General features: G+C 43.2%; 5 protein-coding genes across 9 annotated transcripts; 4 read left to right on the top strand and 1 right to left on the bottom strand.

Moving 5' to 3' along the window:
- The first annotated feature begins 30,803 nt into the window (after nucleotides 1-30,803).
- On the top strand, nucleotides 30,804-41,205 carry TPM4 (tropomyosin 4). Of its 4 annotated transcripts, none has more exons than XM_013954511.2 (9): nucleotides 30,804-31,146; nucleotides 33,702-33,827; nucleotides 36,725-36,858; nucleotides 37,171-37,288; nucleotides 37,647-37,717; nucleotides 38,397-38,472; nucleotides 39,111-39,173; nucleotides 39,258-39,327; nucleotides 39,892-40,117. In XM_013954511.2, exons 1-9 carry the CDS (start codon nucleotides 31,033-31,035, stop codon nucleotides 39,972-39,974), a joined length of 855 nt encoding a protein of 284 aa, XP_013809965.1. In that variant the 5' UTR covers nucleotides 30,804-31,032; the 3' UTR covers nucleotides 39,975-40,117. The 4 variants fall into 4 exon arrangements, with proteins under 4 accessions (XP_013809965.1, XP_013809964.1, XP_067169099.1 ...); XM_013954510.2 differs by lacking the exon at nucleotides 39,892-40,117 and adding an exon at nucleotides 40,722-41,205 and having other exon boundaries at nucleotides 30,809-31,146; XM_067312998.1 differs by lacking the exons at nucleotides 30,804-31,146; nucleotides 33,702-33,827 and adding an exon at nucleotides 34,461-34,667.
- A 361-nt stretch (nucleotides 41,206-41,566) lies between these two features.
- RAB8A (RAB8A, member RAS oncogene family) lies at nucleotides 41,567-50,941 on the top strand. The gene is made up of 8 exons (XM_013954506.2): nucleotides 41,567-41,704; nucleotides 42,303-42,363; nucleotides 42,629-42,689; nucleotides 43,103-43,180; nucleotides 43,630-43,719; nucleotides 45,158-45,223; nucleotides 45,801-45,851; nucleotides 46,785-50,941. The coding sequence occupies exons 1-8, from the start codon at nucleotides 41,581-41,583 to the stop codon at nucleotides 46,875-46,877; spliced, it is 624 nt and encodes a 207-aa protein (XP_013809960.1). The 5' UTR covers nucleotides 41,567-41,580; the 3' UTR covers nucleotides 46,878-50,941.
- A 1,151-nt stretch (nucleotides 50,942-52,092) lies between these two features.
- On the bottom strand, nucleotides 52,093-56,688 carry CIB3 (calcium and integrin binding family member 3). Its single transcript, XM_013954508.1, has 6 exons — nucleotides 56,638-56,688; nucleotides 56,308-56,342; nucleotides 54,385-54,496; nucleotides 53,860-54,007; nucleotides 52,733-52,928; nucleotides 52,093-52,220 (listed from the first exon to the last, which is right to left on the bottom strand). The coding sequence occupies exons 1-6, from the start codon at nucleotides 56,686-56,688 to the stop codon at nucleotides 52,199-52,201; spliced, it is 564 nt and encodes a 187-aa protein (XP_013809962.1). The 3' UTR covers nucleotides 52,093-52,198.
- Nucleotides 56,689-57,896: 1,208 nt separating this feature from the next.
- Nucleotides 57,897-59,162, top strand: FAM32A (family with sequence similarity 32 member A). The gene is made up of 4 exons (XM_067312731.1): nucleotides 57,897-58,010; nucleotides 58,087-58,225; nucleotides 58,351-58,404; nucleotides 58,593-59,162. Exons 1-4 carry the CDS (start codon nucleotides 57,934-57,936, stop codon nucleotides 58,659-58,661), a joined length of 339 nt encoding a protein of 112 aa, XP_067168832.1. The 5' UTR covers nucleotides 57,897-57,933; the 3' UTR covers nucleotides 58,662-59,162.
- Nucleotides 59,163-59,624: 462 nt separating this feature from the next.
- On the top strand, nucleotides 59,625-68,488 carry AP1M1 (adaptor related protein complex 1 subunit mu 1). 2 transcript variants are annotated; one of them, XM_067312762.1, is made up of 12 exons: nucleotides 59,625-59,713; nucleotides 60,431-60,587; nucleotides 60,965-61,032; nucleotides 61,528-61,658; nucleotides 61,901-62,048; nucleotides 62,461-62,587; nucleotides 62,972-63,114; nucleotides 63,912-63,983; nucleotides 64,274-64,432; nucleotides 65,119-65,244; nucleotides 65,723-65,798; nucleotides 66,390-66,506. In XM_067312762.1, the coding sequence occupies exons 1-12, from the start codon at nucleotides 59,672-59,674 to the stop codon at nucleotides 66,410-66,412; spliced, it is 1,272 nt and encodes a 423-aa protein (XP_067168863.1). In that variant the 5' UTR covers nucleotides 59,625-59,671; the 3' UTR covers nucleotides 66,413-66,506. The 2 variants fall into 2 exon arrangements, with proteins under 2 accessions (XP_067168863.1, XP_067168862.1); XM_067312761.1 differs by lacking the exon at nucleotides 65,723-65,798 and having other exon boundaries at nucleotides 66,390-68,488.
- The last annotated feature ends 241 nt before the right edge of the window (nucleotides 68,489-68,729 follow it).

The raw sequence follows: 68,729 nt of genomic DNA, 5'->3' as shown, positions 1-68,729 counted from the left end.
AGCACTGACAGTCCTCCCATGGTCACAGCAAGAGCCCCAGTTTGGGCAGAAGGGTGCAGATCAAACTCACTGAACTAAGCTGCTTGCATCTGGAGATACCTGATGGGATGTTTTTTCCCTCCCTCCAGCCCTTATGCTTCACCATTGCCACTTGGCTTGGATGATTTTCTTTTACTAGTCCAGCTACAAATGTGATTGCAAAGGAAGGACGTGACCCATAACAAGGATTTCTGAGCCACATTCTCACTTCCCCCTCATGCCTCCTAGGCCTCTAATAAACTGCAAAGAGGCATTAAGAAAACGCTAAGAACTCCTTATCTGCTGGGATTCAGGAACTGGTATGGTGAGCAGGCAACAGTGGATTCTGCATATTTGCAATACCTCCCTGCAGATAGCAACCAGACGCGGGAGGCTGGAAGTTCAAGTGCTCAGGACGTGGGCTGCCCAGGTCAAGTGGCGAATAGGAAGCAGGTGAGCAGTGGGTGAGGTTGGGTGAAAGCTTCTTACCCAGACAGTCTCCCAGGAGGCATTCAGCCATGCCCATGCTTAATTATTAATCAGCTTTTATTTGTGCTTTGAGACATCTTCTACATCATCCCCCAACATGTACTGTATCACATGGGCCAGATTAAATAGCAGGCGTTAAGTAACAGCATGCAGATGGGAAGAGGAAAAGGGCCACATCCTACCTCTGCCTGTGACATCCCTGAATCTAACACCAGTTCTGCAGACAACTGCAGGTAATGGGAAAATCAGGCCTAGGGAATCAACAGGCAAACGTCCCCCAAGGCAAAGAAATCAATGCAGAAATCAAGTAGAGGTTAAAAACACATACGTAGAACTAATTACAGAAAAAAAGCTGAGCCTGGGGTGTATGAGAGCCCTTGATAAAGGAAATAGCTCCACCAGGTAAATGGAGCATTTGGCCTCAATGGCTTGGGTTATTTATTTTATTTTTTCCTCTTTCTTCATGTAGGTCAGATGTCTTCCCGAGGGGGTTTCTCTTAACCTCCCTCTTAGGATCTCGATTACACACTCAACACAGATTAACAACAACAACAGATAATAGAACAGTTAGAGCAAAGGAAACCTCGGAGGAAAACACAATGCACTTAGACCAGAACAAATAGCAATGGGTTCATGGGGAAGGAAAATCAATGTGGCTGATATTTATTACAGTCTTTATGGAGGGAGATGGGACTCAACCAGAGCCCATTTAGAGTTCTGTTTCGCTTGGGTTTTGCTATAAACAGAAATAATGAGTCCAGACCTTCATTACAGTCTCCTGCCCAGAACATTTTAATTAGGGTTAGGAAGATAGAAGAGAGAAAAAAGTGAGAAAAAATAAAGAGGAAGAAAAGAAGTGAGAAAAATCTCCAGCTAATTCATAATTTAGTTTCTGTTCTGTTCAGGTTTCTGTTGGATCTTCCAAGAGCCACATCCCCTTTCATTCGGATTGGGTAGTTGCTGTTCAAACGGCCTTTTCATGCCACACATGAAGAGAAAACAAACAACCACGAGCAGGGAGGGGAAGGGAAAAAAAGAAGGCAAACAATGCAATATGGATAGAATCTAACACAACACAGCATCCCACACTAGGAAGCAAAGCCTGGGCACGGTGACTGTAATTCAGTGCAAGCGGGAACATACTAGACAAAGAAAGGGCAGAGGAAAGACACGTTGCAAGTAATCAAATCCTCCTCGCTTTCGCCCACTTGCCTCCCAGCATACGCACGCACGCACAGCAAGGTGTGCACGGACATTCGGGGCCACACAGCAGGACACGCAGGAATGCTCCCCGCTGTGTACACTCACATACACATGCAGGAACCTAACCATGACCCCTGTGAAGGACTCTGCAGCCCTAAGACCATGGCGTGGGGTACCGAAGCAAGTGCCATGCTGTCTGATGAAAAGCAGTTTGTCACTCACTCTTCCCCACACGCACACACAAAGTCAAATACATATGTGTGTTTGTGTGCAGGTGTCTGCAGAGACCCACAAAATGTGTTCTCCCCGCTTGATCCTTCCTCTTACACTACGGATTCTGCTCAGACATGGAGATTGGCAGCATTGAGATTGCGCTCTGGTCAAGGAATTTGAAGTCTGATTTGAGGTAAGTCATGCTCCAAGTATAGCTCAAAATCAAATTATTTTAGTTGTAACAGGGAGGGGGAAGAGAAACAGAGTAGGTGAAATAATAGCTACTGTCTAGCTAAGATAAGCCAGACAAGGCAAAATACTAATTCTGATTCTGTTAGCACACCAAACAAAGAGAGCCGTAATTCCATCTACCTGTCCAAATCAGAGAAAATTACTGTCACCGATGGTGCATAATTCAGGTGTGATAAATCATTAAAACTGTATAGAAATGGTAACATCCCATTATTTGATGCTATTGATAATAAGCCTGTCTGGGAAAGGGAGATCCTCTGAGTTAGTGGCTTCCGTTTCTTTGCAAATGGAGTTGTGGATCAGCTGTGAAGCTCTTCACAAGTTCATAAGTCTCTTTGATAATGGAGAATATTTCCAACCTTGACTGCCTGCTGCCATCTTGTATCTCCCCATCGTCCTTGCTCAGACTCAACTCCAGACTGAATTTGAGCCATCTCCTCAAGCTCACTGCTGTGCCCCCTTGCTCCAAAGGGTGGCTGGGATGACTTCAGACCCGGACCAGGCCTGAGGGCAAAGCCCTGCCCTGCTCGCCCCCAGCTCCGCCAGCAATTTGCTGTGTCATATTGAGCAATCACTGTGGCTAGACATTTCCCCTTTCATATCAGATGGTATGTACCAGTGTCCTCATTAACCTCATTAACTAATGAGCCAAACTGATCACATGCTGCTGATGAGACTTGCCTTGAGTCTCGGAAGGGGAGCATTGCTTCATTAGCCCGCGGTAATCCATCCAACATGATCAAAGGTTTCTTTCCAACAGTCACCAACACAGCAGGGGCTAGAGGAGACCAAACTGGGCTCAGTGCTTAGAAAACAGAAGTGGAGTTGCAGGTGAAACACAAGGAGATGAAATCGGGATTGAGAGGGAATTATTTCCTGCTCTGTGAAATTAGTGCATTTCTGAAAGGGGGCACAGCAAGTTTATGGTGCATCCTCGGTTTGGTGTTTTCCCTGCTGCTCCAATCACTTTGGATTACCCTGGAGAAGTGGGACAGTAATCACAATGCCAGGCATAACACAAAGACAGGAAAAAAGTCTCCTGGTTTAGGGAAGAAGGGAAACCTGTGGCTCAGGCTGTGGCTCTGTAGGAGCTGGGGAAAGCTGCATCTTTCTGCAGCCACCTAGAGCTTAATTGCCACTTAAAGGAATTATCTTCAGCCTTTATCCCTAAAAAAAACCCCACTATTTGTACAGAGTAGACAGACAGATAGGAAAGCAGGTTGGAAACTGCTTTCTAGGCCTGCTTCCCCTCCTTTCCCCATGCTCAAAGTGAAAGGAAAGGGAAACAAAATGCAGTCAACAGGGACAAAGAGGAGAAAAGTGCTGAGCTGGACTGGCCCTGTGTCTCGCCCAGGGCACACTTCTTATGTCATCTGTCAGGATAGCTTCTTGTTGTAGCTTCGTGTTATCATGATTAATATTTTTAGGGAGTTCTCCCAGCATTTGATAGCCCAATGCCTTTGTTGGGGTTCTGTCAGGAAGACTATTTCTTCTCTCCTTTAAAGAAAAAAGGAAGCTCTTTTCTCTTTAATATATACTAAGAATAACTCCTGGCTGAAATGAGCTACTCGCTGGGTGAGAGAAAGGCACTGCTCTGGCAGGCTTGAAAACTGACGACTCACTATTAAACTACAAAAAAGTCACCTCCCGGAGATGGTGGAGGCTTAGCAGCAGGGGACTCCTCTTCCAGCATCCTGGTGCTGTGCTGAAAGCTTCAGAGGAAGTTGTAGGGAACCAGAACTGGGCAGTTCTAGCCTAATGTAGCCAGAGCTTAAACTAACCCTAGCTTAACCCTCAAACTGTTTTTGGTACCTTCTTCATTGTTGTGTAGTCTCACATCCTATCTCTGTGTCCAGACTCCCTTCCGAACATCTCTCTGAGCACGTGGTACTGAGAGATCCAGGCCTTCCTCCAGTGTACCTCACTGCAGCGATCTGGAAGGATGCCCCACGGTAAGAAGGAATTTCAGTATTTAAGGATGTAAAGCAAAGCTCCAGTTACTCTTCCTTTTTTTTTTTTTTCTTCCTTTTCTTCCTCATATTAGTGTCTCGTTAGTCTGTGGGTGGCTCTCCCTACTCACAGCTCTATCCCACGTGTTCCTTTTCTTCCTCATATTAGTGTCTCGTTAGTCTGTGGGTGGCTCTTCCTACTCACAGCTCTATCCCACGTGTTCCTATGTCCTTCTCCACCCGGCCATCTCCATACCCATCCACCCGTGCACCTCATCTGCTACATATGGCTTTCAAGCACTTGCTTTTAGAAGCACTAAAATCGCATAAAATAAAATAATCAAGATTCTTTCCCATACCAGCGTAATCTCCGATTCACAATCAGGAGAGGTCACCAAAGGCTTTGTATTTAAAAAAACTTACTTTCTGATTTTTTTTCATAATGAAATATTTTTATTCCAAGCCTTCAGCATTACCTGAGCATGCCCTGGGAAGCAGAGCAGACGGTAAGAAAGTCCTCAAACTATCTATCAACATAAAAAGAGATTGTTTCAAGGGCAGCGCTGGGTCACTAAGACACATGTTCTAGACATTCATATCCCAAATGGGTAACACTGTCATTTTGGAAGAATCAGTGTTTTAGGAAATAACACATTACCTGGAATAACCACTTCCCTGGTCAGAAAGTATCATACCTAGCAGTTTCTTGCTTTCATTTTCTTGGCCTTGATTCTGAGCTCCTGTATATCAGCATCTTTTTACAGAAGTCAATAGAGATACATCTGTTTATGTGAGCTAAAGATCTGATCCAAGACTCAGTCTATATTACAAACAAATTTCAAAGAGATTCTTGACAAATGAAGAAGGAAAATAAAAATCTTTTTGTACTCTGAAATTTCCCAGGAATAAAATGAATGCACAGTCAAAACTATTCAAATGGCATTTCAGGAGATCAGTCATCTATTAATGCATTTCTTTTTAAATAGATTGAGTGCGCAAATATACGCTGTGTTTATAGGCTAACCTGTTCTATTGCCATCATGGCCAAACCTGATTTCTGACATCAAACCCATCTCTGTGTTCACAATGACAGTCTGACATCTGTGCTGAAATGAGTAGGATTCTGCCCAACACAGATATGCTTTAATTAGGAGAATAACTTAATAAGAGGCTTATCAAGATCCTAGTGGCTCTTGAAGCCAAGCCGCATGCATATTCAAGGTTGTAGATCAGCTGTAAACCCACCAAGAATTTGGTTTTTCAGAATACAAGATCAGAATCAAGCCTAGAGTCTCGCATCCAGGCTCACATAAAGCAGTGCCATACCCTGGGGACAGCTGTTCCCAAATCAATGTGACTAGTCACTCAGTAAAGCTCTGCACAGCACAGTCCAGTTCACAGCATTTATAACTAAAGCTTGTAGCTACAAGCTTGGGCCTGATTCTCCACTGCACAGTGTGAACAGTAAATTACGGTTATCTCCACTTTTAAGGTCCTTGCCTTGAAGAGTTTTATTCCTATAAAAGCAAATTATTCCCCGCACCCCTAGTCGTCTTGAATTACTGGAGCAGAAAATATCTGTGCAATTGTGATTCCCTCTTGTCTCTGCATTTGGTGGTCCTATTACACCCACCTCAGTATAAGTTTAAAAGCCTGGTATCCCGTTCTCATGTGACTAGGATCATTTGCAGTCAGTGAGTAAAAAAAGTGATGCTGCTGAGACTCTCCAAGGAGCTTGGCAAATTGGCTTTAGCTGGTTCACTAAGATTACATGCACTTTACAGTCCAATACTGCCCATGACTGCATATGGTGCATTCATGCAGAGAGCTGGGATTGGACTGGGACCCAGTTACTCCTCATTTCTGCTATCTGCCTCCAAGTCACACGTGCCAACTTCACTGACATGGATAAAATAAGCCTTTGGTACATGGCTAACAGAGTTATAGAGGCTGTGAGCGGTGAGCGAGCTGGAGTCTCTTTTGCTTGTGTATCAACACCACAACTGTCAGGTGCATCCTGGTTGCGGGCATTTATTCCAGGTGATGCTATAAAAAACAAACAAGATAGCAAGACTTTTGCTTGCCACATAGGCTCTGCAGTGCCAGCAATGAGAAAGTTCTCACAAATTAAGCGTAGCTGACCTGCAGGAATAAGCCTAACCAAGACTAAGCCATGATAATCACAGCTCTTTGAAAGCCTCCATTTCATTAAAGGATCTTGAATAGCTTTATAAAAATAGGCAAGTATTTATTATAAAAACTTACAGGTAGGAACATCAAGGACCTGAGAGATAGTGGCTGGCATGTTCACGTGCTGGCTGAGGTCCATGTGAGCTTTGCTGCTAATGACCCAGCAAAGGATTGTTGTACATGTCTCAGGTCAAACACCTAGCTACGGAGGCAACCATAAACAGGGGCCACTTGTGCAAATCTTGCCAGAATAGCCTCCTTAGGATCCCACAGAAAATCAGTAGCAGAGAGAGAAATAGAAACAAGGGTTGCTGGCCACACCACCCCCATACCTCTTCTCCCTGGGAGACCGAGTGCAGGCCAGACTTTGTGATATTCAGACTTCAGGCTCTAGCTAGTCCCTTGAAATAAGGGTGCTCGAGCAAACAGTTATCCAACTTTCAGAGGGCGCTTTACCCTTCAGATGTTCTCCATACCAGTTATTATCACGTTTACCTAATTACCAGCACTATTTGTGTTTGAGTAATGGCTTTGCCCCTCCCTGGATCCCCTCCTCTTAGGGCTTTTTTTTGTTTGCGTATCGTCATCTTCTCTTCTTTCTTTAATTAAGATATATTTTACTAATTATCCAAAGAGAAACATGAGCACAGATTAGAAAAACTAAATTATGTAAGGAGCTGGGAGGTGCAAGGGAAGAGGCTGACATGGCTGCGCTCTCACTCAGACATTGCGCTTTTCCAGTGACTTTCATCCAGGATGTCTAGTTTGCTACCGAGACATTAATTAGCTTCTCAGTTTCCCCATGAAGAGTGCCCCATGAGCAAATGGCTCTTGTGGCCAGCAGCCGAGGTACAGAGAGGTGAAGTAACTTGCCTGCAGGGCCAGAGCATGACCCAGTTTCCTGTTAGATCCATTAGTGAGGCTTATGGCTCCCTCCTGACCATCTGAACCCAGCAAGAGCCGAAGTAGCAACGCTGGCAATATTTCAGTTACCTACTAAAAGGTCTCCTAACCACTGCTGGTGGGAAGGGAATGAATTCGGTGTACTTTGGGACAATCAGAATAGTTGTTGCAATGCTCTGTCTTCCCATGGGTTCAGTCCTACTGCTCTATATTGTGAATACAGAGGAGCAGGGAGGAAATCTAAGTGACTCCAAAACCAAGCGTGGTGCTTCAGACTCATCATCTAGATTCTGAAAATGCTGGTAGAGTAGGTCTCATTTGTTGATGGCTGTTTGCAGGGGTTTATTTGTGTGAAAAGGCTAATGAGCTATCAGGATGCAGAGGCAATTGTTTAAATGCAAAGAAAAAGGAAGAAATTGTTCAAAGCTATTCAGATGAGGTAGCATGGTTTGTGTTTTGATGTCAGTGTGCAGCCAACTGACAAATGCTGAGCCAGAGTCTGGTGTAAATCCAGATGAATGCCATTAGATTCAACAGACTCGCTTCCAATTTATCCTGATGTAACAGAGAGCATGATATTTCCATTAGATTTGTTTCCTGTTTTCCATAATTCAGTCACTTTCCATTGTGCACGAAAACAGCCTAGGCCAGATTTTGATCTCATTTGCATTGGATGAAAACAGTTGTTTCAAATGGAGCTACACTATATTTATAATCGCATAAATGAGAGCAGAGCCTGATCTACTCTAAATGTGAATTTCCCAGGCCGTTGCCTTGTCAGAGCACCCCCGTCCCGCAGGGAAGCGATTAGGGGCTTTGCCATCAGTTTCGATGGAGAATTTTCCTCTAAATCCTGGAACTGAGCCTTGAGTTTGACTGCCACTGTGTCACACACCCAAGGTACAGAAGCCCTTTTTCCTTCAGAAGATGAGCTAACAAGCCAGTGCCCCTCCTTCACATCACCTAGCATATGAATTTCATGCATTGGCTTAAAAGAAAGTCAGGAATGTAAAGAGCTCAGCCTTGCCATGCCGAACTCCTACGCCAACGTTTCTCTTGCTTTCAGAAGGGCCCTGATATTTTCCGCTTCTGTTGCACGTGTTGTTTATAACCCAAGTCCTCCCTGTAGCCTTTCACTTCCTACAAATCTTTCTCCCTTGCTGCCTTTTTGACTCCCCTCGTTTAGTTGTAATTGGAAATGTTAGGAGCAATACAATGATTCGCTGGCAGATAAGGCTGTCTCTGTTTTGGTGGCCACACTGCTAGGCACAGCTTGGGTTATTACTAATAACTAATAAGATGGTTATTCCCAGCAACGTGAGCAATCAAATGGATTTACTCCTCCCCATTGAAGCTGCTTATTTCATTGCTAGCGGGAAAATAAGGCCATTTAGAGTCATTTATGGCAGTTGCAAAGGCTTTTCTGAGTAGATATACGAGCTATGTTGCCATAGCTTCTAGGAGGACTTTGAACCCAGCTCATCCATCTGACTTCACCACCTCTAGCTCATATTCCTTGCTGTCCTCTGTGAGCCACCATTTCAATGGAACGTGCACAGGGATTGCTCTCGCTTTGGATCTGACAAGTACTATAAAGCTCAGCTAATCCTTAAAACACTTGCCTTCTGACTGCCAGCTATACCATATGAAGCGTGGATATTCCAATTCAGTTCTCCAGGATGAGTTTTGCTATGAGAACATGCAGCTTGATTCTTTGTTACCCAGGGCCTGGGGAAATGCAAAGCTGATGTGCAATAAAAGCAGCTACATCAGTAGCATATCACTTTACATTGATATGACTTGGCATTTTAAATGAAGACATACCCCTTCTATATGCATTTGCAGGAGTCCTGTGTGTTTAATTTCACAATATCTTAGGTTCCTTTACAAACTTAAATATTTCTCTGAATTTACAACATTTAGCACCAGACACAGGAAGACAACAATGGTGAGAACAACAACAGCAACACGCTTACAAGGCTATCAGTATTAGGAGCACATTATGTGGCAGATTGAAATTTCAGCATCTCTATGCTCCTCTCACCACATCATCTCAGCCCTGTGCAGAGAGACTGGAAATTACCCCATGGGCTTGGCCTGCAGTATATAAAATGGAGCCTTGAAAAAACAAGGCAATCATCAAATTTCCAGTGTAGGCGGCAATCTGTCTGTTAGGTTTGCACACATACACATTATCGGGGCCCGCGAGCGCCTAAAGGCAGTCTTACGCAGAGCAGCTCAGCAGCTCCTGCCTATAAAGCACAAAGGCACACTGGGTTCTCTTCTGTCTAATGCTTCACAGCAAGCAGTAACTGAGCGGGACCCATCACACAATAACAAAGGCTGACAAAAATACTTATTTGGGATTTTGTTCCCCACGGTTTTTATTCCACTGTGCAATTTGCATTACAACTGGATCCTAATCGTCCATTTTAGCAGGCAAAGAGCAATCTGATACAGATTACAATACGCAAGGTAAAGCAGCCACGTCACAAAATAGGTGCTAGCAGCCAAAGACAGTCTGCTCGTCTCCAAGGGTTTTGACACTGGGTGATTAAGTAACTGGGCAGCACTGCCTGGAATTGACATCAACTCAAAAAAAACAGGACAGCAGGAGTCTGGTTAATGAAAGCAAAAGTGGCAGAAACCCTTTTCTGTCAGGGCTCCTGGAGTGTCTGAGGCAACAGAGTCCTGCAAGCCCCTTTGAGGTGACATGCTACTGTCCTCCGAGAAGGGACACCTGGGAAGTGACACACCACAGGGCCAGTATGGCACGATGGCCTGGCACGAAGGCCCTGCGAGGGAGCATTTATGTTCCCTCGTTATCGAGAGGTAACAAGGCGTATCTGGCCTGAGCAAGCCTGTCTGAGGTAGCACGGCAGAGCCGCTCACGGGGACCAAGCGCCTGAAAGCAGCACAGCCTTGCAGAGAAAGCCACATGGCTGAAAACAGGGCAGCACCTGGAAGGAGAGCACTTCCATGAGGGAACACGGCACAGCTGCCCTGTGCCGCAGGGCCCTGCGAGGTAATGTGGGGCAGCAGCCCCGTAGCGGGGAACGCTTGCAAGTGCTTCTGGGGAAGGGAAAGCCATTATAAAGCAGCCTCAAAGGAGACACAACACAGCCTGCTTGGACCCTGAGAGCTCAGCCGGCACAGCCACCGTGTTGAATTCTCCTGTATATGAAAAAAAATGCTGTATTCCCAGGGCAGCCAGTGCAGACTCATTGATTAGAAGGCAGGGCAGGAAATTAAATGAGGCAGGTGAATTAAAGCCAGATTTCACAAGCTGCATCTGTTCCTCCATTCCCTCTGGGTACAACACTGATGTAACTTTAAAAAGTAAATTTAGTGCCAAGGAAGGCTGCCAGGTTGATGGCCCTGTAAACTGAAGTGCTTGATGCATCCACGACTCCGGCAGAGGCCAGGCGCAGAAGAGCCTCTGAAGCAAGCCTCAGCCTGACCTGCCCTTCTGGAGCACAGCAGCTGGCAGAGATGGTCCTGCCTGGGCTTGTCTTTGATACATGAGGAAAAGGAGCTGGCTGGAAAGGCCCGGCTGCAGTCTGAGGTGGAGCTGAATGCAGCAGCAAGCAGCAGTGCTCTTAGTAATCCCATCTGTGATGCCCCATCAATAGCAGGATCACGGAGAGAAACAATCCTGACAAGAAGAAAGCCCCTCCATGGTGTCGCGTGCAAGGAGGCAAACATCTCTATCTTGCAACGCACCCAGGCTGGAACACAGACAGGAGCATGCACACCCTTCAGCTTTGGTCCAGGGTCTTGTCCACACCTGTGTCCACAGGAACAAAGAAAACATTAATTTCAGTGCAGTTCTCGTTACCAGACAGGATGTTCAGACATTCAACAACAGCCCTGTAGTCTGCAGTCTGAAGAGCCTAGCTGTTTTATGATGGACCCACATGAGCAAGGAGGGAAAAGGGCATCTCAAACAATAGACCCATTTTGCCACCTAAGTGTGTGGATTTCAAACACGCCCATTTGGAGACCCAACCTGCTTCTTGGCCACACTCAGGTAAACTCCAGATGTCTGAATTAGATTATAAAGAGTGGCTACGGCCTCTTGGGTGAGCAGCTGAATGGTGTGATCCCAGGATACAGCAAGCATTCAGGATGGCTGAAAATAAAGAGCAACAGGCAGTGTGGGGAGGGCAGGAACTAGCAGAGGCAGTGTGGAACTCACACTCTAGAGTGAGTAAAAGAGAGGTTGTCCCGTTGATTCCTAGTCCTCCCATCAGTAGAGGGTGGCATAGTCGCACCCGTGCCACCAACAGTCAAATAAAGAAAAAAAATAGACAGCTCTTGTTCTTCAGAGCTTAGCCACTTTTTCGTATATCTTGCATTGGATTATGGCACAGAGGAGAAAAACCAGAATTCTCTCAGATAGATTCAGTTGTTTTCATGCTGTACCTGTGACTGTTTCCAGGTGGTTTGCTTTTTTTTTTTCTTCTTTTTCCCATGCGATAAGATCCATCATTTGAAGGACAGCAACCAAACTGGCTCTTCTTGCTCTGGAGAAGGGCAGCAACTGCACTTAGAATAAAAGATCGTCAGGCAGATCTAAGTGTCAATCAAAGCCTATCTCTGAAAAAAACATTAGTCTAAGCAGCTCCACACACCACCACAGTTAATTCACTCTTTCCAGATATCCCCTGAGCTGCAAAAAGGCTTCCAGAGCTGACCAGAGCTGCCAGCTACAGGCATGAGGTGTTTGAGTAGATACTGGACCTAATTCAACTTAGGTCAGTTTGACTTCTGCAGAGCAAGAGACTGTAATTATCAAGTCCAGAACAGAGAAGTAAATACTGTTCTCCCAGACTTTGTCAGGCAAATTGTACATTTTACAAGAAGAGAGACATCGATTTAGGAGTCTGTTGCTGAGTGTGTCCCATCTTCAGTGGCACGCCTCCTCTTTAATAATATTATTATCATTTAAATTATTATTTATGACTGTACCTAGGCTGCATGAGGCACTTTCCAAGTGCTCAGGAAAGTACTGGCTCTGCTCCAAGAAGCTCATTATTTCAGGACAGACAGACGCACAGAGGCGCCGCATGGTCAAGTGGCAGAAATGCTGACCGAACAGCGCCAGCACACTCTCTGCTGTGCACCTAACTTGTTGGTTGACCTTGGAAAAGTCACATGCCTTCTTCCCATGTTTAGTCCCATCCCACCCTTTGTCCAGCTCAGTCGTTAGACGGGAAGATCTTCAGCTGTGATTATGTTCACATCTTTGTCTGTCTCAGAGTCTGTTTCTGTGCAATGCCTGGGAAAGTGCTTGGGAAATACTTTTTGTTCCTGGAATGAAAAGCTTGTGGAAATCAGAAACTCCATTTTCCTTGGCATTTCTTCAAATGCTTTTGTTGGGGAGGGGGGAAAAATCAAACGTTTTCGTGTTGCCAGAAAAATCTGGAAAGGCACGTTTTTTAGTTGAACATCCACAAAATGCAAGTTTGGGGGGTTTGGCAAAAGACAGTTACTGATAATTGGAATTTTCTAGGGAAAGTACTGCTGTGGTATTCATTTTTTCCTGAAAATAAGTCTGAACCAAAAATACAAGTTGTTCTATGAGCAGAAGAACTGGCAAAACTTGTTTTCCTTCTGATTTGTGTCTTAGAACTGTTTTTATTTCCTCCCTTCTTGGTACTCCCAACTTGCTGCAATATCCCCAGGGTGCCCTTATCCCCTTCAGACCTTCCCAGCAAAGTCTTCAGCTCTTTCCGCACCTTCTTGCTTTGCAGGCAAGGGGCAGCAAATGCAGTAGCTGGTTTGAAATTAGGCAGGAACTGATTGACCAGCCAGTATTTCAATGCCAGCTGGTCACCTGGCTGTGGCATCTCAAAATAGATAAGGAACAGAGGTGTAATTAGCTTTCCTTCAGTAGGTTATTAACTTAAATACCTCTCTTCTATCCAGCTGCTCTTTTTTCATGAAAATTGTAGGAATCTAGTGTCTGTGAGACCTCTCTCTTCCCATCAAACTGGGTTGAATCAGGACAGCTGGTTCAGAAGTTATTGGAGCAGGGGAAATGACACACATGGAAGAACAACACAAGGAGGCTCATTTCCTTATAAACCTTGGCTCAAAAATGAACCAGTTTTGGTGTCTTAGCTCTATGGCACCCTAATGTCAGATGAGGCAGTCACCAGTGACCAGCCAATCTCTGTCCTTTGGATATATATAGTCTATCAAGATCCAGGACTGTCTGTTGTGCACTTACCACATAATTTGCCGTACAGAGCCTTCGACCTGCAAATCAGGGCCCTGCTGCAAAGCAACTGCTCAGAAGCACAGACAGCCCCTACCTTGAGTCACTTACCTCTAGATGGATAAAGAGTGAGAGAAAGGAAAGGATAAATTATCTTAGATTTACCTATAGGAAAACAAAGGCTAAGACCAGCAACTTACTGAGGAATCCTGTGAAAGAACTGGAAGAAGGCTCAGATCTCCAGAGTCCCCATCTAGCGCCCTAAGCGAAGCCCACCTCGGCTCCATCTCGCTTCGTCACCCAGGCAGAATTCACCCTTTCGTGGGCATTTCGCTCTGAGTCACCGCCCTCAGGAGCTGAGTCAGTCCTACCCATGCTTTTCCTTTGGCAGCTCAGACCACGTGGCGCGCTGATGAGGAAACGTTATTTGTAGTTTTGTTTGGGTTAATTATTCATGGGCACTGTGCTGAAAACACTCGGAGCTGCTTTCTGAACAGTCCTTGAGCTGGCGTGCAGGGAGGAACTTACCAAACGCTGATGGCCGGGCTGCATTTCCACAGCCAAGCTCTCTTCCATCTGCTTCCCTTCAGCCCTTGTCACATTCCCCATCCCTCATTGCTTTGGCTGTGCTCTTTGGCATTATCTGAATAAGAAAGAGGCAAATACTTAGAGCACTGTAGACATGCAGTCAAAAATGGCATTTCACCAAGGAGGCACTGACCCAGGCGTGGGGAGAATGCAAACCTGGTCCTCTGACTGCGCTTCTTCAGTCACACTACACAGCTGAGCATAACCCACTTCTAGGGCTTCAAACCTGCTTCTCCTTCCAAAAAAAGATGCCTTCGTCCCCCTCCAGCCAATCTGCAACTGTCTGGAAGCCTTTCCCACAGACATGGGAAGTCATTTTTTAGCTCAGAATAGGTAGCCTGTAGCTTTAGGGACGCTTTGAGAATGTTTACAGTGAGCCAAGAGATGGAGCTTGAATAGCTCTAGGCATGCTCACCTCCATGCATTAGCACCAGCGTTTTTCAGCCTTTCTTGGGTTATGGTTTCATAAATGTTTTCTCACAGACGTACAGACCCCACATAGAATGCTTAAGCTTAGTAAAAGTAGAATTATTTTTTCAGTTACTCTTCTGAAGACCCTTAGAAATCATCTAGGGCTACCACCTGGGGTCTCCAGAACAGAGGCTGAAGCTGAAGCTCTTGGAAGTTTCTAAGGGTACATCTTCAGGCCTAGCGTTTACTTAGAGAGTTCATTATCATGGCTTGGAACGCAACCAAGATACTCCTGGCCTGTAGGCAGTGGCTCTGCCAGGCAGCCACCCCACCCAGCTGAGCCAGTAAGTGCAGGGCAGAGTCTCTTGACTCCTGTGAGTTGCTCTTTGCAATTATGCAGACAAGAAACTGAGCTTGGGCTGCAGACATTTCATCAGGACTTAGAGCAGTTCAGTTTATGGGGTGGCATTTTTTGTTGGGTCCTAGCAAAAGACACTACAAGTCTACCTTAGTTGATATCAATTGCTGGCTGGGTTTTCTGCGAAACCCAGACTGGGTTCATATCCCAGGACTTCTTTGCTTCCCCACTTGAAATTTCAGGGGATTGTAATAGCCAAGGATTTGCTGTGAGCCCACCCTGTTGCACATCTGCCCTATGAAACACTAGGACTCAGGAGAGATCATTTATCCCAACTGGCAAAACCCTCAGCTAATATAAATCAGTATAGCTACAGAGAAGTCCAGGAAGCTGTGCCAGATTACACCAGAAGAGAATCTGGTTTAGAATATACTTTCAATTCATTAATTCTTTGCCTAGAGCCAAGACAGACCCCCATGGGATACATATCACCTCAATTTCATCCACTGAAATCCCATGCAAGTGCATGGGGAGGAATTCAGACCCTGTGGGCTATGTCCTCTGCTGATGCAATGCTTTGCTTTTGTTAAATGAACTTCTTGGGCTGGCCAACAAGTAACTGAGCTAAATACAGGTGAAATTTTCTGGCCGATACTATGCAGGAGGTCAGCAGAGGTAACTACAGTAGTTCTTTTGGAACTGAAAAATCACTTAACTGATTTCAAAGGAGTTTACACCAGCAGAGAGCTTGGCCCGCAAGTAATACACATAAATATTACCTTCAGCCACAGAGATGGAGAAGTCAGTCCCCCACCTGGCTGTTGCCTAAGTAACACATCTCCAGGAGGATATTTTTTAAGCCAGTGTTATTTATCCAGTAGATGGAAGCAGGCCTGTTAAGGCCATACCAGGTCAACATATGTCTAAGCATGTGCTGAAGAACTTAATTAGTTCTCCCTGAGAAGAGAGCCTCCCAGAGCTCTTTAAAGGATCGTTATCCTGCTGCGAGATACCTTGGAGCCTGCTGCTAGGCCTAAGCTTAACAGGGCAGTTCTGTAGGAGTTGGATGGGAGCGGAAACGCTCCCCTCCATGCTGAGGGGTAATTGCTGTGCAACCCCAGGAGCAGGAAGGTCAGTGCAAGGAGCAGGCATCACAAAATCACACTGAAACCCAGTTTTAAGGACTTAATTCATGTCTGAGTAGTAATGCTGACTTTCTATGCAGGGTCGAACTGCATAGACCCTATTATGCTTCTGGTCTCTCCTTTTAGAGACCCAGCATCATCTGTAGTGGCTGATCATTGATGGTGGAGTAATATAAGCCTGGAGTGAGCCACTGCCAGGTAGCTATGTAAAACTAATTGATCCTTATGTCACCGCAGAAGTCAAATGTAGGTGGCAGTTTCTTAACCTCAGCTATACTGGACCTTATGCAAGTGGCTCAGTCATAGTTTTCATGCCAGGCTATAATTTATGAGGCCAAAAATCAGAGACTGTAAACTGAATGGCAATAAGGGAATTAGCTTGGTTCCCCAAAGATGGATGATTTTGTTATTCTGCCAGGAGATAGCTCCTTGAGGGGACAGGCCTTTGGAAAACTAGCCTAAGCAGCCTCTGAATGATAAGGCAGGTTCCCAAGCAAATTAAAGCTTGTGTAAGCACCGGCACTAACCAGGGACACTGGGGCTGGATGGCAGGAAAGGGAGAATCATAGACATGCTTATCTTGACCCAAGAGTGGCTTATACCATGTGGCTCTGCGGTCTGCTCTTCGAGCTGTCGGGAGTTGTTCCTTGATAAGTTGTTATGGCAACTAAACTAATGCCCCAAGATAGATGTTTTCATGTGGCTCCAGGCCAGAAAATCAACACCGAGAGATTCCAGATAATGGAGAGCTGGCACAGGATGACCAATGTTTTCATATTAAAGTCCTATCCTCCAAACCTGCATGGTCACATCCAAACGGCCCATAAGGAACAGTCCGTGGCCCATGCTAGCTCCTGAAATGCATCTGTATTGAGCCAAAAATGCAATACACTACTCCAGCAATTTAACAGACAGCAGTCCTGGCACTGTTAACTTAGTATAGACCCTATCTGACTGACTGCCAGAGGTGACTGCAGCAAGAACAGAGCCTGAAACCAAGGGCAAAGACTCTGTCAATGTGCTTGTGCTTATACCATATCCAGAGCCAGCAGGAGCTTTACATCCTTAGGAACAGTCTGTGACAGGCACACAGCATGTCTAGGAATCACCCTGGATCGCCCGTTTCTATCCTCTATTTGAAATAGCTCGCGAGGTCAAGAAGAGAAAAGCTCCCGTGGGTTAAGTGGTGGATTCACCAGTTCAAGACGATATCTCTCCACCTAACATCCATCATCAAATGCAGCAAGCAAATTTATCACCAAGGGGCAGCTAATGGCAGGCAGCTGTTGCGCAGTTCGGCTGTGGCCTGCGCCATGGAAGGTCTCTTTGGACAGTGCTCCACAGCCTGCAGACAGAGCAGAGCACCCAGGCAGCTCACCGTGGCAGAGGGAATGGGAGAAGAGTCGTGCCAGTTTCAGGAACTCCCACATCACCACCAGACCAGCTGAGCAGCTCCCTGGCTCTGGGGCCCTGCACCGCCTCCAGAGCCAGCTCGACAGGTTCCGCCGTGGCGTGGTCCACAGTGCCAAGACTGATCGTGCCTGGGGCATTTGGGACAGCCTGCTGCAAGCCCTTCTGGATACTGCTGCACCTACCCTGGGTGGCTGCTCTTCTCATGTCAAGACTCCCTGTTGGTCTCCTTGCGTTGGGCACCAATGGCTCAAACGGTACAGGTTGGCCCAAGGCCACTGAGCTGGGGGTTTTCTCTCTCTGCCTGTTTGCATTTCAAGTCTTGCCTTCCTTGTTTTGCCCATTTGCAAAAGGTGTTATTGTAATATGTAGCTCTCTAGGGCAGAAAATGTCTTTCAGCATGTTCTTTGCTCAGCGTCTGCTGCAACAGGATTGCAATCTCAATCAGTGCAGTAGTAATGTGATTAACAAACCTCTGCACAAGGGGGAATTGCATCCTCAATGGATGTGATTTTCCCAGCTCTGGCCCGCCTGTGTGTTTTCCCAGGGTGAGGGGTCATGTTGACTGAACTCCAAAATGGCTTGCTTGAACTTTCGAACACTAAGGTCCAAATAAATTTTCAACATTAGCTGGCATGCTGATCCCTTTCCTGCCAAGCTGCAGCTTTAAGTGAATTTTTACAGCTAAGTTATAAACCCCAGAAAACAGAAGCAAGAAGTGGAAATGCTGACTTGGCCTTTGCTAAATGCCAATTATCTACAAAAGCATTAAGGGGGGGGATGAAAAATAGGGTCATTTTCATGTTTTTTCTGGTTCAGTGTAAACTGTCCCATGAGCCCCTTGTAGGAACACACAGCATACAGAGTGACCATTAATATTTATAGGCATGACACTGAGCTGCAGACCTCGGCAATCAGAGCAACTCCACTTTTGGAATTAATATAGCTGTTCTTGGCTGGTATCTTAGTACAAAGTGGCGAGTAGGGGTCACCAAGATTTTCAGGGAGAACTTAAAAAGCAGATGTTGACCTTTGATGGAGAGGGTCCATACTTCACTGAGTCTGTAAAGTATTAAACCCAACTCTTAAATCCTTGGGGCTGCTGGCCAAAGCCAGCACTATGTTTTCTACTCCTTTGTGCTTCTGTGGCTCCTAGCCAGACCCAGCGCTGCATAGCCTGCTCTCCTTGTATCCCCCAAGGCTGCCCACTGTTGACCACACGCCCAGCTGATACAGATCAGTATATCTCCATGGATGCTATGGGAGCAACACAGATTTATAATTCCTGAAGATGTGGCTCAGTAGTCTTAAACCTCAAAATGGTGCTGTAATCTCAACTGCAATGCAACACCTGCCTTCTCTCACCCTATATTTCCTAACTCCCAGTTTAAGTGATACAGAGAGCCCTCAAGGTGGACACCGTAAAACTAACCCTCTGTATGCCAAGGATCTGGCAGGGTGCTGAGTCACAGAGGCTGTGCTCAGCCCCAGACTATGTACCAAGCAGGATGACAAGCCAAGCAACACACACCAGTATGTCTCAGTAATATCTAGGGAGTCATCCTACACTGATAGCTCAGTCACCCCAGCAAGCCTTTAGAGAAATGTATCCCCAGTGCCTGGGCATTTACTGCTCATGCCACACTGAAAACAGTTCGAGATTGACTGAGGTTGTCATAACCCGATAATCCTTTGTGCCCAAGAACTCAAGGAGAGCGGTAACTTCAGGGAGAGGCTATCCACCCCCACAAGTCACCAGCCCTGAGGAAAAGAATAAGAGAATGAACAAAGATGCTTGTTTAGGAGCTGGAGAGTTTTTGATGAAGTTCAAGCAGAAGAACATTATAAATCCTGCTTCTTTTTTCACATACTCACAAAAATTGAGCCAGAACTTTGAGCGACAGGCTCTAAATTTTCAAAAATGGCTAGCGACTTCAAGCAGATGCCCTGAACTCAGCACACCGGGGACAGGAGCTCCTGGTGATTTTTGCATTGCTGCAGTTACGCCCTGCTTTGGCAGCATGTGGGAAGGTGCATAGCACATTATGGAAATTAGGCATCTGTCAAAAGAGTGTCAATATGTGCACTCCATCATCTGAGTTGCTCTGAATCTTTTTGCACTCTTGAAAATCCAGCTGTACAATTTAGGAAAATAAACACTGCAAACAACAACAAATAGAAATGTTCCTGCCATTAAAAAACAAGGTGAAAAGGAGGAGCTGAGCTAGTGAGCCAAGTTAATCAGAGAGCTGAGATGAGAGGTTGAAGAAAGGGGCTGTGAGTGACTTGGGGTTTGCAGTTAGCTGAGCGATGTGAAATCTCTTGTGTCTAGCTGAGCTCTGAAAGGAAATGCTTTATTAAATCTTCTTTGTGTGAGATTTCAAGCTGCCTCTGGACTGGAAAATAGGACCATTCCAGTATGTGGCATCTAATCAGGAACTGAAGTCTTTAGGGCAGGTTGTTCTGCAGAGCAAACCGATCAGCATGCACACATACCTCAGAGGGCTCGGGACTCAAAAAGCTGAATTAGAAACAGTGTGCCCGTGCTCTGCTGTGCACCTTCTCTGCACAATATCCCCCAAATGCTTCACAGAATTAAGCATGCCAGCAGCAACAAGCCAGGCTTTAGTAAAGACAGTGCAACTGGCCAAAAATTTACCCCAGAGGGTATGGGTCAGAGGGTTTCAGGTCCATTATCTCAGCTGTCATTCCCACTAGGACATCAGAGTTGTCCTAATTGAAAAGATGCCCTGAGTCTCCTTTACACAGCCCGTCCGAGCAGCCTCTAGTCTTACTGTTCTTCCTGCTGAGATCTGGCCACATTTGGGGGGTTGCAACCTCTTACCGTCTCTGTCCAGCACTCATTTAGCTTTGCTGTTAGCTGGCAGCTTGCATGCTCTTGCCTGCCAAAGCAGGACTGCGCCCCTCCAAAACCCTTCCAGAAGGTAACTACTAAAAAGAAAGGGAGAGAGCAGGGCACGGCAAGAGTGGCAGAGGACAAGGGAGAGGCTCCCAGAGCGCATCTTGAGTCGCACAGCTTCCTCTGCCCTTCACACTTCTGCCCACAGGGCAGCCCCTCTTGTCTCTCCCTCTGGATTTGGCCACATGTCAGGAAAGTGAGACCTGATCAGAAACAGGACAGGCTACATCAACCAGATTTCCTCCTCCTGTTCCCACCCTTTTTCACCCTGCTGCATGACTGGAGCTGAAGAGACTTAAACCTCAATCTGCCTGCTGGAAATTGCAGGGTTTGAGCTCTTGATTTGCCTTCTGCAAACCACAAGAAAGTGTCTGAAAGGTGCGAGACGTGCAGAGCATTCCCTTTCCCGCGCACCCTACTGCAGATGAGCTCCTCACCTACCTTTTATTGCTGACAAGAAGCAGGACAGAGCCATTCTGGATATTGGCCTCTTTGAGAGTCTCATGCTCCTCGAGCTGCCTGGAGTTGTAATAAAATGTCTTTTTCCAGGAAGTGACGCCCTCCCGCACTAAGTGAGCCCGTAGGTCCATCACTGTGTCCCTGGGCTTGACAGTCAGGGGCATCATCAGGTCCTCGTCAGCCAGGTGCACCTTGATGTGGTACCTCTTCCAGCGAGACAGGCTCCTTCGCAGCGTGTCCATCCTCTCCAGCGCAGCAGGGCCAGTGTGGCAGAGAGGAACATCCAGCTGGGAGGTCGGTGAAGCAAGGATGTGGCTCTGAAGAGGCTGTCTGCTGTGAACAACTTAAAATGTCCTGCCAAACCTGTTCCTCCCAGTTGCTGTGCTGCATGCTTCACATTCCAGGGAAGAGCTCACCTGGCTCCCAGAGCCTGCTGGCTGGGAAACGTCTCCATGACTCATTTCCACACACCCCTAAATCCCATAATAATTACAATGTATTTACAAAGTGCTCTTCATTCCAGTGGCTCTCAGGATCTCTAAAGCCATTAGGAACCTGGGTGCATTTGAGAAATGAATGGGTTTAGTAACCTCATGTCTCCTGCTCTAAAAAGCTGCCAGTTTTGGTGTACAATGAAGCAGACATTGAAGAACCTCACAGCTATTTAACGTGGCCATTTTAATGAAAAAGAAAAGAATAGTCTGCACAGGGAAAGCTTCCTCATGGGGGAGGGAAAGAGCACCCTGAAGGAGTTGCAGAGTCTGGCTGGCATGAATCCCCCTCATTAATGCAGCACAGTTTCCCCTTAGGAGATCTATACATTTATTGTAGGTAAACAGGCTGGGACCCTCCAGAAGGAGCAGGACCCATTCATTGCTCCTCGTACTATCCGATATCTAAGACTGACTCACACATGCTCCTTGCCGGTTCATCATCTTGACTTCCTTTTCCTTGCAGATTTCTGCCTAATTGATGGGCTGGTCGTATCCTGCTCTAACACGTGAGCGGACACAGCGTCACGGGACTGCAGGCACACCACGCAAACGGGCAACAACAGAGGCCTCAGAATACCACGGGGAACAAGCGATACTTGGGTAAATATGACAACACCTCCGAAAGGAAAGAAGCAGTGCCAGCCATGGGAGCCAGCTGTAATTGAATGATCCTGCAGGGCAGACTTCGGCAGTCACAGAAGATGATACTTCAGAGCAAACATCATCAAGATAAGGAAGTCATTTTTTTCTTTTTCTCGAAAAGATCAAGCCACCCTCTTATCTTGTAGGTAATTTCCTGCGGCCTATATTACAGGAATTAATTCCCTTGTCCATTCTTCTCAACACAGACCAGTATTTTCAGACCAAAGTAGTGCAGGATAGTTGCCTTCAGAGCCTGCTCTTCACTAAACAGGGGCTGCTCCTGCCTATTAGATAACAAAACAATTTGCCAGATTTCCAGATATGGCAGCATTCAGCTCCTATTGAGAACAAGACGTGTCTGTTCTCCCATTGAGAAACAAGAAGGTTTCCACCCTCTCTTCATGCCTCCATTCTTTTTTTCCCTCCCCAACGCATTATGTCTCTGCCAAGAACAGCAGCAAATATCTTCAGCTATACTACAAGCAATGGAGATTTCCCCATGCACTTGAGCAGAAGCAAGGCTTCCGCTAGCGGGTTTTTCTTTCCAGATCTGGCCACTGTAAAGGTAGGATCATTTGGTGGGCACTGGGATTTCTGCCACTGAGTTTCTGTAAAAGCTTGAGATGAATCATATCATGCCTTTATGTTTGTGTTTGCTCATCTCGTGGCTGCTGCATGGTGTAACACATGCCCAGTAAGCACCTTGTGAGAAATAGTAACAGCTTTTAGCACAGTAGTGGTCTCTTCCATGGAAGCATTTACAAATACAAGCCTCAATCCACAGATATGTCAGTAATCTTCTTGAAGTCAGGATAACATCACCCCTATTAGACAGAAGGAGATATTGAGGCACAGAGAGGTTCAAAGCTGTTATAACAAAAATTGTCAAAGGTTAGGCTCTTGTTCTCAGATTTAGGCATCTCAGTGTGGAGTCTCACTTTCAGAGACCTATAGGAGCATAAGCATACATGTTCCTGATCTAAACTGCCAAAGGAAGGAACCAAGGGCCTTAGCGTTCCAGTATATGGGGCCTGGGTGCATCCCTCTACATTGGGGTGACATTCACTTGAGGAGCCAAAAATCATCCTTGGTGTAAAGCCAGAAACTCAGGGGTAAAGCAAAGGTCTGGTCCAATTCCCACTGCCATCCAAGGACAGACTCTCATTGACGGCAGCCAGAACTGGATCAGGCCCCAGACGCACTGAGGTGCAATGGCTCCGGCCAGCAGAATTTGCCCAGTGACTGCCAAGGGAAGCATAAGGTATTCTCATTTCAGCCAAGCCCGTCTGGTGTCAGCGAGTCCATCAGATCCATCCTTCTAGCATACGTGACAGCCTGACAGCTGCCAAATACCTCCCTCAGACACCTTTCAGACAGCTCCTGTTTATTTTTAGGGCTGCTCTTTCCAGACAAGGCTCAGATGCATATCACAAAATAGAAAGGGAGGGGGATGGTGGCAGAAGGAAAACACACAGCTATGATTTTTATAATTTTTATTTCTTTGCCTATGACACGGTTGCAAACTTTCTCAGGTACCATGAGCCCTTATCTGCCCATGTTGGGACCCTTCATTTTATGGAAGGAGATGATATTCTAGCCTATGAAAGCCATGAGAAGGAGAAGCATTGCAGTGAAGTCAGCTAATGAAATATTGAAGTACTGAAGCCCTCACTAGAACACATGAATGTCTAATGCCAGTTTCAATTAATTTTGAATTTTTCATTAAACAATTATTAAAAGCAAGAGTACAGCAGAAATAAGGGAAATTGACTTGGGCAGTATATTAAGTACCTTAGTTTTGCCGGAGGATGTTTTATTATCTGTCCAAAGCAATTATTTCACAAGCTCCTGATGATTTGTGGGCTAAACAGAGGTACAGAATAAAGTTTGAGATGGTCTTCCTCGAAGTTATTTTAAACCCTTCCCCTGTGCTGCCTTGAAGCCTACTTGGGCGATGTCTCTGGCATGTCATATCTAACTGGAGGACCAGACATGGAGTTCTGAGACTCTGTGATAATGCATCACTCCAGCATTATTTACAAGTCAAATAAAAACTTACTCACTTGAGCTTTTCCCCCACATTGAGGGCAAACAGAAGACATGCAAACATTCAGAGAAACGTTCATGAGGAAAGCCAGAAAAGCAATTTAAAACCCAGGTGGGCTATGAAAATCATCTTTTTTTTTAAGAAACAAAGCAACAACATTTATAAAACGTCATCTCCTCCTCCCCTGCTTTCAAAGTTTCCCTTATCCCATTGACTAGAGCAAAAGAGAAACACCTGCATAAATTAGGTGCTTCATTAAGATGCCTCAAGTTGGCTGAGATGATCCCAAGCCTTATAATGCCTTCTTATAATGCCAGAATAGATAGAGACACTTATTTTTTAGCCTTTTGGTAGCAATGGCTCTGATTTGCTGCTTGATATGCTATTTATTGCAGAAGAGGATAGAGGCGAATTGGGATGTTGCTCTATCAGGAAATAAAGGTTTCTTCATTTCTTGGTAGAAATCAAAGGGAAATTACAACAGCTAGGGAAGAGCTGGCCCTGGTTCCCCAGGAAGAGCCTACAAGTCTTTGGGGAAACCAATCTGTCAGTGCTGACCTTTCAGGCAAGGAAGATATTTGTTTGGTTCCTGAAGCTCTCTGATCCCAGGACTTACAGCCAATAATGCTGAACGCTAAGAATTTTCCTCTGATGTTTGTCTGGGGGTGAATTCACGGCTGGGAGCAGACAGATAGCAAGGGATGACACGTGCGAGATGATTGCCCTTGCCTGGTTGACCAAGCTGTACTTGCAGCTCTACCTCACTGGGACCAAAGAGGGGCTGCAGTGCAGCTTTGTGCTAGACTGCCCAAAGCACACGATCCCGCTGGTGGGCACAGTCCCTACCCCGCGACGGTGCCGGGCGCACAGGGCACAGAGCAGAGGGGAGGCTGCAGCGCTGCAAGCTCTGAGATCCAGACGGGGTGCCGGGGAGCACGGGGCTGGGAAAGGCTCAGTCACAGGGAGTGAACGGCTGCACAGGAGAAATCATGAGGTTTGACAGTGATAACTTAAAGTTAGAAATCTCCAGTCCGAAATGCAGCCTGCCACCTAATTCTTCCAGTGCCACAGCTCTCTAGGTGATGGGACAGCTTAAGGTGCTAGTATTTTTATTACTGAAGTACCCAGAGGCCCCAGCTAGAGTTGTACCACCATGTGCCAAGTGCTTTACAGATAAGTAGGATGAGGAGGGTCTTTTCTATCGCTCAGTGCTTTCCTCCCCCTGAGATGTGCTTGGCTATAAAATGACTGGGCTCACTTTATATGTTGAGTTACATCTACAGCAAATGAACAAAGGGCTAATAAATGATTAGTAAATGCTTTGAAAAATGGATAATTAAATGCGACAGCTTTTAAAAGTCCAATGGATAAGCACAAAGCATGTAAGCCCAGGCGATAGTGCTTTCTCCTGATATAACTTATCTACAGCACACTGCTCACATCAGCAACAGTGCTTAGAAATACTATTAACTTCTTGGGCAGCAGGAATAAAGAAAGCCTTTCTGTGAGAGAGAAGCACTTCTTCTCCTGGGGATAAGGGCAAATTCTTTATTGTTTAGACCATTTAAAATCCAGGAAAGCTGGGAGGTGCGCATGGTGACAGATAGGGGAGGTGTGAGTGACAAGGGACAGTGACAATCTCTGCAAGGCCCCTGGCATCTGACTGCCAAGCTCTAGGGTCCTGTGCTCCCAGGCTAAATGGCCTCACTGCATTTGCAGCCACAGTTTCCCACCACTGCCTGGTACAGGGTGAAATGTCCCTGTCACCCTGCCCTGCTCCAAGCAGCAGTCAGGAGCTTTCCACAGGAGCTGCCACAGCATCAAAACAGGTTTTAAAGAAAAGATGTCACAAAAAAAGGGGGGCTGGGGGTGATCCTGGTTTCATTCTCTCTGGTGCCATGGAGGATTTCGGCCACTGGCGCTGCTGAAGTTACCAAGCCAGACAGATCTGATGATGCAATATCAGAATCGCACTCCAGAAGGTCCCACAACTTCCCCTGCTAGCTGCCCAGCATCAATATAGCATTACTGGGAGCTAGTGGATACTGCTTGGCATAGGATTGCACTTAAAACAGGCTCCAGAAAAAGCTATGGATGTTCTGCCTTGAAGGCGCAGACTTGCTTGGTTTCAGCACACAAAGGAACCTGCAAGTTTTCTAAGCAAAAGTTAGATGCGAGTTGGTGACATTTTCTGGTGGAAAGGGAAATGGGAAGGAAAAAAAAACCCCAGTAACGCACATGTTAAATGAACCAGTCAAGTGCAGACAATGGAAAAGCTGAAAAATGGATCTAGGGGAAAGCATTCAGCAGTGGTAGTTATTTGTCGCTGCAGTTCTTTATAACTCCCCAGATGGGAGATTCATGACCCTAGGAAGGAGTCTGTATCCTCCGGGGTTTGGCCTGAGGCAGCCCATGACTCACTTGCCTGCCAGTTTTGGCAATAAGCTGAGAAACAAGCAAGATAGCAAAATGTCTTGTGGAAACAGCAAAACAAGAGACAAACGAATTAATCGCTGAAAGAGTAAAAAAATAAACCTCTGTGCACATAGGGGGGCCCAGATGGAGAGAGAGAGAGATCATGCCACAGAGGACTCCGGAGGAGCTGGCATCCCAGGCAGCCAGCTCCATTTGTTTGCAGGCAAAACAAATCCAGGATGCCTCAGTCTTAAGAGGTGAGATAGGCAGAAATAGAAGATTTGAGGCTTTACCAGCCATTCCACCAGCAGCAAGATGGTTTTCCAGAGGCTCAAGAAGGAAGAGGATCTGTGGATCTGCATTGCCATCTAATGGCAAGGAAGAGCTTAAAGCTTTCAGTATGGTCCCGAAATGGGCTCTAATAGCAAAGTAACAGAAGAGAGGACAGCCCATATGGATGACTGTGTTTTGCTCTAAAGGCAAATCCTTCTCTGCGACAGAGTGGGTTTTCCCAGTGAAGGCAATACAGCCAGTCCAGAGAAAGGAAGGATAGGCAGAGGCTTGGGGTAGAGGCTGCCGGTTCCTCCTCTCCTGGCGTCCTTGCAGAAGATCTGTCCTTTTGGTCACACCTAGCCCAGTACCCTGTTTCCATCAGTGGTGACTAGTGGGTACTTAACGAGAAAGTAGGAGAAAGAGGGCATTACAGATTGTTACTGCCCTGGTATACCCTTCACACGGGGAGACAGCCCTGCAGGGAGAACCAACAAATTCAGTGAGATATGAGGGTTTTTTGGATTTTGTCATTTTTTTAACTGAACATTTAAAAGGAAACACCAGGAAGAGAAAAGTGTGATGTTCATTCTAGTGCCACCTTTGTTATAGTGTGCTGCTAATGATACACCATATTGTCTAGTTTCTAGAAGGGAAACTTTGCAAGAGAGAGTTGACTATTTGGAGATAATTATATTAAGAAACCAAAGGAGATCGGTAAAGGATTGTCAGCAGCTTCTTTCTTTGACACATTCCTAGCCTTGACTCATGCAGCTTTGCAGAGGAGGAGGAGTTGGAGCTCATTCGGTGTGAAATAGAGGAAAGTGATCTTTTATGACCAGGAGTTTGGGACAGAGCAGGAGCCGGGTGAGAAAATGAGGCTCTAAAGTGTTTGCTCTTCCCAGATAGTGAAATGGGATGTGGTACTAGTCCCAGCTAATCCCAGACAAAAACTTCTAGTGGGGATTCAGAGAAGGGAAAAGTTTGAGAACTGCTGGACTTCAGTGAGCAGGGCCAAAAAGGCCCCCCCGGCCTGTTAAAACACCTACGGCAACGCGCTTCCCATGCCTCGTGCTGCCAAAGAAATGAGCACGCTCACAAACGATCCAGCTTCATTCCCTTCAGATACCCGCTCTTATTTATACGCACAAGCTTGCCAAGCCTTGCTAGGCCCAAACAATCCCTCTGAAGGGAAAGGAATAAACAAAGGTACTCGTACAACCTACAAAACACCTTCCGCCCACACACACCCCAAAAAAATGCTTTGAAGGCTCCTTTCTTCTCTCAGAGGCTTGCTTGCTCGCTGTTTCCCAAGCTAATGAAAGCCAGCGGCTATGGGGGTGACAGGATTATTGTTACCAAGGGGCCAGAGTGAATCTTTGGGGCATTTCTCTTTCTTTTGTGAAGCAGGGAGGGGAGGAAGGGAATGTACCTGGTTTAAGGGCTACACGGGATGACATGTTCCTTGATGTTCCTTTCTAAAAGCGGCTCTGAGTCATGCTACCGAGTTGATTAGAAAATGATCTTCTTGCTGTAGAAGTACAAAGGAAAAAGTCTCATTCAGCATTCAGCGCTCCAGCGCCGATTCTGAGCCTGCCCAAGCCTGAGGCAGAGAGGGGCTGGTTCGCTGGCTGCAAAGCCGCCTCTGCTCCTCTCAGGAATGAGAAATTATGAAGAGGCTGCAAGAGCAGCCTCAGAAGCAGCTTGAAACCCGCGCCCAAGGCTACGTGCAGCTGCAGTCTCGGGGAGAGGCTTGCAGAGTCTTGCGGCTGCCTCCATCGCACGAGTTCTCGCCCGTGCCGTGTCAGACAGGGCCAACGCACGGCTCCACTCCTTCCCCCCTCCACTGCTAGCCCCACTCAGCATGGCTCAAAAGCTGCGCACCCGAAACCTGCTGCTCCAGAAGACCTTGGGCAGTTCATGGTCCCTGCCGTGGAAACAGAAGGAACGAAGCAGCAGCACCGGCACAAAACCCAAGGCCAATCGTGAAGAAAGGAAAGCAGGTGACCACAGCCAACTGCAACACCAAGGCCTTTAATTATGAAACTGAAGACCTGCGAACTCATTAGGAGCATGAGTTGACCTAGGGGACACCATGCAGCAATAAAGCAGGGAGCTGACTGTCAGATTCCTTCAGCAAGTAGGTCCCTGCTGTTTATTACTTGTACGGCTATGGAGAAGGGGGGTTATATGTAGCATGTACTGCCGAGAGAGGATGGCCCTTGCTCCAAAAAGTAAAGCTGAAGGGTGTGACTTGTGCTTGGCAGTGGTTAGCAGGACACGCCAAGGTGGTTGCCTCAGCTCATTTTGACCCCTAAGCTGTGAGGACCAGTGTGGGCCCAGAAGGGCCTGCCCCAGGGAAGGAAGCCCCAAAGGAGCCACAAAACACAGCTGAGCTGGAATAGCAGATCGGAGCCACCAGGAGAAAGTTATTGAAGATCTCCCTCACCCCAAAGAAAGATGGTGAAGATCTCCATCACCGTGCCGCACCGGCTACAAGAGGCAGCTGCAGTGCAGTGGCAGCTACCAGGGCACCACGTGTCTCCTCAGACGCTTCAGCGCAGGTCTGTGGTTATCGGCGCTGACCCCAAACAGACACCTGGAGTTTCCCCGGCGGCCAAAGCTCCCCCCGGCGCTCGCGCGACCCGCCGCCCTCACGGGCAGGGCTGAGCCACACACGGGGCCCCCGAACGCTCACGGGAGCAGGGGGCCAGGGGAACGTGCGCCGCGGTGGTGATCAATATGGTTTATTAGTTCTTAACACCATTTCTGCAGGCTCAGCCGCACTCTTAATTTAATGCCTCGTCCGATCTCCTCAGACCGGCTCCAATACAACCCGCAGCTTTTATCGCTGCTGCTTCATCTTGCGCTCTTCAAATCACAGTGCTCGGACAAGAATAATTAATTAATAAATAAATAAATAAATAAATAAGGCGGCTGGACCTGGGGTTATTTAATTGCCGCAGGAGACCCAGGAGCTGCCGGGCCCGGCGGCGGGCGCGCCCCCGAGGCGGGCGGGCCCCGCCCCCCACCCCCCGCTACCGCCCCTTATCCCCTGCTACCGCCCCCTTCCCGCGCGCTGCCCTCTGGGAGCTGTAGTCCCAGCGCGGGCCGCCATCTTGGCGCTGCCAGAACACCGCCCCCCGGGGCGCTCCCCGGCAGCCATCTTGGGGCGCCGAGGGCCGAAGCGGCCCTTGCGAGGCAGTGGCCGGGGAGGGAGAGAAAAAACACTTCAGAATAGACTCTGAATCCCGTATATTTTTCTGTTTTTCATGTTGTCATCCGTGTGGGTAGATGTCGTGGGTTTTGGCCGGTCTGAGCTGCAGAGCAGGTCTCCCTGGTGCGCTGTGGAGGGACAGCCCTCGCTACAGTCAGGACAAAGTAGGTGACAGGTGCTGTGAAGTTAAGCTAGAGCATATTTCCTATGCAAGTTTCCCATGAAGTGGGATGGGAGAGGGCAGGTGGGGAATGGGGATTGGTTTCGTAGGGTTGGCAGTAGGAGGTCTTCCTGGGGTCGCTGGATGCCCTTCAGGGGGGGCCCTCAGTGGGGCTGCTCCTGCTGCTCTTCCCAGGGCCTCTGCCTTGTCCAGCACGAGAGGAGGAGGCTGCTTCGTGCTGCACAAGTAATGACTTACAGTGCTCATCAGACCGTGACTTCGGAAGTGTTGCTCAATTCTCTAAGTTTTTAGTGAGTGAATTTTTAAAGACAGGCACTCAAATTCACCAATAAGGCCTTTGAGCTTGCGCTCAGGATCCAAATCTGGCCTCTTTTTTGTATTATGCAGATTATAGTTATTTCTTTAATGAAACACAAGTCTCAAGTGCATATTCTCACAGCAATAATTTTGTTGTCTCATACAATACCCTGGATGTTTTTATAATATAAATTTAGCTACCTCTTGCATGTAGGTTTGCTTTATGTGTGGATTTATTCTGGGATAATCCAAAAGGATCCTTCCCTTTCTTTCATTGCTGTTATGCTATTTTATAAGAAGCCAGGCCATTCTCCTTAGATCTGTTGGGCTGTTTAATTGCTCTGCAAACACTGAGGGGTGCTAATAAGCTTTCTTTCAAGCATGTGTTCATATGTCAACGCTTTTGCTTCTGTCAGAAGCTTAAAAATGGAAACGGTTTTCTCTTTAAGAAAACAGAACCCAAATAAGGAGATGATGGAGTGGTGAAGATTCCTCTGGTGAGTCTGTTCCAGCTCATTCCTTAGAAAGGCTGTATATGAAAGATCAGAGAGGAGGCCAACAAATCTGGGCTTTATCCAGGGGTCTCAGTTTAAAGCTCTCTACAAACACTTGAGCTCATTTTCCCTGTGACTTGACTGGGCACAACTCCTTTCTCTGCCCAAGTCTTAAAAAATCTAAAACTTCAGTCTTCAGAATTCTTCCAGTTGTGCGACAGATACAACCTATCCTTGAGTAAAAATGGAAGCAATCAAGAAAAAGATGCAGATGCTTAAGTTAGACAAGGAGAATGCAATTGATAGAGCAGAGCAGGCTGAAGCGGATAAGAAGGCAGCTGAGGACAAATGCAAACAGGCAAGTAGAAAAAAAAATGATTGTATATATGATGTGGAAACAAGTGTAACAAAATGTTATCTTGCAACTTTCTGATTCAGAAAGCAAAATAACTTGAACTCAGGTTTTCTCTTAATCTTCTTTTGAAGTCTTTTGCCTTTTTATGATGTTACACCTGTACAACCAGGACTAAGTATTAACTTATTTTCTCAGCCATCTGAGGCCCTGAAAAATTAGCACTGTCCACAGATTGTTAAGAATACTTTGTCTAAGTTTTCCTGAATCTTACATAATTGTATTAATTGCCTTGTGCTTGTAATTCCATGGAAAAGACCTTACGGATTCAAAATCAAAGCTGTTACAGCTATAGAATTGTTAATAACTCCTGAAGTCTGAGCTGCATCTAAAAATTTATTGAGCCTCTCCTTGAAGTGAATTAATAAAGTTCACCAGGGCCTAGCGCTGGTATGTGGAGTGCCCATGTTAGAGCTGCCAGCTATGACTTGAGATTAGATATGTTACAATACTTTATGTTTAGAATAATCAAAAATATCTGGATTTGAAAGTTCTTATTTTAACTGAATTATAGTGATAAAATTTACATGTTCTTTTGCTTTTCTGTACTTTTTATTCTGGGTATCTATTTCATATTTGAGCTATAATACTTTGAGAATGATCGTGAAACATATGCTGACTTTTACATTCAAGTTTGTTATAGCACTTCTTACGTAATTCTCGTGTCCTTTTCTTTTATATTCCATACCTTTTTTCTCTAAATGTGGTTGCTTCCATTACATCTTCCAGACTGCTCTAATGCGTTATTAGCGCTCATTCCTCCAAATATTTTTCTGTTCAAGTTCAATTTGAGATCCTTGAGAGGTATAACTAAACTTTAAACTGATCATCCATGTAGCTAAAACAACAGGAAGAAAAGTTTCTAAACAGGTCAGCTGCTGCTGTCTTCCCCTTCTACCCCAAGATAAGAAAAACTACTTGTCTCTCCTATTTCATTACAGTGGGCTTTTACTGTCTTCACACATCACCATGTATAATACCCATCTCTTATACAGCCTCTGAGGTCTTGATCAGATGCTATTCTGTTGGGCCACATTGCTTCCCTAGATAATCTTTCTGCGCTCAGTGGCATAACAGCCACAGCAGATTATTGTCCGGAGTAGTTAATGGTGATTAAATGCTTAACCTTCCCTTGCATTTAGTTATCAAATGTGATTCCCTATGGACTGATAGAGCAAATGACACACTCATGGGAATTTTCAAGACTAATTTTTATTCAAGTATTACCTATATTAGGGTAGTTCACAATAAAAAGCCAAAAAGAGAAAGAAAGTCTTTGGTTTTATACCTCTTTTCTGAATTGTCTCCAGTTTTACAGCTTTTTTTTTTTTATATAATGTAGGCACAGTACTCAAGTAGTGATTTTAATGTCATATACAAAGGAAGCATCACCTCCTTCATCCTACTTACTCTCCCCCTATTAATGCATCTAAGTAAGCATATTCAGTTCTGTCACACTATCTGGTTACTCTGAGAAGTATAGCAACACAACAGCGTTCAAGAATAGCATGCTACCAAAAATGTTGTTAAACCTATCTTGGCAGCTAGAGTGAAGAAATTAAATGCACTAAAACACAACCTATTTTAAGTGAGCTGTTTTGATAGCCTAAACTTACATAAAGGCAAAGCTAAATGCTTAAATCAGTTTCTGTACAGGCTGAACTGTTTTGTATTGCAAATGAACTGATGGAGCAGATGGGCTCGCAGGCACACCAGTTATCAGCAGTAAGCCTCCTGATAATGCAAATTCTTCAGGGAGCATGAGACAGTTTGTCATTAAACAGTCTCCCACCAGGATATAAATAGTACCATTCTAGCAGACAATATGGATTTATATGGTATGGTGGAGTCTGACCCTCATGGTAGGATGGAGCGTACCTTGTTGGACCACAGTTAGAAACACAGAACAATTCAGGTTGGAGGGGACCTTTGGAGGTCATCTAGTCCGACCTCCTGCTCACAGCAATGTCTGCAGCAGGCCGTCTGCTTTCAGGCTGTTACGTTTGGTTTGAAGTGTCTGGAATGATGTAGAAAAGGTGATTAGGGAATGACTGCTGTTTTTTTCTAACGATACAGGAATTGAATGGTTTCCTAGTAACTTACCAGGCTTAAAATAAGCAAAAGGACATAATTTTAAAACTTTTTCGATTATGTTATAGAATGAGCTGCTGCAGGATGTTGTGGGGTCCAGAAAGAAATGAGATGAAAAAAGGATTATAACAAGTCATGTATTAAACCAGATACTGTGTGTGCAGTGACAGGGAATATTATTCTAACGATGATATGTTTTTAATGATCTTTCCCTGGCACATGCTACCAGCCATTCTCAGAGTACCTGCCCTATTGGAACTTCAATCTGATCTTTTATCAGACCTTTTATCTGTTTTGTATGTTAAGTTAGATTAAAACTAATAGTAAAGAGAAGTTTTAGCCATGCTAACCTGTAACCAGAGTAACCAATAATATGTCAAAATGCTCATGTTGTCTTTTTCTCTTGAAAGGTAGAGGATGAGCTGGTAGCCCTGCAGAAAAAGTTGAAAGGAACTGAAGATGAACTGGATAAGTACTCAGAGGCTCTCAAAGATGCCCAGGAAAAGCTAGAGCAGGCTGAAAAGAAGGCAACTGATGTACGTACCTACAGTTAATGTTTGTCTGTAACTAGATTTTGTATGTTTTGCAGTATGTATGTAGTACATTGGAGATGTAAATCACCAAGAATTATTATACTGCAGTACTCTCGTCGGGATAGGAAAAACTGTCTCATGTTTCAGGTACGTAAGTCTCTTCTGCCAAAATGAACTCAGGATCGGTTCTTGTGCAGTAAGCGCATGCCACACAAAGGTGCCCCAGGGATTCAGCTTGGCTGAGGGCTTTATGGCTACGGAGAGATGAACTCGTAGCGCTGCACTGGGGTCTGGAGCAGTACGGGGTGCCTGGAGTGGGGGAGAACTTTGGGCGGGGGGGGGGGGATTTCCTTAAGAGAAGTCAATGAAACAGTGCTCTTTCTGTGAATCTGGGACAGCAGCACGGAGCTGCTCTGGCATCAGGATGCCGTTTGGCTTCGGGAACACACAAAAAAAAGGAGAAAAAAAAAAAAAGGAACTGTGCGGGGGAGCGCAGGAGCGGGGGAACATGCCGGCGCCTTCAGGGTGCTGGTGGGGGCCGTGCCGGGGGGTCCGGGGGTGCCGGGCCGTCGGCGCTGCCCCGCGCCGGCTCCTCCGTGCTGACGTCACCACCCCACCTCCAGCCGCGCGACGTCATCGGCCCATTGAAAGCCGCGGGGCCGCGAGCCGCCACGTGCAGCCCCTCCGCGCCCCGCCGCCAGCGCCGCGCCCATGGCCGCGCCGAGCTCCCTGGAAGCCGTGAAGAGGAAGATCCAGTGCCTGCAGCAACAGGCCGATGAGGCGGAGGATCGCGCCCAGGTCCTCCAGCGGGAGCTGGACCTGGAACGGGACCTGCGGGAGAAAGTGAGACCGCCCGGGCTGCCTGCTCGCCTTTCTCTCGGTCTGCCCTGCTCCTTCCTTCCTGTCTCTGGCTCTCTCTCGCTGCGGCGCGCCTGGCTCTCTCCTGCCGCGGGAGGACGGCTCGGCCGCCGGCTGCCTTCGTCCCTGCGCTGTCCCTCTCGCTGCTCCGCTCCACGGCTCCCTGCGGACGGCGCAGCGCCTCGCCCGCGCCTCCCTCCCTCCCGCGGGCCGGGCCGGGCCGGGCGCGGCGCCGCAGCGCTTGCTGCTATCGCGCTGTGCGGCCGTCGCCTTGGAAAGGGCGCTGGGAGCTCTTCTCGGCACCGGGGAGCGGCTACGAGTTTAGTAGGAAATTGCTGTTTAATTAGGAAAAAGCGCTGCACGACAACGAGCGGGGAGTTCCCGCCTCTCGGCGCTGCACCGCTGGCTCCAGCGCAGCTGGGAAATGTCCGAACTGCTGGAAAGTAACTTTTTCTCCCCGTTTTCACAGAGAAATGAGAACTCTCCACTAGTGTGTGGCTCTCCCGGGGCTGGACAGCTGGTTTCACTTAGGTTTGTGTGTGATCAGCCTTCCCGGCATCTTCCTGCTATTTTATCACATGTCAGCGAGTTAGTTTTACCGTATAAGGACTGCGGGCTGCTTCTGGGAGAGGTGGAGCCAGGCTAACTCCAACTTCCCAGTGGCCCCATCTCCGTAGCTTTGGAATCTTGTTTAATTAAAATATGACTTAAAATGTCCCGTCTAGTGGAAGAAGTTGCAGACCGCCACATAACAGATGCCTGTTTTCTACACGGTCGATACCTTGTGTGTAAATGTAGTAAGTTAAATACATAGCCTTCGGATAGAAAGCAAATGAAATGCTGCATGATTTATGACTAGAGGAATCTCGGGCCAGCTTCCATTTGCATCAGTCGCTGAAATCCTTACCAAGATGGTACAGCTATGAATGGAAACCACTTCCTCCAACTTAGGAGGAGCAGTAAGTAACCGAATTTCAGAAGCTGCAGCAAAACATCTGTTTTGCAAAGTGTTTAACACAAAGCATAAAACTGTTGCCCTTTAAGGATCTATAGCCCAAAAGAGTGTATTTTTAAAAAGTGCTAATCTTAAGTACTTACATAGGGCAATCGCGCTCAGATTTGGGTAGACCTACATGCTAGATAGGTGAGCAAACCTGGCAGTTTGAAGTATGCTTTTTTTTTTTTTCCAAATAATGGGCAATTAAAGGAGCCATATCTTAATAAACACTGTATTTATGGAGACTAATTTGTTCATATTGTCTGTATGCAAGTATTGCTCCCAGCAACCCCTCTGTTTTTATCTAGTCTGTTTTAAACAGTAATAGTTTTTCCCACTACTACTCAGTTTATTCAGTAATATGTAAACAGATATGATCATTAAGAAATGTTTTCTGCCTAATTCCCAAAGTACCACAGGAAACAATGAAAAAGGAAAGTAGATTTATTTTAACAACATACCTAGTTTTGCCCTGTTTATGTTACATAGGTGACTGACTCTCCCATGCTGAGGCTGACCATACCCTCTGCCCAGCTGACTGTGTAAAGATTATATAGCATTTACAGGCTAAGGAACCCATAATGGATAATGAAATGGCTTTAATTCCAACAGTGTATTATGATAGCATATTACTGTAAGCTGTGATAGAACCAAGAACATAAAAAGCAATTGTGGAATTTTTTGGAACAAGCCGTTATGGAAACAGTTCAGTTTTTAACTTTTGAATTCTACAGATAGATCCAGCCCTGTAAAATGATTTGAAAATACTCCTCCTTTTTGAATCAATATTTAATTTCTTGTTCTATGGCAGGAGTGATAAGAAGTACCATTAAAAAAGAAATGAGAAGCACATACTCTGTACCTTGAAATTCCTGAAATGCCTCAATTTAAACAAATAAAAAGCACAGAGGAAAAGGGTTCCTAGAGGTTTCCCTGCATATAGCAAGGAGATTTGCAATTTTAAGGAAACTAATTAGAAGTGAACTTTTGTCAGCAGGCAACTGTCTTCTATATAAACTCAATTCTGGATGATTATTCCTTACAGGCTGAAGGTGAGGTGGCAGCTCTGAATAGACGTATCCAACTCGTGGAAGAGGAGTTGGATCGTGCCCAGGAACGGCTGGCTACAGCCTTGCAGAAACTGGAGGAGGCTGAGAAAGCAGCCGATGAGAGCGAGAGGTATGTTTCCTTTTTTTGGGTGTGGGGATAGGGATGTTAAGAAAAAAAGGTGAATGTAAATTAAATGAATTTTCCTATATAATTCAGTATTTACATGTGCAAATATGTATTGCAGGTCAGTGACTCAGAACTAGAGCTGTCTTTTTTACTAGTTTAAAACGCGTAATTCTGTTAACCTTGCAGAACATGATAGTTTGGATTGGTCATAATGGGGTCACTTTTTAGTTAGAAATACTGAAGTATACTTTAGGACCTTTGAGACAAAGTGATAAAAATCTTCTGCGTTAAACATACTTGCTTTGACTTCTGCAGAGGAATGAAGGTTATTGAGAACAGAGCAATGAAAGATGAAGAAAAAATGGAGATTCAGGAGATGCAACTGAAAGAGGCTAAGCATATTGCTGAAGAAGCTGACCGCAAATATGAAGAGGTAAAAGGGATGCCTCAGTAAGGAAAAGATAAAATACACGAGAGGACTATGAACAACTTTGTTACTGTTCGGTTTAGTTCTTCTTTGTATACTTTCTACTATGTGATGGTTTGACTTTGGAATATTTCCAAAAGGTGTAATTCTAATAGTGACCAATAGCAGCATCTTAGGTGTTTAATGCTAAGACCACTGCAAAGTCTACCTTCTTTAGGGAAAAAGGTCCCTGTCTTGTATGTGCAAGCGCTGTATATTTTCTTCTAGTTTACATCAAGTCAGAAGGAAAGCATAAGCATAGTGCTTTGAGGGAGACAGATAAGAAGTTATCAACTGGCTTGATATAGTTATTTTCTCTTTACAGGTTGCCCGTAAACTGGTTATTTTGGAGGGTGAACTGGAAAGAGCTGAAGAGCGTGCAGAGGTGTCAGAAGTGTGAGTAGTTTCACATACACGGATGTAGTTTAGAGTACAATAAAGATCTTACTATGTGAGATCGCTTTCATAACACAAATACACATGGCATTTTTCAGGGTTTTCCTTTGTTTGTTTTTAACAGTATCAGTACAATGTCCAGCTGTTTAATAGTGTCATTTCAAAGGCTGCCAGCATTATGAAGAACCATAATGGCCCATTTGGTTCTTTTTCATGAAAAATGTTGAAGGTGAAGTTGCTAATACTTCAGCTTCAAGAATAACTTTTGTCACTTGTAGGTTTATTAAACATGCTCTTCTCACATCAGCATCAGGTATCCTACAGTGCTGTACAAAGCAGAACAGCTCTTGTACTGAAGGTCGGTTGCAGTGCAATGCAAGCCTATAAATTTCTTACCATTTTAAGACATTTCTTAACACAGAGAAACGTGCAACACTAAGCTTTGAGAGTGTCATTTATTCTTTTACAATTGCAGGTTAAAGTTGTACTTCATTAGAAAAATCTACTACCAAAAGGCAGGCATGTAGGATACTTGGAAAAGCTTTTTGTGTTCCATAAACAAACTCACTGCTTTTAGACTTAATTACTTAATAACCTGTATTTTTAGACCTTTTGAAAATGAAACAAAGTCGTAACAGTGACAGGGACAGTGGTAATTTGTACTTTTTTTTTCTTGTAGTAAATGTAGTGACCTTGAAGAGGAATTAAAGAATGTCACTAACAACCTGAAGTCCCTGGAAGCCCAATCTGAAAAGGTTGGTTCTTTCAGTCAGCTACGGGATGGTGGGGGAAATCAAAACATGTAATCACAATTCACAGAAGTAATTCAGAAGTACAAAAAAATTTAAGAGTTTGACAGCTTGTGTAATGGCGACTATTGATAATGTTGTGTCTGTTCTGCCCAAAACCAAAACAGCCAGTAATGTGGTAATTATCTGCAATACTGCTTCCTGCAAATCTGGATTTGAATCTTTCCCACATTACTAGGCAGTTGACTGTTCTTGATTTTGTTATCTTGTTCTTCTTGTATTGTTGGCTTGACTTCTTAATAAGGCAAATTGTTAAAACTCTTGATTTCATTACACAGTTGTTTCCAGCTAGCCCTAATTTGGTATAGAAGACTTGGTGTTTTATTGCACATTCAGCTATTTTTATGCTGCATAATAAAGTAAGCCTGTTAAGGTCTAAAACGGATACGTAAAGGAACTCTGGACGGCCTTAGTCTTAAAATGATGGTACATGAATCAGAGAAGTCTTGGTGAAGAGGAGAAAAGTATGGGAAGGGTGTTTGCAGCCATCATAAATGGAAAAGTGGTTATTAATAGGTTAGGCTTTTCATAAACATTATTACTGCTACAACTTCCCTTAAAGAGTGTGTTTATTGTTTTCACAGTACTCGGAAAAAGAAGATAAATATGAAGAAGAAATCAAGCTTCTGTCTGACAAGCTTAAAGAAGTAAGATCATCCATCCCCAAACTGTACTTTGGCAGCATTTTTTTAACAGCATCCATTTATTCTATTTATTTTTATTTTTTTTAGGCTGAAACACGTGCTGAATTTGCGGAGAGAACAGTTGCAAAACTGGAAAAGTCTATTGATGACCTGGAAGGTAAGAAATTACTCTTGGGGTCCTGATTTTACAGGTCTTCAATTTCAAATCAGAAAGCAACATTCTAGGAGTAGGTATTTTATTGGGAAAGGACAAAAATATTAATCAGGTGTATAGCTAGACCAGTGTGAGACAATTGGTGATCCACTGCACGTATCTGTCCAGCCTGGTACTTCCTGCCCAGAAGGAATTTTCTTGAAAGAGCTTCTCTTGAAAAGTTGCTACCAATGGCTTGTCAACTCACAACTGTATGTACTCAAAGGGGCCTTTCTATTTAAAAAGAATCATGATCTTCTTTAATCTGAATACTGAAAAACAGTTATTGGAGTGGGGGGGGAAAGGGGGAAATGGAGATGAAGCTTCTGACCTGGCAGCTGTGTATATTTTTTGCTTTCACACTAATGTTTGACTACATATCTGTTTTCTTCTTTGATTTTTCCACCCCGCAATTACTTGGTTTGCTGCATTCTGACTGTCTTCATGTCTTCTGCTATACACCTCTTCCTCTGGACTGTTTTTCTGCATCTCTTGCTGAAACTTGCCTTCCGCCTTCGCGCCTGATAGACGAGCTGTACGCTCAGAAGCTGAAGTACAAAGCTATCAGTGAGGAGCTTGACCATGCTCTCAATGATATGACCTCCTTGTAATTCGCACCTACTGGGGGGCTTGGACCTGCTGCCTTTCTTAAGCTTTTCTTGCCTGTAATACCTGTCGCTTCTGTGCAACTTCTAAAAGCGATCCTTCAACCTCCTCTGTAAGAACCGCTTTCAATAAAAACAAGATACCTCTACCTTTAAGCTTTCTGTTTTTTTTTCCTCATGATTCACATACAATACATCAGTAACGACACTGAAAGTGCATCTAGCTCCTCGTGCCCGGGCCAGGCCCCTGCAGTCAGCACAGGCGCGACAGTGACTGTGGTGCAGGACCAGACACAGGAGCAACAGGCCGCGTGCGCCCCTCGTTAGTGCTGACGAGCTTGGTCAGTCTCAGCACCCCTGACAGCTGGGGCAAAACCTGGTGGCCTGGCAAAGGCCTCAATTTTAGTATTCCCAAAGATGAAAAGCTCTAACTTGGCTCTAACTGTAACTGAGGCAGCTCTAACTGTGTGTAGTGTTTCACCTAGTTTAAAATTCTCAGAATAGCGGAAGCTCGGAAGGACCTGTCCTATAAATCAGATGTTAAGCCAAAATACATGTCTGTCACATTACATATCGGACACGTCCAGGAAACCGTTAACTGAGAGCAATCACAAAAATAGTTGTCTGGCCCAAATCTCGGATGTAATTATAGTGGTCTCTTAAAAGTAAAGGTAAGTAATCAGGTTTTTTATTTAAAGAGAAAAGGCAGTAAAATGTATATTTTAAGTCTTGTTTTTTCTCTTTTCTCCCTAGAAAAACTTGCTCAGGCAAAAGAAGAGAATTTGGGGTTGCATCAGACACTGGATCAGACGTTAAATGAACTAAACTGTATATGAAATTGAGAAGAACGCTCAGTGGCCAGCAGAAACTTAAACATGTATCTGTATTTACCGTTTCATTCCTCTCTTCTGTATCCTGGAGAAAAAAAAAAATTAAGTTATGAACAGTACCCAAATAGTTACGGTTAGCGCTGTGGGCGTGACTCGGCCCGCGGAGCCGCCGCAGCGGGAGACAAGTCCGGTTCCTCAACTCGGTATTTATTAACCGCCGCAAAGCGGGCGCCGCCTGAGGCCAAGCGCAGCCTTTCCGCCCGTCTCCGCCGGTCCAGCGCTAGCCCCGCTGTCTCTTAACGGTTGACCTGGTCTTCTTTTATGTACATCGCTGTAAGCTGTATCCACGGAGTATTACCCGCGAGCGCGACTGTTACCGGTGTTTTCATATTAAACAGCTTCGCCGACCCGCGTCTCCGCTGCTCCCTCACTGCCGCTCTCGCGCGTCACCCTCGCGCACCGCCTGGGCGGGACGTCAGCAGCCGCCTCGCACCGCCGCGTAGCTGCACGCGACTTCCGCCCGTCGCCGGAAGTGGCGTCTCGCCGGGCACGCGCAGCGGGGCGAGCGGCCAATGGCGCGGCCGCTTGCACGCGGAACGCCGCGCGTCGGCCAATGGGGCGCCGGCCCCGTTCTCTTCCTGCTCGGCGGCCGGGGCGCCGGACCCTGAGGTGATGCGGGGCTGGGGTCAGCCAATGGGCGCGCGGCGGGCGGTGATGGCCGGCGGGCTCGGCCTGTGAGGCGGCGCGGGGGGCGGGCGCTGCCGGGGGGCGGCGCCGGGAACATGGCGAAGACGTACGACTATCTCTTCAAGCTGCTGCTCATCGGCGACTCGGGCGTGGGCAAGACCTGCGCGCTCTTCCGCTTCTCCGAGGATGCCTTCAACGCCACCTTCATCTCCACCATCGGTGCGGGCGGGCGGCCGCCGGCCGGGACGGGAGCGGGGAGGGGGGCCGGGCCCGTTTCGGGGCTGAGGCTGAGGCTGGGGCGGTGGGAGCGGGTCCTGGTCCGGGTCCGGGTCCTGGTCCGGGTCCGGGTCCTGGGTCCTGGTTCGGGTCCTGGTTCGGGTCCGGCGGCCTCCCCGCTCGGAGGCTGGGCCGGGGCGGCGGAGGGAAGGGCGCTTTCGCTGCCCTCTCGGGTGACTTTAGTGGCTCAGTGCTGAGCGTCCTGCCCGGTGGTTAATATAAAGCCCGGTTCTGCCGGCCTTATCTTAGCTGTGGTTATGATTGTTCCTAATTGCTTGTTTACTCGCTCTGTCCTTGCGGAGACATGGGCAGAGACTTTCCTTATGCTTGCTGGGGTTCAATCACTATTCTTTGCTTTGCAGATGCCGTTGTTTAGCGTGAGCTACTTTAAAAACTCGCTTTCTGCTCCGTTAGCTGCGTGGAAGGGCCCTGCTAGGGCTCCCGCGTGAGAAACGCGCAGACCTCACCAGGGGAATCAGAGGGGAAAGTTAGCTTGGTCTCCAGCAGAAACTAAAAGTAACTCAGTTATTTCTCTTTTCAGGTATTGACTTTAAAATTAGAACTATAGAGCTCGATGGCAAGAGAATTAAACTGCAGATATGGTAAGACTTTTCTTCTAAAGTTACATGAATTAATTTCTGACAGCCTGGGGACAGTATGGTGTGGAGTAGTGATGTTGTCATTAATTTTTTATTCTAGTTGTGCTCTTCAATAGTTTACAGTATCGTAGAAACCACAATTGTAGTTTTAGTGCTTCTAAAGACTGATTAAAAATATTAAATTAAAATTCCTGCTGGCTTTGCCAATTTAATTAAGCGCGATAGCGTAGACGGGTTGCATGAGCCTCTGTGTTCTGCTCCGTTTCAGGGATACGGCCGGGCAGGAGCGATTCCGAACCATCACGACGGCGTACTACCGGGGAGCAATGGTAGGAGTGGTGCAGCTTATACTGAGCATTAAACAAACACGAGTTTTCAAAACCAAACCAGCTGCGCTTCAATGGGGAACGTAAATAACTGTCTGTGTCGGAGTGTAAACTCTACGTGGCTAAACACTTACAGCTCGCGCTCCTGCTCCGAAGCGCTGATGATATTGAAGCTGTACTAAGACAATGTGGGGACCTACAAAGTCAGATTTCTGTTGTGACTCACTGTATAAATATACATCTAATAAGCCTTATCTAATAAGACACAAATTGTGATTAAATGTTATGTGTAAGTTGGAACTAATTTTTTTTTTAAATAGTCTTTATTAAGTTTCTCTGTCATGGAAAAGTCTTTAACTTTTGCTTAAACCGATGCTGGCTGAGATAAGATATCTATTTCTTTTTTTAATCTTTAGGGCATTATGCTAGTCTATGACATCACCAACGAAAAATCTTTTGAAAATATTCGGAACTGGGTCAGGAATATTGAAGAGGTAATTTCTGTTTACTTACTGAATATTAAAAATGCTATCCCCATTCCAGAAGCAGTTAAAAGTTAAATGCTTCAGCACTGTTATGCTTCTTTCTAATTCATGTACTGTATGGTAAATTGTGGGAAATATATTGGAAGAAAATTGGTAATAGTAATTCATTGTGCTCACACATGAGAGCAAGTTGTATGGACTGTAGCCTTGCTAGTGATCGGGAGAACTAAGATGTTTTCCTGCTGCCGCAAGCAACCTAAAGAGTTGTCTTTATGCAAGACATACTTCCGACACTCACAGCTCAGGGTAAGCTGCTGGGATGGGGTGTTTGGGGGAAAACTCATGAATCTATGGAAAATGTTTCACATCGGTATCGTTTTCAATACTTCATCTTTCTGATAGTATTTGTCTACAAGAAAGCAAGTTGAAGTACTTTCTTCTGTCTGTTTCTGTGTCAGCATGCCTCTCCAGATGTTGAAAAAATGATTCTCGGAAATAAATGTGATGCAAATGACAAAAGACAAGTCTCGAGAGAGCAAGGGGAGAAGGTAAGTGCAGGTGGCTCGTGTGTCTGACTTGCTGCTTTAGCGGCAGGAGTCTACGTTATGGCTGCCTTAGGAGGACTAAAGCACTCGTCTTGAAGTCCCAGCCAACAAGATTGATCCACTGCTTCTGAAAGCTCGCTGAAGTACCGTGGATTTAATCTTTATCTCTATTATCTTGGTCCAAGCAGTGAAATCTTCTGCATGAATGTTAAAATAGTTTTTATTCATTTTGATGTATGTATGCCCCAGCTGGAAAAAACTGTAGGCTCAAAGTCTGTTGTTCTGCTGGTAGAAAACCCATTCTTCTGGTGGGGAAAATGGTTCAGGGTTAGTGGTTATTGATTTCTATGCCTAAGAAAATGATGTGCACTGCCTGTGAAGTGTTACTGGGCTCTGTGATCTGTTATGAATGCCACAGTCATAACTGAAGCTTACAGAAAAAGTAGAGGTCATAAATTGACAAGCATGTTGCTCTAACCATAAGCATTCAGTGTTGCGCTCTTTATCTTTAAAAAAAATCTTCATTTCGAAAGTTGGAAATCTAAAAACCTCTGGAGTGTTCTATAAAACTGCCATTTGCTGATGTTTGGGACCATTTAGAGATGGTTAACTTGGGTATAGAATAATATACTCTTAACATTATAAACAGCTGTATTACATTGTTTAGTAAAAGAGGCTAAAGTCAGACTTTAACTTCCAAAGCAGTAATCATCATTTTCTATAACGCGCTTGAGAACTGATACATTGAATCTGCTACCACCACTCCCAAAAACCACACTGCTTTAATTTATTTCAACTTAGACTTTTCAAAATACAAACACTGTATTCATTATTGTCTATATATTGCCCCCTTACTTCAAGGCATTTCTAAGCGGAGCTATTTAACACTTCCCAAGCTGTAGTTGCAATATGTTTCCCCACACTGATGAAAAGACAAGTCTGTGTTAAGAATTCTAGTTTGTTGACTGTCTGGCCAGGATTTGTTAGATGCAAAGCAACAAACTGAATTTATTCTTAACAAAAGGAAGAAAAAGTGTGCAAAAGGTTAGCATTTGGGAATGTCCCTTTTTGGTGAAAGCCAGTGAGGCAAAGTAGATAGGATTGTCTTTTCTGGCTTCAATTGTTAATTAGTCAAGGTAAAGAAGGTACTTCTGTGCACTGCAGATATTACAAGTCTCACAAGATACCTATGCAAAAAAGTAAAATTTAAGGAACAAAGGAGCAGATTAAAATGGATGCAGAATGTAAAACAGAAGAACAAAAATCAGTGAGAATAGATGCTGAGAGGAATGAGATTCAGTTCCTGATTTTGCAAATTGTTCTGCTTGAGTAAATCCTGAATTCCTGTGAATCACTCTAGGAGGGGTAGATCCTGCACAATTGGTTATATTTATAGCTGTTCCCGCAATTATGCAACTAACACGAACCTGCTTTTGTTCAGCTTGCTGCAAGTTTTGGAATTAAATTTATGGAGACGAGCGCAAAAGCAAATATAAACATAGAGAATGTAAGTATGCGACCTTTCCCTTCTATTTCTTGTCGTAGTACATTTGTGCAAAGAAGCACTAAGAACACTCACCCAGGCTGACTGGATCCAAAAGTCAATTGTTAGATATTTCAGATGGGTTATTAAATATGTATCTTTGCACCCTGTGAATGCATTGTCTAACCAATATTATTCTAAATGATTTAAACTGAGCTTGGCACTTAAAGCGTAATGCAAGGGCATCACAGCAAACTGCATTAGAATAGCCTGCTGAAAAGACTGGTTTATGTCTTTGCATGTATTTGATAATGCCATTTACAGAGGGCATCATTTTGCTGCTATATAAAACTTGGGTGTGTCCACATCGTGGTCACTGTGTCCTGTTACAGTTTTCAGTCTCAAAAAGACGGTAATGGATTTAGAAAAGATGCAGAGAAAGACAGGGGAAGGAGCATTAAAACCTAGGGGGGGAATGAGAATCTGACATTCTTCAGGAGTTTGGTACGGGTAGAAGCACGGGAAGGCAGCTTTTACTAAACAAAAATGTCAGAATACGTTTTCTTAGCCTTGTAACTTTTCACTGTTGTACTTATTATAGGCATTTTTCACTCTTGCAAGAGATATCAAAGCAAAAATGGACAAGAAATTGGTGAGTAACTTTTACTTAGCCCAAGTTGTATTTAAATAGGAAAAAAACCAACAACAACAACCAGAAGCCCACTACCGAGTACTGTATCATGATGAATCAAAAATATTTTGTGGTCTCTTTCATGGGGGATGTACTGAAGATTATAGAAATTTATTTTTAGTCTTCTCAAACTAGTCTGATCTTGGGATATAACAGTTGTCTCTGCATTCAGAAATCAGCTGCAACAGTTGAGGTTCACTAAATAAAATTATCTTTTATTTGTTTTATTGAAAGCCAAGTGAGTGGTAGAGCAGAGCAGTTTAATGATATTTCTTGCTCTTGCAGTCTGAAAAACTGAATCATTTAAATTAGAAATATGGAAGGCCCACTTCGTACTTCACTGTAGCCTTCACACTCTTAGTTTAAATCTAGAGAACTAATCAGGTTTTTTGATAATCAGAAAATCATTTCTTGGGATGCGTTCATAAAAGTCATCTTTCGTACAACAAACGAACATATATCAATTTCAGTCTGTGAAATGAAGCTAACAAAAAATTGTTTCTGCTTTTACCAACTATTCTGCCTTAATGTGACTAGATGTGTGATGATATAGCTGTAATATTTTGGTCTTGTTGATGTTTCTGAAGTATTTCAGTAAAAGCCAAACATGTCTTGTATTTTTTAATTTTGGCTGTCTTTGAGTTTATAGAAGTAAGAAGAATAAGCACAGTCCATGTTAGACCCAAAAGTAGCAGATGCAATTCTTTGACCTCTGGTAGTGGCTGATGTAAGGCTCGCTTAAATGAATGAAGATTCCTGCTTATTTTAGTAATAGTTTTTGTATAATCACAGGCTTGATTGAACAAGATGGATAAAGAATAGATGCTAGATCTTGCAGTGATGCTAAGAGCTGTTAAGTATAAATAAGTAACTTAAAATTCTTTGAATCTTCAGGAAGGCAATAGCCCACAAGGCAGCAACCAGGGAGTCAAAATCACACCAGACCAGCAAAAGAAAAGCAGCTTTTTCCGATGTGTTCTTCTGTGAGGGACACAGCCTTAATCTGAGCATCTGCTCAACTGAGCTGGACTGTGCCTGTTCTGAGTGAGATTTCCTCTGTCTGTGGACTTAACATTTTCAACATACCTTGTCACTCTGTGACCATCTGAATAAGAAATCGTTTATTTTAGTAATTGTCTGACTCTTCAATTTTGGAGATGAAACAAGTTTATTTTTGTCAGGTCGCCACTGGGCCTATGTATTGTCTAGCAGAGGGAATACAGATCAAGTGTGACCTGTAATAGCGCCTTTGCTGACAGGCTTCAATCTTTTGTTCGTATCTGTAATGTATCCAAATTAGAAAAAAATTAAGTTATGATCAAAATAAGAAACTGAAATGCCAATATTAATAAAGTACTGGTATGTGTACATGATACATGTGCATATCCATGTCTACAGATGCATATAGAACAATCGCATCAAAACATCAAGTAAATGCACTTACACAAGCAGTACAGGCCTATACCTTTTCAGAAGGTAGCAGGAAGCTTTCTACATCTCCACCTTTTTGCTATTGCAGAGAGAATCCTTTATCTGCCTGTTACTTATTCAGTTGTATTATTCTAGACAATCCACAGGTACAATTGGAGTTAAAAAAAAAAAAAAAAAAATCCTCCTCAAAGGAATCTCTATTTTTTTAAAAAACCAAAGCGTGCTGTAAATATAACAGATCCGTATAATCAGGAATTACTTTCTTCATGTTAGAGATGACCATACTTAATTAAATAATCCACGCATTTAGACATGTTTAACAAGAGATATCTACAATCTAGTCCTGTGCAGGTGATCTGTAGTCTGTTTTTAGAAAAACAGACAATGGTTCGGATATGGACATTTCCTCAAAATTCATAACACTAGTGGACAGCTATTCCTTCTCCAGTTGAGAACGACTCCAGATCTGTCATGATGTAGTGGCTAGTTAAAACTTGTGAGAAGAAAATGTATTGCACTGCTTCCAGTTGTGTGTTCTCATGCACACTTGCTCACATATGCAAATAAATGTTGCACATATGAACACTTTCTGAAAACAAACTTTTTTAAACTGAGATTTGCCTTGCTGCCATGCATTGATCATTTCAGATTTAAAGCAGCAACAAACCTCTTAGTGTGCATCACTGCAAATGTTCTTTAGTCCTCAATGAAAATATTCTGTGTATTTATTCTTCTAAACACAGTCTATTACATTCCAATGTTTAAAATGTAACAGCCTAGTAAAGCTCCTAGGTAGCTAGTTGCTCTCAGTTCAGAGGCTGTAAGCCTGACTCTAATTAGAGATTGATAAAAGGAGCCAGTAAGAGCAATCTACTTAGAAGTCTGCTGTCAAGTAATTGGAATAATGGGAAATATTCAATCCAAATGAACATATCAGCTGTGTCCTGCAACTCACTGGAATTGTTAACATGCTTTGTTTACATTGACAACTGCACTTAAGGGTAAAATTAAAGCTCATTTTAAAGCTAATGAATTTACTCACCAGTTTTGTTTTCTTCAAGTATGTGGTGTTATTTCTGGCCTCATAGTAGCACTCATAAGTGCTACTGCAGTTAAAGTTCTATCAGATTCATAATTAATCTTTATAAATCCCCAGCATGCAATTGGGCTCAACAGGAATAATCTGTTTTTTCTAAAATCAAATACAAAAAGGAAATTTCACCATGTAACTTACTGGTTTATAAAAATGCATTTCATATGCCACCAACGTTTTTTTAATAGCTAGGAGATTACAGTGAGCTCTGTTCATGTTTAAAATCATATATAAAACTTTCCAAAACCTCATGATGGTGGGGTTTTGGTTTTTGTTTTGGTTTTTTTTTCTTGGTGAACATGAACCACAGTGAATTACACATAGATATATTTTTAAGATAAAACAATCATGTTAAGCTACTGAGGAGCCTTCTAGTCAGAATGTGCTTAAAAGTGTAGTTAACAGAGCTATAAATTGGACAAGCAATACTACTTTGAGATAAGGATGCTTTTTGAAGGACTCTGCATATGCTTCAAGCAATTGTTGGGGTAGAATTGGGGAGATAATTAGGGCATGGACTGAATGTAGTTTTCCTACACAAAATGGATATGTTTGATTTGTTTCTGGCTTAGCAGTAAATGTGAATTGACTCACATCCATCTTTCTTTTACCTTAATGTAGCCAGATGTTGCAGTCAGTCTAATTCTTCCAAAGTGACTGGAAAATAAGTGGTTAGTCTTAAGTTGATATCACAGGCTGCCCACCGTGATACTGGCTGTTGTTTATTGACAGCATCTAAATCAATAACTTGTCTAGAGAGGAGAGAGAAAGACTATATTAATTCACAAGTGGGAAAAACTTGAAGGATGGAATTATGTTTTTTCACTCCCCATTTTCTAAATTTTAAGTTACTCTTTTGCATTAAAGGTTAACTCTTTGTCTGTGAATACCTTTTGCTTAAAGTTATGCTGGTTGTTGCACATGTTTGTATGCCTAATTTATAGCATGATTTCCTTTTACAAAATGAACTGAATGAACAACTACATTATTGCCCAATCTCAGGAAGTTTCATGCAGTTACTGTGACTTACTGTCATCACTGTACTTCTAGGCTCTACAGATTCTACATAGAAATTAAATCAATGTAAGCAATACGAAAACTAAAATGCAAACATAAGACAGGAATGCTTGGCTTTGTGTCTCTAAATACTGACATCAAATCTTGGATAAGTACAATATGTAGTTGATGTTTCTATCACATAATTAAATTATGCTGGTTTTTCAAGTATGACTGCTATGAAAACAATGACCAAAAGAGGTACTGTGTGACTGAAAAACAGTAATGTATTTACATGTAAGCATTTTTTAACTAAGGAGGGAAACATCTGCAATAGAATACAAAACCTGTAAAACTGAGTAATTTAAATAGATCTGAAAAGTTAGCAGTGTGCTTGCTACGCATTCTCGGTGTCTAAATACCACTAAAATACTAGGTAATCAGTTAACAACTGATGCTTGGTTTGTAGAGGAACAAACCTATTTTTGAGCATGTTCTCAAATTCCCTTATTTGAATTAGCATCACAGAATTCTGTGGTTGACCTTATTTTTGAGGCTGCTTGCAATGTTCCAGATAGTCTTCAAACTTCTTGGAGCAGACCTGTCAGTACCTTACCCGTCAATGAAAGGTGGAACTGCCGTTTTAACACTTTGCCATTTTAACACTTCCGTTGTCTAGTTCCTGTGCTGATAGGCACATCTAATGTTTCATGACATCAGAGCCTTACGCCAGCATGACTTTCAGCCTCAGATTTATAAATCCTATGGATTGTTTTAAGTCTCCTTACTGCTGCTGAAAATTATTTGATCTCTCCTTTCATGTGGGATGCTAATCATCTTGCTGACAATTGTTAGGGGTTTTATTGTTGTGGTGGTGGTGGCGGCTGTGTTTTTGGCTGATGCTCATGCTCAAAAGCTACCGTGATTTCTTGTCCTCTCGGATGTGAAATGGCTGGGTTGTGTGATAGAGAGGAAATGGACAAATGGCTGCTTAGACAATAGTTTCCATTTCTGCTGGAAGTCCATAGGGGACGGAAAAGAATGATGACTAACTTATGTCTTCATTTATATATGTAATAAAAATCTGTTCAATTGAACGTTGATGGTAATGTGCAGTCTGATTGTTTCAGGCTGCCTTGTTCTTTGCCCCCTTTTTTTCACTCATCATTGGAGATTTTGTTCCCATAGTTAATACAGTAGTTTAGCAGGCTAGTCTCTCTAGCCTTTCTGCAGGAGTCGTCCACTCTAAGTTGAGCGTAAGTTGGGAGTTATCACGATTTTGTTTCGAAGGGAAATTAATGCATCCCAGGATTTTAAAAAGCAACTGTAAACTGTGTTTTTAGAATCATCACTTTTTGGCTGCCACCCTTTCCACATTACAGCTGCTTTCTTAAACACTTCTCATTGGTTTTCATGTTTGTATTAAAAGCAAAACTGTTGTTTATTACAGTATGTATGTTTTTACTCTGTTGTACAGGACCCTGAGCACTGCATAAATAAACTTCTTATGAAAAGAGAATTTTAAAAGAAACTTAGTTTGTCAGTCCTGTTCATCATTCATGCATATAGATTCTTGTGCTGAAAATAAAATATTCCTACAAATAGAAAGAGAGGGACAGGAACCTGGGGTAGCTTCTTCTTTTGTCCTTAAAAGTGTGTTGACTTTTCCAGCTAGCTAGGAAGAAGAAAAATCTTCTGAAGAATAAAGTTTAATTTTCTTTCTGTTATAAGAAAAAAAAATAGCAATTAGGCTAGTTGGCTAGTTTAACTGAATAAATTTCTTGAGTTCTTCCAGTGTTATTAGGTCTTTCTCTGCAAGTACCCACTCTTTTTTTTTTTTTTGGGGGGGGGGGGAGGAACGGCAAACTCTCTATACAATATTGTTTACTGGATTCTTTTGGGACCATCACCCAATTTATGTATCAGATAGCTGAGATATAGCTGTGAATTTTTTCATGTAAGTGATTTTCCTGTTACCTTATAGCAGCTTTTGTACATGCTTGACATTGAAAAGGGAATCACTTGACTGGCTCAAATAGATACCAGTCTTCCCTACATCCTTCCCAGAACCTGTAATACATTTCTGCGACACACCAGGAGCATACTTCTGCAAATTGATTCACTGGACATTTGTCGAGCCTGTTAAAGCAGATCAGAGGAGCTGGTTACACAATTTCTATTAACTCTAAGAGTTTTAAAGCTATTTTCAAGGTAGGTGGGAGTCTCAGGAATTCAAAACCTGAGCTGAGCATGTTCTCAGTGCACATTTTTTAGGAAAACCAAGTTCTGTAGATAGCAATGTGTTTTTCCTAAACTGCAGCTAGAATCTTCTCTTAGGGAAAAAATAGTAGGACAGTAGGGAATGGTATATGATTCCTGGATGTAGTTTTAGTCTATAGCAAGGGTAGGTTTGGGGCTTTTTTTTTTTTTGGGGGGGGGGGGGTTTAACTAATAAAGTGTTTTCTTACAAACTGGTACCTGGTAATACCTGAGCTTTAAAACATATTTACCATATCACTGTCAAGGTCAGATGTGTTCTAGCTGGAGGGGAGAGGAATAGACAGTTTTATGGAAACATACACATTTTGTTAAATTACAGGGAAATCCTGATGAAGAGTATGATGAATTGTTCCTTTAAAGCAGTAAACAGGAGACAAAGTTTTCTGACTGGTTCACCTAAAATTGTCCTCTTTGGTGCTTTCATTTTCTTCTCTCATGGACAGTAACCTCAGGTGAAACAAGTGTGTTGCAGGCCCAAGAAGCACTTCATCTCTATGTTTCACTAGTTTCAGATTCGAATGTGAAATGTACTATTAAAAAAAAAAAAAAATAGTAATGATCACTTATGTATCACTGTATTTGAAGGGATTCACTAAAATTAATCATAGGACAATATTATAAGTTGAAGAGTTTGTTTTGCAAACGACTTGCAAAGAATAGATACATTCAATAAATGCCAGATTTGGAATGCTTCATTGTGTAAGACATACTTCAGAAGCCACATTCAGACATTAGACATCAAGTAGCTAATCTCATGTAGTTATCAATGCATGCCAAGTGGCAATATTAGCTTTTTTTTTTAATTACTAGGACTCTTAATCATGTAAAAAGTAGTTATGAGGTTCAAAAAACAAGTCAAATAGAAGCCCACGCACTTTTTCAAGTATCTTTTTTTCCCCAATCTTTGCGGTGGACACCCTTACTGGAAACTGCCAGGGAAAAGTGGTGATCTGCAAGAGCTGCAGAGACATTAAACACATGCTTTGGAGACTTCTGATAGAAACTAGCAGGAGCAGTTTCATGATATAAAATGAGAAATTACCTGAGGAAATCAGGAGCTCGTATTATCATATGCTGAAAGTCTTCCAGAGAAAGTTTGCCATCGTTGTCCAGATCCGCTTCATCAATGACCTTGTCACATGCAAGGCTAACTTCTTCTGGGGTAAGCTCATTTCGGGTTAATTTGTTAACTGTTTTCTCCAGATCTGATTTGCATATGTAATCATCATTGTTAAAATCTGACAAAGGAAGCAAAATGAATTCAAAGTGACAAAAGTCAGTATTTTACACAGTTGATTGCCAAGGCACAATGGGAAGTGTTTGGTTAGGAGGCATTTATATAAGTAGGACTTTCAAATCAGAAATGAAGAGTCTTGCAGTTATCTGTATTTGTTTGTATAAACATTCAAAAATAAATTAACAAGCTGTGAGCCCTGGGTTTTTATCTTACATAAGGGTAACAATTGTAAATAGCTTAATGGCTAAACATAGTCTAGCCATAATGAAATCATGCTAGCAAATCAGTACTACTAAACAAAATGCAAGGAGCAGCATGAAGTTAAAGGAAGAGTATAGGCTGTTCAGTTTGGGGAGGAGTTCACTTTTTTAATATCTTTGCTGTATCGTTTACAGCTTAAATCCCAGGGATTTTTTTTTTTCTGTGTATGTCATTAATATGTTGTTTGGCTTTGGCTGATCACTAAGGAAGTAACTGAAAATGATATTGTCAAGAAAGACCAAATTAATCTTTAAAATTGCCCTTGGGGAAAACTGCTAAAAGTGTTTCTTTTTCTAAAGAAACCTACAGATTTATGGGCAGCTAAATCCCTTGTGCTGCACTTTTCCAAGCAGTCTCTAACACGGAAGAAATATTTCTTAAATGTTTATCAGGTCTTGAAAACTGCAAATAACTTCAGGTTGTAAATTCTCTAGTAAATCCTAGGCGCTAACCAGTATAACTTCCAATCCCAATTAAATAAGGGTAGAGACAAAAGAATACAAAGGACCAGAAGTTTCTAGGACAACGGGCATTCAAAGGCAACAAATAGAAAGACTGTATTAAGAATGTACCTATCTAGAGACCATTATGGTGGCAAAATGGTATTTTGAATTCCTACATGCAGCTGCAGGATTTCCCCGAACTTCACATTTTATGCCTGTCTCACTCACCATAAATTTTAAAAGCATAATACGCTTTCAAGTCTCTGGGAGCCATTTCACTCAGCACTGAAAACATGTCCAAAAAATCATCCAAAGTCATATTGCCTTCTCCGTCCTCTGAGAAAACCTCTGCTATCCGCTGGCGGAATGGATTGTCCTGGGAAACAGAACACAGGAGCAAGGGAAGGTCACCTTTACTAGTATTTATTTCTGTGCAGATAAGACACAATTGGAGCAAGATTATTCTTGCTGTAACCCCTTTTTGGCGGTCAAATACTCCCTTTGCTGCTATTATTTTCTCGTCTAATGTTGTCTCAGAGGTAGACACAGCTGCAGCCTTCTTTAACCTTTGTACAATTTCAGTGATTTTTTCCAGAGGAAATCACTAGAAACTTCCAGAAAGTCTTTGACTTTAGTTGCCAAAATTTATTTGTATTTCAGTCTCCCAGCAATTAGTACGGGATGAATTATTAAAAAAAGGTATATTAAACTGAAATGTGTCACTCGATTCTATTTGTGTTCCTTGCACTGTACCTTCAGCTCTGGCATGCTGCCAATGAGTTCATAGGGAAGTGTCACATCTGGTTTATCTGTGTAGTCGAGTGGAACTAGCTGTGGGGCTAGATCTCGGTATCTGTAAAACAGTCTGCAATAGAAAGAAAGGCTCGTTTAGGGAACAAGTTACTTAGAGCTTTAAAAACAATGTGTTTGCCTTTTTCATATCATTCTTCATACTTCACATCCCTTATCAGATGGATGATATCAGTCACTAAATATCATTTAATATGCTCTGTAGTTGATGGTGGAAGAAAGAGTATTAAAAGGAACAAAATAGTGCAACTGGTTAAAAAAGAAAGAGGAAAAAAGAAAAAAATCCTTCACATTTACAGAACAATTTGGTGAAAATGCTTATACAGGTCAGGCAACCAAGCCATCAGTTACAGAGTATCTGAAAACAAGGGGGGGTTGGTTTGGGTTCCCCCCCTCCCCGCAAAGTTTCAGATTTACTTCAACAGTGCAGACAATGGTATAGAGGCATATAGTGTACTTATGATATATGTATTTATAATAACAAGGCACAAGACCTTCAGCCTGAAGGTCCATCTAATCAGTTTTCAAATACATAAAAAGTTGTTGTAAGGCAAGAGGGATCTGGTTTCCAAGTCAACAGTGAATGTGACTAGAAATAACTGGCTTACGCTGCAGCACGAAAGATTTGGTTTAAATGTCAGGAAAAAAATTCTGGATGCCTAAAGCCAGAGAGATTATTGAGCTCTTGAATCTGGGACCAACTCTAGGATGTTTTTATCTACCCCAAGTATTTTTCTGTTTTTCCATAGAACCATGTTCAGGAGACAGAAAATATACACATAATCATTTGAACATATTTATTACTTTTTCATGCTATTTGCTTCAGTTCTTGTGCTAGTCTAGGGATACTGTTCACAGCTGTTGTCAACAAAACAATAGCACAGAATGTTAAAAGGGATCCTTATCAATAATAAATGTCTTATGATACAGTTATGTTCTGGCCTCTATTTACTACATGGAAAGGCAGACAGCTTTATGTTTCACTCATTACAGAATCATAGGTATTTTATCCTGTACTGAATTCATGTACAGATTCCAAGCTTCTAACCAGGAATGTGTTCAATATAAAATTGTCACTTGTGCTCTGCCTTTCAGAGAAATTAGCAAATAATGTGTGATGACCTCTTGAGAGATGCAGAAATTGAGCTTTTATCTTTCTGTCAATTTGCCCAATGGTTAGCAAAGGAAACGCAACCTTGCTATTATGCATGTTACTATCTGTGAAAGTACCATTTACAACAAGAGGAGAACAAGTTCAAGCTTTCAGTGAAGACTCTCAATCCCACATCAACAGAGTATGGAACCCGTCTTTATCGCCTCCTTTGGACAGAGATTAAATGGATTGGTTCATGAGGCCCATGAAGGCTTTGGGGAAAAATGCACCTTACAGTATCAAAGCAGAATGGTTTGCCGGTACTAATTATTTACATAAAAAACATGAAAAATATGAATAAAAGTTGATATAGACATTACTGATTTTATAAAATAGGCAAAGTATTCCAAACAATAACAGTATACTTTGAAGCATTTGTTATAAAACAAAGTGAGGGGAACATGAATGTCACTGTCAAAGTCAAAGTGTATACTAAAACATAACTTGTTACATTTATTTCAGACAGAGAGACTGGTACCTTAATACAAAACTTAGAGATCTGGCTCAGTTCATGATAGATGATGTAGTTTCTGTATATAAAAAAGCAATGGCAATGCTCAGCTTGTCCAAAGGTGGAATTGTTCTGTCCTCTATCACATTAATTTTGCGTAAATTCATTTTAAAATTATTTTTAAAAAAAATCACTCCATATGTAGCCTGTCTTTATAGCAATCCCTGTAGTTTATACACAAAAAAACACACACGAGACTCACCTCAGTATTTCTTTCCTTGTAAAGAACGTGCAGTCCTGTGAAATAAGAAAAGACACAACATGTAATGGCAGTTTTAAACACATTGGCCCAAATTTTTCCAGTACAGTGACTTAAAACACTTATAATGCAAGGCCAAGCATTAATGTTCTTTTTTTTGCATATAATTATGATTATTTCATAATCCTTCTGTAAGAATTAAACTATGTTACTCAAACCTTTGATGTAACTTAATACCTATACTTAACAATTTTTAAAAAGATTGTTTTTAAAACATTTGCCCTTATTCAATGGTCTGTCTAAACAGCCATTTAGTTTGGCACAGTTTTATACCTGATATGCATCCAGTTGCTCTGGAGTGAAAATGGTTTGCTTGTTGCCCATTTCTGGCTCTGAGTGCTGATTCTTGTCCCATCATTCTTTCCTCAAAGTTACCTTTATAGGAGGTCTGGATATTCAGGTATTAAAAGCTGCAACAATGAGGTTCAGGTAGCAGAGGATCAGGTAACCAGCTTCCCTATTGCATGGGCTACAAAGAATCATAATAGGAGCATTTCATCAAATCTTTAGTCTGGCTACGCAAGGCTCTTATCCAGCATCACTCACCTGTCTCCTCTGTGCACAACAGAGACTCATATTACAGTATTTAGCCAAACAACTAATAGCTTCTTGTTTGTGTCTTTGAAGCAGTAGGTAAACTTCATGGATTGGATTTTTTTCATTCTTTCAAATATTTTAAATTACCTAAAAACTGTTTGGAATGTCTTTCTTCTTTAAGAATTAACATTAAACACTAGAAATAAGTAATAATGAGAGTAACCCCCTTGCCCCTTCTTTCTGAATTCTCTGTGTAATATATATTGTACACTGCCCACCAACGGCACATGGTAGTTTGTACTGGAGATAGTATCTATAAAGCCCAATTACTCTATCCTGCATTTAGTAATATACATTATTACTAGTTAATGATTCTTAGTGTGACATGCATATATACATAAATGGTTTTTACACTAAAATACATGTGAATATATGATTTGTCTATAAAAACTGAAATGTGATGTTAAAGGTTACATGAAATACGGTATATAAAAACTGAAATGTGATGTTGAAGGTTACATGAAATGCAGAACTTAAGGGTCGAGGGAAGAACTGACTGCATTTCTACAGCACGCAGCAGGCTGCATGGTTGTCCGGGGGCAAGACGTAAAGCCTTCAGTCTTGGTCATTCGTCCATTAAACCGGCAGCTTTAGCAACGAACGAAGCCCTGACGCCTGCTTTGGAAGATGCATCTGTGGGGTGGAGACCACAGAAAGGCAAATCTCCTCCCCTCGGGGGAGAAACGCCGGCCTCACTCACCCTCCCGCCTTAAAACAAGTAAAAATTCTTCAGAATCGGTCCGTTCGGCGTGGAAGAAAGGGGGAGCGGGAGTGTTAACTGGGCGCCTCGCCGGGGCCCCCGCGCCGCGCGCTCACGGCGTCTCTTAACGGTTTTTCCCCTCACGGAAAGGGGGGCGACGCCGCTCGCGCCCGGCCCGCCCGCGCCGCCGTTGCCGCGGCAACGCGGCTGCGCGCGGCGGCGGCGGCCGCCAGGGGGCGCCGCAGTGCGGGCGCGGCGGCGGCGCGCGGCCCATGGCGGACTACGAGGCGGTGCAGCGCGGGCCGCTGCGGCTGAAGGGCAGCGGCGCCGCCCTGGGCGCCGGCAAGCGGTGAGGGGCGGCGGGAGAGCGGCGTGGTGGCGGGGGGGGGACCCGGGGCTCGGCGCTGACCGCCCTCTGCCCGCAGGAAGAAGAAGAAGGCGAAGGAGAAGGGGCAGATGCTGGAGCAGATCGTGAGCAGCAAGAAGCAGGAGGAGGAGAAGAAGCGCGGCCTGGACAAGCGCACCCCGGCGCAGGTGGCCTACGAGAAGATGCAGGAGAAGCGGGTAGGGCCGCCCCGCCCGGGGGCCAGACCCGGCCCGGCGGCTCGGGCGGGGGCTTGACAGCACCGGGCGAGCCCGAGGGGGCCGCGAGTGCGGCAGGTAACGGCCTCTCTTGTGTCCTCCCTCAGCAAATGGAGAGGATCCTGAAGAAGGCCTCCAAGACCCATAAACAGAGAGTGGAGGTAAGCACTAAAATCACCTCATTCACTCCGCTGGCCTGCATTTATCGACACAGAGGGTGTTGTCAGCTCGGAGGAGCTGCTTTGCCTCCGTGAAACCCGAAAGCCGGGAGGCCGCGGGGCCCTGGCGCCGTTCGACGTTAGTTAAATCGTCAAACGTTTCACGTTTTCTCTCTCTTTCTCTCCCCTAGGACTTTAACAGACACTTGGATACTCTGACTGAGCATTACGACATTCCTAAAGTCAGCTGGACTAAGTGAATGGGCTATTTTCTTACAAGGCTTTGGATCAAGAGTTGTGTTTGTATTGAACAGGGGTTGCTATGTAAATCTGTGTATTCCCAGTATTGAATGTTTAATATATCTTCTTGAACATTTATGACCTTGCACTGTCTTATTTCACTGTTTGGTCTTTTACCCAAAGTATTCAACAAAACCTCTTCTTGGCTAGTGAAAGCTCTGATTTATATAGGTGCAGTGGTCTGTTTTCTTAGAGCTCAAAGCAGGGTTAAGGCCAAAAACAATCAGAGAGAGCCAGCTGGAGAACTTTCCTGCATGAGTTTCGTACTAACTGTTCTCCTTTCTGGAACTGAAGAATCTCAGACAGTCTCTTATTTAGTGTAGCTTCACTTGTAAATCATAGGAACAGTATCATTTGTTTGTATCTAGAGTTCTTTCAGAGTGTGGGGTGGGTTCTGCTGTTTTCTAAAATCCTCTTGTAATTCTGATGTAACTTCTCATTAAAATGCTTCTTTCATCCTTTTTTTTTTGGTGCTCAGTTACCTGTAAAAATAGGTAAGAGCAGCGCACAGATAAAACACTTGTTTGCGTGTGGAGTTTTTCCTGTGTTTTCTATCTTCGTGTACAATTCCTACTCTCTTTTGAGAGATGATGGCCAAAAGTCTAACCTCCCTCTTAAAAATGAGTTTTGTGTGCTGTGGGTAGGTTGTGCCCAGCCACTCCTGCCCCAGGATGCCCAAACCCCCTTTCCGTGGGCCACGAACCCTCATCCCGGCGCTGTTCCTGCCCAGCCCGCCCCGGGGCCGTTTCTGAGCCGCGGACCCGTTTCCAGGGAGGTCGGAAATCCCCCCGGAGGGGCCTATTTAAAGGGGCGGTGTGCTGTGTCCTTCCGCCGCCGCGTCCGGGCGCTGCGCTCGTATCCCTCCTCCCGGCGGCCGGGCCTCGTTTCGCCGCTTCCTGCCGGAAGTGCCGGCGCGGGAGGCGGAAGTCGGTCAGTCCGTGGACGGGGCGGCCCGGGCGGCGGCGGCGCGATGTCGGCCAGCGCCGTCTACGTGCTGGACCTGAAGGGGAAGGTGAGGCCCGGGGCCGGCTGCCCTCGAAGGGGGGAGGGAGGGTCTGCGGGGCCGAAGCGGAGGGGCCTCCCCCGGCCCGGGCTGCTGAGGGGCGCGGGCACGTCGGGCCTGTGGGGCTGCCCGGGCCTGTGAGGGGCCCCGGGCCTCTGGGACCGCCCCGGCCTCGTCTCGCCTGCTGCTGGGGCCTGTGGGAGCCGCCGGTCCCTCCACGGATCCCTCAGCCCCGGTTTCACCCGCTGGACGGCGGCACGGGGGAGCCGCGCTGCGAAGGGGGAGTCGTGGCTTGGCTCTGTCCTCGCTCCTCAGAGGTGCGGGGGAAGGTTTGCTGATATCCGACCTGCCGGCTGGGCTCCTGGGCATCCCGTCCGGGGTAATTACGCTCTGCTAGAACTGGAGGTAGTTTCTCTCGTCTGAGTTAGGTGTTTTCTCATCTTAGAAGCTGTTACCAGGGTGTGTGCAGCTATAGGTGAACAATAACTCTAGAAAATATTAATGCATGACTTTGCAATGAAAGATTAGCGCTTGCACTCTAGTCAACAAGTATTTTGGAATCGTATCTTGCATGCATAGTATGCAGAGTGGCTAGAGTCAAACTTACTGACGTTTTTCAAGTTACTTAAAGAGGCTTTCCAAGGATTTTGTGTGTTGCTTCTGCATGGTAATGTCACCTGTAGAAAAAAAAAAAAAAGATTAAAGATTTTGTTGCCCTTTCCATAGGTTCTCATCTGTCGAAATTACCGTGGAGATGTGGACATGTCAGAGGTGGAACATTTTATGCCAATCCTTATGGAAAAGGAAGAAGAGGGGACGCTTTCTCCTATCCTAGCACATGGAGGAGTTCGTTTTATGTGGATTAAACATAACAACCTATATCGTATCCTTTGTATTGCAGATCACTTATGCATGTGATATGGCAATTGCTGATATGTTATTTTCACTGTTTGTGTCTAAATGCAAAACTAGAGATGGGTGAAGTGGCAGAAGGAAGGCTTTATTAAATAAAGTGATTTTATGCTTTAGATATTGTAGCATGTGCCAGCAGCATAGTGCATAGAAAAGTATTTATATTCATTTTACTCTAAGAAGCTAAGTCCTGAATCTTCATATCTCACTTGACCAGAGATACTGTTAACTAAATCTTAATGTTTTGGCCAACCATAATTGTTGTACCATAGTTTTGAAAACGCACTTGCCAAAAAAATTTTTTGGAATAGTAACTTTGAATGCGTGTTCCTGAACATCCTTTATCAGTTGTTGCAACTTCTAAGAAAAATGCTTGTGTATCACTGGTGTTTTCATTTCTGTACAAAGTAGTTCAGGTGAGTATGAAATTTAAAAAGTAACTTCTGTCTTTTTTCCATTAAATCTAAATGTGATCTAAGTAAAAGTGCATAGAACTTTCACTTTTTTAAAGAGCGCTGTGGTAATAGCACTTTTAGTTTATATTTGGTTATATTATAGAAACGTTTTCCTAACCACTAATAATGGAGTTGATATTTTGTAACTGAGTAGGCAAAGGATGTGACACAATGCTGTGAGCAGTTGCATAAGACCTGAGAACACAGAGGAGGATTGGGAACTTGGGGCATGCATAGGGTCATATAATGTAGGTTTTATATTTGGTTCTTCTGTACTTGGCATGAAATAATACTTTGACTGGAATAAGTATTTTTCATAATAGTCAGAGTTATGTCTAAGATGCTGTAATTCCCTTTTAAATGAGGTGGGTTTTAGCAAGAATGCTATGTGAAAATACTGCTGTTCCTCAATTAATATCCTCCTCCCTCCCCTCCCTTCTCTGATTGTTGTTTCAGGTTTTTTCTGAATATTTCAAGGAGCTGGAAGAAGAGAGCATTCGGGATAATTTTGTTATTATTTATGAGTTGTTAGATGAGCTTATGGATTTTGGTTATCCACAAACCACTGATAGTAAAATTTTACAAGAGTAAGTAACAGTCTGCCTCACTTTCAGTGACAAATTCCTTAGGAAGATTTCAGTATTCTACAATATGCAAACCAATCTTTTGGCTTGATCTATTCGCCAAAAAAAAACAAACGCTTCCTAAGATGTAGGCTTGTAGTATCAAATTTTTTATGTGTTGCTCATGTGAATCGGACGTTAAAGATGCTTCAAAAGCTGCAAAGTGTAATTTTCATATTTTCTTTTCCCATTATGTGGTTGTAAAGGTACATCACTCAGGAAGGTCACAAACTTGAAACTGGAGCTCCACGTCCACCTGCCACTGTTACTAATGCTGTCTCGTGGAGATCAGAAGGGATAAAATACAGGAAAAATGAAGTGTTCCTGGATGTTATAGAGTCTGTTAACCTTTTGGTGAGTATCTTTGATTTGAACTTTTAATGAGCATTGTAGTAGTAAGTGTTGTAAAGAGCTTATAGTAACCTGCAAGGGTACAAAAAAGAGTCAGACTAACTGTGGCTAGGTGTACTGTGATGCATAAAACAACCTATGTGTCTTAAGATTTAGTATCCATAAAGGCATCCAGTAGATGAATAGTACTTTACTTGGATGTACTTTGTTTCTGACAAGTCTGAGGCTAACTTCTGATGTGTTCTTTCCTCCTTCTCCTTCCATCTGTCCCCATCACCTCCCTGATCATACTCCATTGGCATGACTTCTCAGGAGGAAGAAATCCAAAAAAAATTGGGATGGGCGGGGGAGTGTTGTTTGATCTCCTGACATATCACATCAGAGCATTCTTGCCTTTCTTTTCCTTGCTCCTCAGGTCAGTGCCAATGGAAATGTATTACGGAGTGAGATTGTTGGATCCATTAAAATGAGAGTCTTTCTCTCAGGAATGCCAGAGCTTCGCCTTGGTTTAAATGACAAAGTTCTCTTTGATAATACAGGCCGTGAGTATTTCATTGATACCTCTGTAATCATGAAGAATGTTGTCTGGATTCTTAGACTTTGAGATGCTTGAGGTTCAGGTAAAAGGATTTGTTCATAGAAGATAGAACTACTCCCTTTACCAGTGTAGAAAACCACATTAGGTCTTTTGTGTGGCAGTACCAACCAAAAATAGAATACTACAGTAAGCATCAGTGGGCTTCCTCATCTCTTTTCGTCGAGGCTTCTGTAGTCCTAAAAAGCTACAGCAAACTAAATAAAATATTGGCTAAAGCAGGGGGGGATTGTCAGCAGACGAGTAACTTTGCTGTGTAACCGGCTGTGATGAGACTTTAGACATAATTTTTGTAGCACCTAGAAACTTTGGCATATGTGTTTTCTGATAGGTGGCAAAAGTAAATCAGTAGAACTGGAAGATGTAAAGTTTCACCAATGTGTTCGTCTCTCTCGCTTTGAAAATGACAGAACGATTTCTTTCATTCCACCTGATGGAGAGTTTGAACTCATGTCATATCGTCTTAATACCCACGTAAGTCTGGATGTTTGGATCTAGATTACAATCTTTTTTAAATGAGAATATTTTAGAGTGTAGGTAATATTGTTAATGGCTTTTCTCTTCATTTTTTTTCTCAAATTATGGGCAGTACAGTAGTTATCAAGTCAACTGTTCATAGCAAAGCTTTGTGCACACTCTTTTTAGAGGAAGTAAGAATGGGTTTAGAAATAACTTGGCAGTAAGTCTCTAAAATACCATTCCTGTGATTTTTTTAAGCTAATTGCACAATGAATTGACAGTGCTGCAATTCACTGTGCCTGACAGCAGCAGTATTTTAGGCCATTTAATATATTAGTGTATGTTAGCCATAGTGATAAGGGTAGCTTTCACCTTAGAAAAGGAAAAATTCAATATGTAGAACGTCCATAATATGCAACAATGACAGGAGACAGCAAATAAAAAGTCATTAAGTTCTCTCCTCAGTGGCCTATTAATTCTTAAAAATAGTACTTTAAATTAGAGTTGTTCTTAGGACATGTCATAGTTCAGTCCTTTGTGACTTGAAATATTGAATGTTTTGGAATGAAAATGTTTGTTATTAGGGATTATTCTGAGATATACTTTTTAGGCCTATAATTTTTGTAATATTTCCTTGTGTGTATATACCAACTTTTCTATGTTTATACAAATGAGGAAAGTTTTGAATTTCAAACACTACAGATTTTGTTTTCTGTGGGTTTCATGTGCTGAGTATAGCTTTATGGGGAAACAACACTTTCCTGACCATGTCAAAGTAAAACCTACAGCTGTTGAGTGTTTTTCACCACCAGGTAAAACCACTGATCTGGATTGAGTCTGTGATTGAAAAACATTCCCACAGCCGCATCGAGTACATGATCAAGGTCAGAAGTTCTAAAATAATTATGCCTAATTTTAGTCTTTCCTCTCATTTGTTTTTGAAGCTTGACCGGTGGTACATACTAAATATTTGTATAAAACTGCATTTCTGTGGGATTTGCATCTCTTGCAAATTTCATTTGTAAGGTATGATCTCTGCATGATAATCCTGGTTTTCAATAAATAGATCACTGATTGGCGTGGAGGGGAATTGTTTGTCTTCACAGATCTCTGAATCATTTGCATAATGGAAAAATGAAGTGGAAATATTTAGAGGCCTACTTTTCTTCTTTAGGCAAAAAGTCAGTTTAAGCGTAGATCAACTGCCAACAATGTGGAGATTCACATTCCAGTCCCAAATGATGCGGACTCGCCAAAGTTTAAAACCACAGTTGGAAGTGTCAAATGGGTTCCAGAGAACAGTGAAATTGTCTGGTCCATTAAATCCTTTCCAGTAAGTGTTATTTTTACAGTCTTATCACCTAATAGTGTGATAATTATTTAATGTTAATATTTTATGAATGTTTAAACTCTGCCTAAAGCAAATTCTAATAATATCAGACAAGTAGTACTGGCCTTTTTCCCCTTTTCTCTCCGATGAAGAATTGGAACTTGCCCACAGATATGTTAGATCCTATTGTTTATAATAACTTTTTTTAGGTGGGATAATTTTGCAGAACTAGGTTGGACAGCAGAGTTTGAGGGATGTTGGTGGATGGTGTAATCCTTTGGCCTAGAATTAGCAGCAGCTGTTTTAGTTTGTCATATTGTGCTTTTCAGGCAGTACTGTGAGCGATAATCTCTTTCAAATGCTCGTGGGGTGGTAGTACAGTTATCTGTCACGATTTCACCAGAACTGTCAGCAATACCAAAAAAAAAAAAAAAAAAAACTAACTTGCTTTGTCCTCTTTGAGGGTGATACTGTTGAAGAAAACGAGTTATTTCCCCAGGCTGGTCTTAATTAGATCTGCAGTTTAGAAAATACCTTAATTTTATTTTTGAATAGAGTGCTCACTTTTAAACCTCAGAAAAGAGCTGAAATGATTAGTGGAGTTCAGCAATTATTGACTTATTGTCAGATGGTTTTTATTTAAATATATATATATATATATATATATATATATTTCTTTTTTTCGGTAGGGTGGAAAGGAGTATCTGATGAGAGCTCACTTTGGACTTCCAAGTGTTGAAGCTGAAGATAAAGAAGGAAAACCTCCCATTAGTGTCAAATTTGAGATTCCATATTTCACCACCTCAGGAATCCAGGTTGGTAGTTGAAAAATGGTAAATGAACATGCTAGACTCCTAAGACACAAATCGTTGCAGTTAAGCTTTGTAGCACTTTCTGCCTTGCTTATAAAGCTCCTGACTTACTTGCGTTTTTTGGTATACTTAATGTCCTGGCTGTCTCTTGTCTCCTGCAAATACTTCCTCCTGCCCCTCATGTGAAAGTGCCATGACTCCTTGATGTTTATGTTATGACTATGATGGTTCTGGATTTCTCTTGCTTTAGGAGGACTTTCTTTAGAGAGACTGATCAGAGAACTGGCTGGGTTATTTCAGACAGAAAGCATGCTGTTAATGCAAGTGTCCGGGCTTCATCCCTGTACTTGCATCTGAAAGTTTTGTGCCTCTTATTATTCCTGTTCACTGTTGTCCATAAAATACATTTTTGACAAGAAACATTTTTTGTTAAACACTGCTTGGCTGAAGTGAGAGTCATGTAGCATACTTTTCTTTCCAGGTCCGCTACTTAAAGATAATTGAGAAGAGCGGCTATCAGGCTCTCCCGTGGGTTCGTTACATTACCCAGAATGGAGGTAAATTGGAAAGCAGTAGACTGTAGACATTTCAATCTCACGTATCTTGTTTCTGCAGCATATACCTGCACATTGAAACACACAAAAACCATTTGCCAATATTCTTCAGTAATAGGCTTTACAGTATAGGTATGTTTTACATTAATGAATACTGCTTTCTCCAGTCACCTTGTGATCTTAATGGAAGACCTAATGGTAGCTCAGTAATGCTGTTCAAGTATTTTGTAATTAAGCTGGGATTCAATTACTCTTTTAGAATACAAATTAAAAAAAAATGCTCCCAAGTATCATTCTGCCAGCTTTAAAAAGACACTGTCACTACTAAAAGCTGCTAGATCTGCTAGCAAGCAAAAGAAAAGGGTTTTTTGTATGCATGTGGGGGGGGGTTTGTTTGTTTGTTTGGCTTCTGTCTTTTGGTTTTGTTTTGTTTTTTTACCTAACTCTTTCTGGTTCAGAAGCATAACCTTTTTTTCATGATCATTTTACACAAAAATCTTTGTTTAGGTTATTTCTGCTTTTATATATATATGTGTGTGTGTGTGTATATCCCAATATATATAATATATATATTTATTTATTTGTTGCTTTTAGACTACCAGCTTCGAACACAGTAAACGCCTTGCAAACACCACAGAAGACAAAATTTCAGGCCTAGAATTTGTTTGCAGAAGCCTCTGTGGTACTGAGAGCTGTGAATGTTGTTGCCAAGGTCTTGTTTCTACAAACATGGATTGTGCAGGAGAAAGATTGGAAATTTACTGTTTTCAATAATGTGTTTGAGCATTTGAACCATTAGTATCGATTGTGTGAATATTTATTTCATTCTTAGAACGTGCTGATCCTGCTGCTAAATGCTAATTACATTAGGAGTAGCAGTTATCTTGAGGAGACAGGAATACAGAATGAACCTTGAGAATGTCTTGTCAATGCCTTGTCAGTTGTACTCACAAAGTTTCTAGTATTCCTATTTTAGGGTCTTTAAAGACATTGGCAGCACTGTACTACAAATTAGGGAGACGATTGTGCAATTACATGACTGCTGAACACTTAGTTGTATTTAGCCCAAAGTATTTATTTTTTTTTTTTCAGGGCATCTGGGTGCCTTAGCTCATTCAAAGCTCTGTTAACTTAAAAAGATTTACTGAATATGAGTTAAAACTATTTGCGCTTTTTGCATAATTTTAGACCAATTCATCTGGAAGAACAGCTTCAAATGGTGGGTTTGTAAACCATTAAAATTATAGGTGTGTTAAAGACTAAGTTAACAGAAAATAAGAGGTCACAAAAGTAAATATCAATGGGAACATCTCTGTGGAAGCATGATGATTGCTGGTTCAAATTAGTCCAGGTGCAAACTGAAGAGTCCCAACGCATTATAAAACCCCTATGCCAATTAAGTAATATTTGCTTTTTCTTTCTTAGTAAAACAAAATTCAAAACTATAATGTGTCTTTTTTTACTGTGACTAAGTATTTAAAAGACCAAAACAATTGTGGAGGTGATGAAATTTGATAGGAAGATAGTGGGTTTTTTTGCCAAAAAGTAGTAATATGCTCCAACCTCTTCCTGACAATTGATTGTTATTTATGGAGAGGCTGATGGAAATACAGTTACCATTTCTCTTCCAGCTTGCCTTCATGTCCATTTTGGGCAAATTGTTCCCTTTTTTGCTGTACTTCTCTAGAATTGTTTATTTGCCCTGAAAGGAATGCTTGCTTTCTCAGTCTCCTCCATTTGTAAACAACTGTTATTATAAGCTTCCTGGCAAAATGCAAAACAATTCAGAACGTTATACTTAAAGTTTTTTTGTTGTTGTTTTTTAATGTGCTGTTTCATTTTTCTGAGAAGGTAAGATTGGCATGGGTGTATATAGTTGTTTTGATTTCAGAAAAAATTTAACAATTATCAGTATTTTCTTTAATTTTTTTTTAGAATGTTTGTGTTTGAATTTAGTACTCCTGACAGATGCTGAATTTGAACCATCGAAAGCTAAATATATGTCCAAGAACTTGATGGAATACATAGAGTGCAAGGTTCTTAACACCTTTTTGTTGAAGAGCCTTGACTCTGCCACAAGGTTGAAAAGATATTCTGGTCGTTGTCCCCATTAAATCCTTGTACAATGCATGTATCTATGTATACAGTATGTATTATTAGCAAAAAATCAACTGAATTCCCCTGAGATGCAGCTTCTATCATGTTATAGGAAGGTCCCTTTCAGAAAGGACTGACATCTGAAGGTGTCTAGGTAATAACAGGACAGTGGCTGGTTAGATGATCATTGGTGTGGAAATGTGTATTCTGGAGTAAGGTTACTGTATTTGTCACCCAACGGGCTTTATATTGAAACAAATTAAATCATCTTGTTCAAGATCTTGATTCCACTACGCATTTTCATTTGAAAAATTAAGCTTATGACTGGACTAAACATTTTATATTAAAATTGGAACTGGTTGACAAATTACTTAATCCATCTGATGATTCTGTTCTTCAAACTGTTCGTTTTAATTACTTGCCTGTAAAATGTGTCTCTCAATAGCTTCGTTTGTCTTCCTGTTGAAGGTTGTATCTTGTGGACCAGAACAGTATTTTTTTTATATTTTGTAGCAATTGGAATCTGTTTCAATGATGGGGCATCAGCCCTGCTTGTCCAGGAAGTAATAAAGGGCGAAAAGGCCTCTTTGAATCAATCGCACCTCCCTCCTTCTTTTGTCACTTTGGTCTGCAGCAAGATGTAGCCTCTAATCCTAGAGTACCTTCAGTTATTGTAGCATCGGGCCTGGATAAGTGGAACTTAACTTTATAAGAGCTGAAAGTATTGATATTCCTGATCTGGTCACCATATATTGAAAACAAATCTTTGCTATACTAGTAATTGTTCTCTGCAAGCTTTGCATGTTTACCATAAAACTAGTATTGATTAACACCCAA

This window comes from Apteryx mantelli, chromosome 30 (genome assembly GCF_036417845.1).
Source record: "Apteryx mantelli isolate bAptMan1 chromosome 30, bAptMan1.hap1, whole genome shotgun sequence".
Taxonomy (NCBI): domain Eukaryota; kingdom Metazoa; phylum Chordata; class Aves; order Apterygiformes; family Apterygidae; genus Apteryx; species Apteryx mantelli.
The sequence above is the reverse complement of the archived record's forward strand: the minus strand, read 5'-3'. Positions and strand labels throughout refer to the sequence as shown.

What these genes read in the sequence shown, in the direction of transcription:
- TPM4 (XM_013954510.2), top strand. Translation starts at nt 31,033, where the DNA reads ATGGAAGCAATCAAGAAAAAGATGCAGATGCTTAAGTTAGACAAGGAG. An exon ending in CTGACCGCAAATATGAAGAG is followed by an intron (nt 37,289 to 37,646) that starts GTAAAAGGGATG and finishes TTCTCTTTACAG; the next exon opens with GTTGCCCGTAAACTGGTTAT. An exon ending in TGTCTGACAAGCTTAAAGAA is followed by an intron (nt 39,174 to 39,257) that starts GTAAGATCATCC and finishes TATTTTTTTTAG; the next exon opens with GCTGAAACACGTGCTGAATT.
- RAB8A (XM_013954506.2), top strand. Translation starts at nt 41,581, where the DNA reads ATGGCGAAGACGTACGACTATCTCTTCAAGCTGCTGCTCATCGGCGAC. An exon ending in GGGTCAGGAATATTGAAGAG is followed by an intron (nt 43,181 to 43,629) that starts GTAATTTCTGTT and finishes TTTCTGTGTCAG; the next exon opens with CATGCCTCTCCAGATGTTGA. An exon ending in CAAATATAAACATAGAGAAT is followed by an intron (nt 45,224 to 45,800) that starts GTAAGTATGCGA and finishes TACTTATTATAG; the next exon opens with GCATTTTTCACTCTTGCAAG.
- CIB3 (XM_013954508.1), bottom strand. Translation starts at nt 56,688, where the DNA reads ATGGGCAACAAGCAAACCATTTTCACTCCAGAGCAACTGGATGCATAT. An exon ending in GCAGCATGCCAGAGCTGAAG is followed by an intron (nt 54,008 to 54,384) that starts GTACAGTGCAAG and finishes TCTGTTTCCCAG; the next exon opens with GACAATCCATTCCGCCAGCG. An exon ending in CGAGCTCCTGATTTCCTCAG is followed by an intron (nt 52,221 to 52,732) that starts GTAATTTCTCAT and finishes TTTTTTTAATAG; the next exon opens with TACATTTCACATTCGAATCT.
- FAM32A (XM_067312731.1), top strand. Translation starts at nt 57,934, where the DNA reads ATGGCGGACTACGAGGCGGTGCAGCGCGGGCCGCTGCGGCTGAAGGGC. An exon ending in GCCCTGGGCGCCGGCAAGCG is followed by an intron (nt 58,011 to 58,086) that starts GTGAGGGGCGGC and finishes CTCTGCCCGCAG; the next exon opens with GAAGAAGAAGAAGGCGAAGG. An exon ending in CCCATAAACAGAGAGTGGAG is followed by an intron (nt 58,405 to 58,592) that starts GTAAGCACTAAA and finishes TCTCTCCCCTAG; the next exon opens with GACTTTAACAGACACTTGGA.
- AP1M1 (XM_067312761.1), top strand. Translation starts at nt 59,672, where the DNA reads ATGTCGGCCAGCGCCGTCTACGTGCTGGACCTGAAGGGGAAG. An exon ending in GCATCGAGTACATGATCAAG is followed by an intron (nt 63,984 to 64,273) that starts GTCAGAAGTTCT and finishes TTTCTTCTTTAG; the next exon opens with GCAAAAAGTCAGTTTAAGCG. An exon ending in TCACCACCTCAGGAATCCAG is followed by an intron (nt 65,245 to 66,389) that starts GTTGGTAGTTGA and finishes TGTTGCTTTTAG; the next exon opens with ACTACCAGCTTCGAACACAG.